Source organism: Erigeron canadensis, chromosome 4 (genome assembly GCF_010389155.1).
Source record: "Erigeron canadensis isolate Cc75 chromosome 4, C_canadensis_v1, whole genome shotgun sequence".
In the NCBI taxonomy this organism is placed as follows: Eukaryota; Viridiplantae; Streptophyta; class Magnoliopsida; order Asterales; family Asteraceae; genus Erigeron; species Erigeron canadensis.
The window spans coordinates 25779811-25851899 of NC_057764.1; the positions used below are offsets into that span (position 1 = coordinate 25779811).

General features: G+C 32.4%; 6 protein-coding genes and 1 pseudogene across 8 annotated transcripts; 6 read left to right on the forward strand and 1 right to left on the reverse strand.

The window, feature by feature from the left end:
* The first annotated feature begins 723 nt into the window (after positions 1 to 723).
* Positions 724 to 2397, forward strand: LOC122597241 (F-box/FBD/LRR-repeat protein At1g13570-like). Its single transcript, XM_043769859.1, has 4 exons — positions 724 to 1311; positions 1389 to 1496; positions 1734 to 1889; positions 1992 to 2397. The coding sequence occupies exons 1-4, from the start codon at positions 724 to 726 to the stop codon at positions 2394 to 2396; spliced, it is 1257 nt and encodes a 418-aa protein (XP_043625794.1). The 3' UTR covers position 2397.
* Positions 2398 to 9265: 6868 nt separating this feature from the next.
* On the forward strand, positions 9266 to 9786 carry LOC122595010. Its single transcript, XM_043767289.1, has 2 exons — positions 9266 to 9396; positions 9497 to 9786. Exons 1-2 carry the CDS (start codon positions 9322 to 9324, stop codon positions 9749 to 9751), a joined length of 330 nt encoding a protein of 109 aa, XP_043623224.1. The 5' UTR covers positions 9266 to 9321; the 3' UTR covers positions 9752 to 9786.
* Positions 9787 to 11683: 1897 nt separating this feature from the next.
* LOC122595439 (protein BPS1, chloroplastic-like) lies at positions 11684 to 14269 on the forward strand. Its single transcript, XM_043767797.1, has 3 exons — positions 11684 to 11793; positions 11977 to 12031; positions 12956 to 14269. The coding sequence occupies exon 3, from the start codon at positions 12967 to 12969 to the stop codon at positions 13996 to 13998; it is 1032 nt and encodes a 343-aa protein (XP_043623732.1). The 5' UTR covers positions 11684 to 11793; positions 11977 to 12031; positions 12956 to 12966; the 3' UTR covers positions 13999 to 14269.
* Positions 14270 to 21641: 7372 nt separating this feature from the next.
* On the forward strand, positions 21642 to 27955 carry LOC122595150. Of its 3 annotated transcripts, none has more exons than XM_043767471.1 (10): positions 21642 to 22185; positions 22268 to 22366; positions 22482 to 22672; positions 23974 to 24170; positions 24307 to 24415; positions 24499 to 24788; positions 24979 to 25251; positions 25341 to 25419; positions 25519 to 26901; positions 27515 to 27955. In XM_043767471.1, the coding sequence occupies exons 1-10, from the start codon at positions 22118 to 22120 to the stop codon at positions 27652 to 27654; spliced, it is 2829 nt and encodes a 942-aa protein (XP_043623406.1). In that variant the 5' UTR covers positions 21642 to 22117; the 3' UTR covers positions 27655 to 27955. The 3 variants fall into 3 exon arrangements, with proteins under 3 accessions (XP_043623406.1, XP_043623408.1, XP_043623407.1); XM_043767473.1 differs by having other exon boundaries at positions 25344 to 25419; XM_043767472.1 differs by having other exon boundaries at positions 24982 to 25251.
* A 4153-nt stretch (positions 27956 to 32108) lies between these two features.
* Positions 32109 to 35368, reverse strand: LOC122596393 (protein REVEILLE 6). The gene is made up of 8 exons (XM_043768962.1): positions 34987 to 35368; positions 34571 to 34628; positions 34244 to 34367; positions 34060 to 34155; positions 33881 to 33979; positions 33618 to 33727; positions 32893 to 32956; positions 32109 to 32577 (listed from the first exon to the last, which is right to left on the reverse strand). Exons 1-8 carry the CDS (start codon positions 35199 to 35201, stop codon positions 32474 to 32476), a joined length of 870 nt encoding a protein of 289 aa, XP_043624897.1. The 5' UTR covers positions 35202 to 35368; the 3' UTR covers positions 32109 to 32473.
* An 8365-nt stretch (positions 35369 to 43733) lies between these two features.
* LOC122597243 lies at positions 43734 to 47222 on the forward strand (annotated as a pseudogene).
* Positions 47223 to 62878: 15656 nt separating this feature from the next.
* Positions 62879 to 66168, forward strand: LOC122595711 (heavy metal-associated isoprenylated plant protein 39-like). Its single transcript, XM_043768137.1, has 3 exons — positions 62879 to 62993; positions 63378 to 63453; positions 65331 to 66168. The coding sequence occupies exons 1-3, from the start codon at positions 62988 to 62990 to the stop codon at positions 65825 to 65827; spliced, it is 579 nt and encodes a 192-aa protein (XP_043624072.1). The 5' UTR covers positions 62879 to 62987; the 3' UTR covers positions 65828 to 66168.
* Positions 66169 to 72089: the final 5921 nt, after the last annotated feature.

Here is a 72089-nt window from a genome sequence, read left to right on the forward strand (position 1 = left end):
ATGTTTTTTTGTTGAGATATCTATATTTGCTTTTGGGTACGTTGCTGGCGAGTTGTTCAAATTTGTCGCTTTGATTTTGATAGCAAGACAACGTCGTCACAAATTCACATTGAAACATATATCTGCTATATGCTATATATATAGTCGTTTGATCCGTGTGTTGACATGATATATAACATGTATAATACTCGTACTATTATAATTTGTTAATTACCTTCTTTTTTTTTATACCTAAGTCATTACTGTAGATTATATTATCCATTAGGATGAATACATCCAAGATTGATGCACAAAACAAAAAACATGAAATTCTCAATTCTGACAGATCAATATGTTGTTAAACACTTAAATAATGATAATTAGTTATACACTATATTAATTTTATAGATTTTTAATGCATCAAAATGAAGTTTTAGTATATTCACCGTGTTCTCATTTGATTGCCCCCTCTCTCTCTATATATATATAACCTTATATATATATGTATATATACATGAATGAAATTAGGCAAATAAAATGTTTTTGTGTCGAAATTTATTTATAAAAGTTATCATACTTGAACCATCAATTATTTTTATAAAAAGGAAAACATGAAACTAACTTGTGGTGACTTTGGAAAAAAGTTAGATGGCATAGAAGACACAAGTTACTTGGTTGAAGTATGTACGTGTTGCATTCTACCTTGCAGCCTTGTGGATCAAACTCGAAGAAAGTTATTAAGATATGGAAGTTGTTAAATCCATGAGAGGCTTGGCCATGGATATAATCAGCACCCTTCCTCAAGACATAACCACACGAATTCTAAGTCGTATGCCCATCCGAGATGCATTGAGGACAAGCATTTTGTCAAGAAAGTGGAGATATTGCTGGAGGAGAGTTTCTACAATCTCATTTGAAGACAAAATGTTTGAAGGGTTAAACTATAGCAAAGAAATTATGAAGCATAAAGTTGCTAATGCCATCTTCCACGTTTTGCTGCTACACACTAGTCCGCTTCTCAAGTTTTCTTTATCAATAGATGTTGACATGGAATCTGAGCTCGACCAGATTATTATCTATCTCTCAAGGAGCGATACATTGCAAGAGTTGTCCTTAGAAAACAATTCAGCCAAGCACTACAAGCTACCTTGTTCCTTTTTTTCATTACGAGAATTATGGTACTTACGGGTCACAAATTTTCATCTTGGGACTTCGTTAACATCCAATGGGTTTAGTAAGTTGACGTGCCTGACGTTGACCAATGTGGAGATTAGTTCCCATGCGCTAAAATATTTGCTTACCAACTGCCCGCTACTCGGGGAATTGTATTTGGTAAGATCCATTTGTGCTTATGATCGAATTAACTCTGTAAAATAAAGACCTGCTATACTAAATGTATTTTAATGCAGCTGGGAGACGAGCCAAAGATGATAGGCGAAAATAGCGTCACGTCTGTTGAGTTGTATGAGTGTTTGCCTTCAATTCAGAAGTTGGGATTTTCAGAATACTATCTGAAGGTAATATTGTCCCAGAAATCATTGTCAATCCATGATCAAGAATCAAAACATAACTATAAGAACTTGAAATGACATAATATTCCTTTCATAGACCATCACCACCGCCACGAGTCGCCATTCACCTCCAACATGTTGCAGCTTCCATAGTCTGCCGTATTGCGCTGTTATCCTACTAGTATATATTTATATATGTATAAGGTCTATGCTAATTCTTGTTTTATGTATATTATGTTTAAGTACTTCGGTGCAGGTGGTATGCCACATAAGCTCCCAAATTCATCATTCCAAGTCAAATATCTCATTTTGAGTTTGTGCCTAAGGGATCGAGATGCTCTTTCAAGTGCCCTTTATTTGATTAAGAACTCCCCAAATTTAACAACACTTTCAATCAAGGTAATTAAATAATGCAATAATGACATATCATATCGTTTACAACTCTTTTCTTTTATGACATGTTATCTGACATGCATGATATAATATGATTAAAATGGGCAGACAATTACTCGACCAACTTCCACGGATCCTCTTGATCTTGAAGACTACTCGGACTTGAAGTTGGATCATCTTCACAACTTGTGGATGCATGGTATCAGAAACTTAGATATGGACTTAAAATTTCTAAAGCTCGTCTTGGCTAAGGCACCTGTGCTAAAGAAAGCCTTTATGGAGCTTGACTATAATCTTCCTCTTTTATCAGACCTACAGGTGTTGGCAGAATTAACAAGGGTGCCATTTCCATGTGCATCATCTTCAGCACAATTGTTTATTGAACGCCCAAACACTTCCCCTTCCTCCTATCTTCCTTTCTTTCTACCAGATATGTTTACTCAACACCCAAACATTTGCACATTTGAACCTTGGTTTTTCTCATGTTTTTACCAAAATAAGAGTAGTGAGTGATGAACCCGCTACCATTTTTTCGCTTGTTTGTTGCGGTGTGTTTATATTGTTGTTTACGGGTCGCGTTTAATGCCCTTGGATGAGTTTATTAGATACCCATCATTTCTTAATTAATTAATAGAATACATAATCCTATAAAATAAGCTTGATAATTATGATTGTTAAATTCACCCTTAATTGGTAAAAATAATTGAATTGATACCGAATAATTAATTGAAAAAGTTCTAAAAACATCATAGAGTTAAATAAAAAACAATCTTGTAGTAAAAGCATAGTTTTTGGGAAAGAATATTAAGTTAAAATAACTTTAAAAAAGATAAATAACCTTATTGGTGCTATTATTATACTAATATAGTTATTTTTTATCTATTAAATTAAACAACAAATCATTTTATTGGTTTCATCAATTAAGTATTTTTAATCAGATATTAAATTTTATTAAACTACACAAAATTCACTTTCTTCGATGTAGGCTAAAGTAAGACTTATAATGACTATGTTATTGTGTTGTTTGAATGCCAAATGTAAATCGATCATTAGATCATGATCGATCTTGGTAAGAGAAATGATTCACTAAGTTTCACATGTATAAAACAAGTATAAGAGCATCAGGTATGGATACAGCACGCAAAATTATCCAGAACACCATCTCAGTGCCACATCAGCTTTTATCATTTTATCAGTTTTTAATAGTTATGGATGCAGAACATCGCATAACGCAAAACAACCAATTAATTATATTATTTATGTTTGCTTTTTCATTTTCTTTGTTAAAATATATTTTTACTACCACATCATGAAATATCTAGTAGTATAATGGTGAAAGACATTCTTCTTCTTATCTTTTCACACTCACCCTTTAACATTATCAATATCACCTACCAAGCTACCTTGCACTACCATCCTGTAAATACTACTAGTATATCTATATTTTTGGCAACCTTAAATGAGGATGAATGAAGAAAATTGAAGTACATGTTCCATTATCACCAAGAGACCAACCATTGCGAACGTGTTGTGTAATTTCAGGTTACGATATTTCCGGCAATCTTCAACAATGACGAAAAGAAAGAAACCACACTTCATGTTATATATATATATATATATATACTCTTTATGTATAGAAAGAAATACAAGAAAGGAAATAAAAAAGAAACTGATGTGATGATGTCTTTAACCAATTCACTAAAAACAAAAGAAATCGAGAACCCCGGACTTCGGCATGTAAACCAAGAATCTTGAAGTCCGGTACCGGATAGGGGTGGGATGGAAGGGAGCTCGGCGCTGATTGCCATGTAGATCTCCGGGATCGGCATTCTCTTTTCATACCGTATGCTCTAAGAACTTGGGAAAACTTATGTACAACAGGCTATACCTATCTTGGTTATATTTATTTAAATTTTCTTTAAAAGAGGTTACAAATTACGAAATTAAAACTTTGAATTTTTTTTTTAATAAAAGTTACATTTTGGGGGGTGGGGGGTTATGTATGTATATCAAATTCGAAAGTTTAATTTGTTATTTTCTCAAAAAAAAAATAAAATCACATGGTTGTATCCAAGGTAGGTACAACCCTGCTGTACATATTATTTTTCCATAAAACTTATTAATCATGGTGACCATCTTTATTCATCCGTACCGAACACAATGCATAACGATTTATAGTTTGTTTTATTTGAATTAATGTGTGTATTGTATAATGTATGTATTTATATAAAATCATTTTCATACCAAATTTACATTCAAAGCCAAACCAAGCTTCTTCACTTTGTACCAAATAATGTACCTGGCCAACACAATACACCACCAACAAACTATGCTGCAAATCAAAGACCTCCACCAAACTCAAAACCAGAAGGAGAAGGATGGTTGTGATACCCAAACAAAATAAACATCTATAAGCAGAAAGAAAAAAGACCAAAACAGTGAAACAGTTGATTCCACAAATCCGCACTAAGATGGAGAATGTAGATATAAAATAGTGCTTGATTTGTATGTTTGGATGTAAATATAGTTATGACAATGTGAGGGGGTCTAGTTGCAATTAGCTAGACTTAGATAATATAAATACCCCTTCACCTTCATTATTTTGTAACCTTTGCCAACTTTAATTCCATACATCTCACTTTCCCATTCTCTCTTTAAAACACACACATACATATTCAAAGGTTCCACTATATACACCTCTACACATATATATCCATATTAATCCTTATATAACTACATATTAATCATGAATTTCATTGTATTACAATATATATTAATAGAGTAATTAATCAAGCCTTTTAAATATATATAATATATATTATAAATTTATAATAATTATAATATTTGTCTATTGAATGGACAACAAATAATTACAGCGTACTCTCTAAGGAGTAACAATTGGCGAAAGGTCATCGATTAGGTGGTTAATTTTGCCGTACGAAAACTTTAGACATCTCAAGTTACTCTAAATTTGGGAAAACCCAATAGCCCACATATTTTCGAGCTTATTCATAAAACCCATTTATTTCAAGGATTGGATCAAAATCTCCGAATAAAATATAATTAGCTAGGCATACCCTTAATTTTATTTTATTTTTGAACGACAAATTTAGATTCAACGACATGCCCCTTCATATATCAATTTCAATTCCAGAAGAAACTCACACTGGAAAACTCATGTCTCCATTCCTAAGAGCATGTTCTGCATATCAGGATTTGAACTCAAAACTTTTTCGTTTCAGACTCCATATAGCAATCCATCTATTGATGATTGGTAGGCATACCCTATATATCTATATCTATACTACTATATAAAGCAAACTGTCCTTCCCCTTTAAGTAATTAAGAACCTGAAATGACCATATTACCCTTCTTATTTATTCACTAATTTAAACATCTTTACCTATATACCTATAATACCCTTAATAAAATAAACTACAACATAGATTCTCCAATCCTTAAATAACCATATTAACCCTTACCGCCGCACATCTTCGCCACAATTGCCGCAACCACACCTTTGTCGTTACCACCATCACCGCTGCATCGTGCGGGCACCCCATCTCATTTACTTGACAAATTGCTTCGAGTTAAAAGTGGAAACATTTCGGGCAATATATAAAACCAAGTAAACTAATTAATTATTCTTATCTATAGTATACTGGGTACCTTTATATACACTTTGTCAAATAGAATTGTGAGTTAAAAGTGGAAGCAATTTCGGCCAATACTTCTCATCGGCCAATACTTCTCATCTCATCTCATTTAGTGCTAATTAAGAATAAACAACTAAAATGACCGAATGCTGCTAATTGAGGAACAACGCCAACGAACAACACTATCACCTATAGTTGGTGACTGCATTCCGACCCCAGTTTCGTTAATTAGAGGTACGTAATATATAATTCTTGGCTAAATATATATACATATATTTTTCTTTTTTTTTTTTCTTGAAAGGCTAATTCTTAGGCTATAGAATTTTTGATAGACATGCGTAACTTGTAACGCATCCTGATACACATATGCATGTATGGACCTTTTTGGTTTTGTAAATTCGTAGATATATATTAGCTACACTACAAGAGAGTAAACATATATAATTAATCACACGCTAAATTCTTATAAAATCATAATTTAACAAACATCAATAAAAGAGTTTGAAAATGATAATGTATCATTTTTTTACAATCTTTTAATTTGTGATTATTTTAAGCATCATATACATATAACATATCAATAATATCTTTACTTTAATTTAAATACATCATAAGATATTAACAATGTAAAACTAAAATTCTTATAACCAATATTTATTACGTTATATGACAAAAGAAAAAACCTATAGAAAATCATAATTTGATAACGGAATTAAACAAAAGGAAAGATATAAGAAAAAAAAAATCAAAAAGTAATTTTTTAAAAAATAATATAAAATCTATGAATTATTTGGTATAACTATTTTGATAAATTAATTACCTTATGTAATGATAAAATTATAAAATGTAATATTTATTTTTCATAATTAATGATTGAATTTACTAAATCAAAATTAAATCTAAAAAATTAAAGAAGTATATATGACACATCATCATTTTGATCTAATAACTCTAAATGAAACTTATACTTCATCTAAGGGTCCAAACTTCCAAGAAAAGTGGCTTTTGGCGACGCCAAAAGTCGTCACCGTATGTAACCTTTGTCGTCGCCAAATCTTCTTGCGACGACATCACACAACATCGTTACTTCATCCCCTATCACTTTTAGCGGCGAATTTTGTGACAACCGAATTTTTTTTGAGTAAAAGCTTAAAAACTAAACATTCGTCGCTAAGTTCATCACAAACAATTTGGAGAGACAAAATTCAATAAAGGAGGGAAACCAAAAGGGGAAAATACATACCTAAAATTCCTAAAAAAGGAACCTATTTTGTTTTCGTTTATTTAAAGGATACAGTTTTCATAAATTTCTTAATAAGGGGAAGATCGTTAGTTTTAGACGCCAGTCAGCCGTTAACATCGTCGGTCTGCTTACGTGGCATTACTAAAACAACTATTCATCTTCTTCTCCCCCTTTCCACTCCATCCGCCGGCAACCACCCCCTGCAGCACCGCCGCCGCCTACCACCTCTCCCTCGCCGGAAAACAGATCCGGCAGTCACCACAAACAACACTCTAGGGTTTTCTTCAACTCTAGACTTCAAATACTCCATAACCACCACTGCTCTGCCGCTGGTGCTTTTGTTCGACTTCCAGCCGCCACCACTAGACTCCATAATCTTTTAAAACAAAACTCATTTCTTTTCTCTTTAAAAACCTAATGTTTTCTCTCTTTTCTTCCCGTCGTAGCCACGTACCGCCGTACCATCACCACCCTACGACAGTCCAGGAAGAAGGAGGAACGTTCAAGCTTCTAAACCGGTCATTACAGATCTGTCCATGCTTAGTTTTCATGTCGCAAACCCTAAAAACGTTTCTCACTTGTTCCTTACCCTCCTGGATGATTATGGAGTCGAGTGGTGGCGGCTGGGAGTCGAACAGAAGCAGCAATGGCGGAGTAGCAGCAGCAACGGCGGAGCAATGGCGGTGATGAAGTATTTGGAGTCTAGAGTTGAAGAATACCCTAGAGGATTGTTTGTGGTGGCTGCCGGATCTGTTTTCCGGCGAAGGAGAGGTGGCAGCGGCGGTGGTGCTGCAGGGGGTGGTTGTCGGCGGATGGAGTGGAAAGGGGGAGAAGAAGATGAATAGTTGTTTTAGTAATGCCACGTAAGCAGACCAACGATGTTAACGGCTGATTGGCGTTTAAAACTAACGATCTTCCCCTTATTAGGAAATTTATAAAAACTGTATCCTTTAAATAAACGAAAACAAAATAGGTTCCTTTTTTAGGAATTTTAGGTAAATAGGTTACCTTTTTAAATTCAGCGATAATGTTGCGACGAGTTTAGCGATGACCTTTGCTAAGCAAAAATAAAAAGAAAATATCTTAGAAATAATGTTGCGACAAGTTTAGCGATGACCTTTGCAACATCTAGTGCGGGATGAAATTTAATTGGAAAAGGAAATCAAGAATAGGTTTGCGATGCATTTGAAGATGAATTTTGCGACGACCAGATTTTCAACGTCAAAAGTCGGGTTTTTTCCGTCATTTAGTGACTTTTGGTCTTCGTTACCAAAAGCCATTTTTCTTGTAATGAAATAAGCAAATTAATTCTTATGTGAAGCACAAATCAAGATGCCAACCAAGAGAAATCATATCTTTTCTTCTCTAGGTTATATATAAAGATTCAGTACTATTGTTTGTTTCTTGTTAAGACATTTGCATTTGCTTTGGGATCGCATAGAAGACAAGCATGAAAAGGATAAGTAACTTGGTTGAAGTATGTGTTGCATTCTACCTTGCAGGCCGGCTTGTGGCTGGATCATCAAACTCGAAGAAAGCCATTAAGATATGGAAGCCGTTAAATCCATGAGAGGCTTGACCATGGATATAATCAGCACCCTTCCCCAAGACATAATTACACGAATTTTTTTATTTTATGCCGATCCAGGATGCATTGAGGACGAGCATCTTGTCAAGAAAATGGAGATATTGCTGGATGAGAGTTTCTTCAATTTCGTTTGATGACAAAATGTTTAAAGGGTTAAACTATAGCAAAGAAATTATGAAGTATAAACTTGCTACTGCTATCTTCCACATTTTGCTGCTGCACACAAGCCCGATTGTGAAGTTTTCTTTATCAATTGACGTAGAAATGGAATCTGAGCTGGACCAGATCATTATCTATCTTTCCAAGAGCGATGCATTGCAAGAGTTGTCCTTAGAAAACAATTCAGCCAAACACTACAAGATACCTTGTTCCTTCTTTTCATTGCAAGGGTTATGGTACTTACGGGTCACAAATTGTCAATTTGGGTCTCTGTTAACATCCAATGGGTTTAGTAAGTTGACATGCCTGACTTTGATCGATGTGGAGATCAGTTCCCAGATGCTTAAGCATTTGCTCACCAACTGCCCACTACTTGGGACATTGTATTTGGTAAGGTCCCTGAACGCTTATGATCGTATCAACTGATCTATCAAATAAAGACCTGCTGCTAAATGTTTTTTGATGCAGCTGGGAGACACGCCAAGAGTTACAGGCGAAAAGGGCCTTACGTTTGTAGAATTATATGAGTGTTTGCCTTCGATTCAGAATTTGGGATTTTCAGAATACTATTTGAAGGTAATATATTCCCGTCAGAAGAAAAAAATTGTTTTATTTGTTATACTTTACTACTTGTTTTATTTGAATCATTGTGTGTGTGTATATATATATATGTATAAGGTCTATGCTAATTCTTGTTTCTGTATCTTGTTCAAGTACTTCGCTGCAGGTGGTATGCCAGAGAAGCTCCCAAATTCATCTGAAGTCAAATATCTAATTTTGAGTGTGTCCCTTATGGATCGAGAAGCTCTTTCGTGTGCCCTCTATTTGATTAAGAACTCCCCAAATTTAACAACACTTTCGATCAGGGTAATTAAATAATGCAATGACATATATGGTTAATTCATAGCTATTTTCTTTTATGACATGTTATCTCACATGATATAATTAATATACTTATAATGGGCAGTCAAGTAGTCGATCATCTTCCACGGATTCTCTTGATCTTGAAGTCTTCCCGGACTTCAAGTTGGATCATCTTCAAAATTTGTGGATCGTTGCTATGAGAATCTTGCCTATTGAGTTTAAATTTTTGAAGCTTCTCATGTCAAGGGCATCTATGCTAAAGCAAGCCTTTGTGGAGGTTGATTCTAGTGTTTATAGTCTGGAAGACCTGAAGGTGTTTAAAGAATCAATATGGGAGCCATATCCGATTGCATCATGAACTAACTTTGGCAACAAGAACTAATTATTGTCGTAATAAGGAGAATCAAACTATCAAAGTACATTTCGTTTAAGGATTTCTTTGAACATATTTAGATGATGTATGTTTTGGTTAATTATCTAAATTACCAATTAACTAATTAAGCGGTCGTCATTTTATCCTTGCTTCATATATGGATTCCCACATAACGAAAAGTCTCACCCTTTATGTCCTCATCAGACTGGCTGGGAACGGAAATATATTTCTGCTGATCCACATTAATTGCAGAAACATGTATATTGGAAAATTGGTGACTCAAAATGCCCAAATATTCGAGTTTTGAATACTGCTGCAACAAAAGTGATCAAAACTACTATATAAACCCTCAACTTCTTTAAAAGAATTCAACAATAAGTATTGTCTCAGAGTATGAGGAGCAAGGCTTCCTCTTAAAGCCCTTCATAGAGGCATCTCATGCCATGTGGCATATTAGTCATTATGGGGTTTTCCCCCTTATTTTCTTGGAGCAAGACTTTAAAAATAGAAGCCCCCCTATTTGTCTTTTTATGATGGTTTATTATATAAAAAGTTGGTTTAAAAATAGAAGCCCCACTTTATTGTGGTCTCCCCCTAGCAGGTCACTCTTTTTCCTCTTCAAAATGGAAGCATCCATTTTTACACCCTCCGCTTTTTTTTGACGTCGAATGCCCCTCGGGCCAATGTTCAGGGTGTTCCGGGACCAAAAAAGTGAAAAAATGACACTTTGTTCCGGATAGTCTTAAGCCCAATTCCGGATAGTCTTAAGCCCAATGTTCAGTTGTTTCATCCCAATTCCTAATGAAGATGAGACTTTTTGTTGTATGATGGTAAATGTCTTTCAAAATACTTTAAGAATGGGTGAATATGAGTCAAATAATAACATGATAGATCAGCTACCCATTACTCGACCCATCTAACTCGCCCATATTGCCACATCTATGGATCGAATTACCCATTGATCATAGACACGATGTTATGTTACAATTCAAAAGAGCCGCCGGCCTCGTATCACAAATAACTTGATGAAACACATCTTTCTTTTCAAGTTTAGTAAATACAGGTTATATATTACCTGCTTGAGGTAAAACAAGTTTGTCAACATCCACCACCAGCCTACTAGCCGGCGTGGAAATGAGAAGCCACTTTATGTGCTTTTCAATACATCACTTAGATCACCAACTCACACAAGAAATATAATAATTATTGTTTATATGGTTTTTATTTTATTGACATACAACAATATGAAAAAATACCTTCATTTATAATAATAATTTATAAATGATTTTTTTTTCAATTTTATTTTTAAATTAAACGATTGCCTATATTTGAACTATTTAAAAAAATTAAGCAAAAACAAAAATATGTTTTTGTTTAAATTAAACTATTTGGTTTCGGTGTTAAACCAGTTTGATTTTTTGTTTTTTCGCTTTTGACTGCAATATCAACACCTTTACGTATCATTCTTGGATTTAACTCTAAATTAAGTCAATTGAATTAAAGTTGAACGAGACACTTTGAGTTTATTGATGAGAAAAATGATATTCTTACAACACATTTTTGCCATCTATAACAATACCTGCAGTTGTATTCTATGTATAAAAATCTATACATTTATTATAGATGTCAAAATTCTGTTGTAGAAATATTACTTTCCTTAATGAGGTGAAAGTTCGATTTTTGTAGGATTTTCATCAAATTGGTGCACCGTGATGGCTTCCATTCGAATCGAATAATAAAATAGTGGTCAGATGTGGATTTTAGCCTACGGTGTTTGGTTGACGGTTTAATTTAAAAAATAAAATAAAATTCAAAATCATAAAAATATTTCGAGAAACGTTTATCAAGTGGCTCAAATTTATGTAAAAAATAATACTACTAGGGTTGGTTTGGTGTGTTTGTGTGGGTCAAATTAAAACAAAAAAGTCTTGTAAAGTTGGCTCCATCTAATCTTCTATGATTAACAACAACAGCAGACCATATCTCTCTCATCTTCATTTTTCTTCATCATCAATTGCAAATTCTAGGTTCATTTTCTTTACACCACTTAATTAAATAATTAATTTCATATCTTTGTTTCAATTCAGCTCAACTTTATATATCACTTGATCAATTATTTCATTTTGTTAAAATAAAAAATAGTTGTTTTTCATAAAGTCAACTAAGTTCATTTCTTCATATTAATTCCAAATTTCTTTTATTTGTTTCAGATTTTTGGTACAGATTTAAATAAATTGAATTTCATCTTATCCCAGATCCTTTTCGGTAAGGTTTATTTATTTATTTATTTATTTTATCATGAATTTTAATTTTAATTATCTGTAATATTATGTTTTGTGACTGTATTGTATTTTAAATTTTTTTTATTAGATGAGACACCAAAATACCAAATGAATTTTAGTTAATTAATTAGTTAAAATAATAGCTTATGATAAAGTTAGGATTTTGGACCTCAGAATTTAAAACAATAATAATTTGTAATATACATCAAAAAATAAAAATATATAAATTAGGATATTGATAGTTTTATTGTTATTTCACATATAAATTGTGTATAAATTTTGGTTTATTTTTATGTGAAAGAGTTTAGGGATTTGTAGTTATGAGCTTTACGTTCGATTTAGCTTATTTGCTCGGCATACCGGCTTATTGAAGTTTCAAAAAGCGGTTTTTGAGCTTATTAACTTTTTGTAATTTTGATAAGCTAGTAAGATTAGAATATAAGCTAATCTAGATTAGATACCCTCTAAATATATGATGATCTGGTTGCTCTCTTTGTAACGTTTCGATACAGAAAAAATATGTTGGTTTTTTGAGTTATGTATTAGAGTTACTACTTACTATGATGATATCGAAGTAAAAAGGAGATTGTTATGAGGGCTATGTTGGATATCTCATTATTACCTTTCTTTTTGTGTACTATGTGAATATCGGTTTTTTCAGGCTGAACCATGGAGCAACCAGTAAGGTGGTTACTCCTTTGTGACCTTTTTAGTCACTGGTTCGAGTCATGGAGACTTCTTTACGAAGATTCTCGCTCCATTCCCCGGAAAAGCTAAAGACGGAATCGCCTTGGTGCACCGGGGTTTCCTTTAGTTTTTTGGGTGGATTATTGTATAATGTTTATATTTTTTTGTTTAGGACTTTTGTTTTATATGTTTTTTTTGTCTTGCGGGTTTTTTTTTGCAGATACATCAACCATGAGTCGATCAGAGGGACCTCACCGACCATTTCTTCCTATTGGGAATCCGTTTAAGATGATGATGCATAAAAGCTCTCATCAACCATCAACTGTACTAACTGCTTACGAAAAAAACTTAGCCGAAAGGTTTCGCCAATTGAAGCCAAATAATGCAAACGATGTCATCACCTTTTCATGGATGAAATCTGCATTAGGTTCCATTTGTGAAACACTTCATGACGTTAGAAAGCTAATTGTAGATTTGGAACTTCCGATATGTAGTTGGGATATCAAATGGGTTGATATGTACTTAGAAAACAGTTTGAACTTGCTCGATTTTTGCAGTGCTTATGGAACCGATATTGTTAGGCAACGATTTGGTTATGTTATGTTAAAATGTGCATTACGTGATTTGGAATCTGATCATCCACAAAAACTCATGCAAGCATCGTCTTCTCTTCATGAATGGAGGCAATATCAGAGTCGTTATGACAACTCCAAGTTACAAGATTGTTGTGACATAATATGCAAGCTTGAGGCGACACTCAACTTACCCAAGATCAAGAACATACCCAAAGCCAAGGACTTGGTCCGAGCCATGTATGGACTGAAGGTTCAAACGATGTTCATCTTCAGCACCTGTGTGGCTGCATTTTCAACTTCCCCTAGGCCTCTTGTAGAGTTGCAGGTACCAAAACTATACTTATGGCAAGAATCCTTTACCGATTTGCAGACTGTTATAAATGGTGAAATCAAGATCATATATGCTACCGCAAAGTTTTCTCCATTGAAAGAGCTTCGAATAATTGACCAAAATGTCAAGAAACTGTACCCGCTGCTTCATGAAGGCTTGGGTGAGGTTACACAGGAAGTTTTTGACGGGTATTGTTCCAATTTAATGGAAAGTAATGAGAAGTTTCTGAGCGGTTTAGATGAGCTAAAATCAGAAATGGATCATTTCTTCAAAGTAGTTGTAGACGGGCGAATGGCGTTGCTGGACAATTTCCAACAGCAGCCACCCAGGTGCGGCATCCAGCAGGTTAGAATGTGATTCCTGGTAAAGTTTTCAATTATTTTTCATAGATATGTATATGTTTATTTAGTCGGTTATGTACTTGTCATTTTTGTGTTGGTTTTTGTTCGAGTCTCTTCAGCGGTTGTTTTCGTTGTTAGCTTATCATATATCTTATGTTTCTGCGTTAAACCTCTTGTATATATCTACTGGGATGTCATAGAACCTTTCATAGTTTATAGTTTATAGTTTAAAGCGTATAAAAAGTATGTCGTCATTTAAAGACTAGTTATTTAACAAATCTTTTCCATTTCGCAAGTCATAGCAAAGAATCCTAGCAATCAAAGTGGATTGGTTCAATCATAAAAAGATGTAAATATACATATGTATTCACATGGTTGTGTATATGTGTGTATATACATATGCATACTTGGTAGTGCCGATGAAACAAAGAGGATATAAAATGATCACATTACAGGTTTGAAATGGGTTATGATCAAAATGAACAGACTCGCATTTGTTTATAAAGTCCTCTGTATCACAGAGTTTGTCATTGTTTGCTGTCCTCTTGCTTTTTCGACTCCCTGTTGCAAGCCGAGGGTTTCCCATCTTTGTTTTTTGGGGTTTAGTTGAACCATGTTTCAGTTTCGTATGGTCTGAAACTGGAATTTTTTTTTTCTTTTGCTGTTTAGTTGAACTGTTACAGTATGTCATTTCAACAAAACATTAGGCTTTACAATCAGTTAGCTAAGCAAAACATTTTGAGGTTGATCTTTGAGTTTTGGGATCAAACTTGTTGAAATCTTCGTAATGATGATCTAACACTCGCCAAGGGATTTATTAACATTATTATTGGCTCATATATAACTTTCCAAAATCAAGTATACTTTCACATTACATTTTGGACAACACGGTTTTTTTTTAAGCAACTAAATTAATGCATGAATTCCATCCATATAATAAAGTGTCAATCATGGGACTTACAACTATAGATCAGCGAGTGATCACACATATACGACATCGAAATTTTGACCAAGAGAAAGTGGTTGGAATTATGGATGGGAAAGTTGGAGAACATAAGTAGAACCTTAGCACCACCAAATGCAGATAAACTAAGGGTTTTTTCTCTAAAATCCCTATGTACTTTCAGTTTGTTCCTTCCAGACTATCTTACCTTTTTATTCCTTTTTGGGTTATTAAAAGTTGTCTATCTTTCCCATCTAAGTCATTCACTTCTTAAACCTTGTTGATCAGATAATATGGCTGATGGCATGGCAAATGATATGAACTTAATATTATTTTTTTTAATCTTTTTGCAATTAGTAGGCCTGTAGGAGTATATTATATATCTATCTATAACTCTTATAAAACAATAGTTAACCAAGCATTTTAAAGCCCTCTTGCAATCTAAAACTAATTTGAAAAATTGCCACATAAGATTTTATCCTATGTGTCAACTCCATATTTTTCTTTAAATAAACTATATATTTAAAAAACAAATGAACGTATATATGTTACAATAAATAAATATATATATTGTAAGAATCTAAGATTCTCTCATTAGATAAAATGATATCTTCTCTTTAGTTTAAAATATCACGTCTATACCTAATGATATCTATCTATCTATAACTCTTATAAAACAATAGTTAACCAAGTATTTTAAAGCCCTCTTGCAATCTAAAACTAATTTGAAAAATTGCCACATAAGATTTTATCCTATGTGTAAACTCCATATTTTTCTTTGAATAAACTATATATTTAGAAAACAAATGAACGTATATATGTTAAAATAAATAAATAAATATATATATATTGTAAGAATCTAAGATCTTCTCATTAGATAAAATGATATCTTCTCTTTAGTTTAAAAAATCACGTCTATACCTAATGATATTTCATTATTTTTTTATTCAACATTTATATGAGGTTTCTTTCGTTTTTTTATGGTGATTATATGAAAGTTTGCTCAGGTCGTTGGTTAGTTAAAACTCTCATCGCATTAATCATTAGTGGCAATATTTAAAGTTTATAAGTTTTTTTATCACCACTAAATTATATTCATCTTATATGAGTTTAGAGCTTTGTATAATATCATAACTTTCTGAAAGAGTTATGTTAATTCTTTCGTTCATATCACTATGAAAATTATGTACAATTTTGGTTTAATTCTTTTATTTTTTTTGAATTTTATGATAATGGTTAATATAATCTCTTTTTTCTTTTGTTTTTTAACAATACATTTTTTTTCATTGTGATGATGAGAAAAATATTATGATGGTAGACGAAGATTTAGTTCAAAACAAGTGTATATAACAATTAGTTTAATGATTGGATAATGAATACGTTATTGCTAATTTAATTAAGTGAAACTAAATAGATTGTTCGTCCATATGTTTTTTTTTACGATCATTATTGATCCATTCCATTAACTCATTTGTTCATATATTAAGCGTTTCATTAAAAAAAATTTAAGCAAGTTTAACTCAAATCTCACTTTATTTAACACCTTTTTAAAGCAGCCGCACATCGTGTGGGTAAAAAAATCCTAGTATATATATATAATGCTATTATGTATACATAAAAAGCAAAGCATAAATTCAACCATTAATACATGTGCATTACGATTAAACCAACAAAGATAAAAGACAAAGTATCTTCCAATGTGTAATAGACCAAATATGCACTGTCATCGAAAAGAAGTTACATATTCTACAATAATTTATAAGAGCCGATCGTCATTAGTTTTTAATTTATTTTGGTTTTGATTTTTTTAAAGAAATCCATGTGTAATATTAAATGCCATATAAGCAATGTCATTTGCCATGTCGTAGGCTATGTCATCTAATCACCAAGGTTTAAGAAGTGAATGACCTAGATGTGACAAATAGATAACTTTTAATGACCTAAAAAGGAATAAAAATTTATGATGGTCTGGAAGGGACAAAGTGAAAAGTACATAAGAGTTTTAGGGAAAAAACCCATAAACTAACGCAAATTAAAATCTCTTGAGAGTTTGGAGAGACTAATGATTAATGAGGCAACAATTACTATTTCTAAAACTTCAGCACGTTTTCACAATTTAATCAAGTAATCACCATAGAGGAGTGTGTGTGTGATCATTTCGTAGCAGTTGCCAAAGAAAATTAATGTGTGTCGTGTTTAAGGTCATTATTAGATATGCTCTTTGATATCATTTTGTGCTCATTTATTATTGTACCCAAGGATCGGAGTGTTCCCATCAATTTATACCCTTTTCCCAATTGTTCAATTGCAAAAGATTAACCCAATAGAATTTGGTGAGTTATTGTTGATATCATGACTACAAACTACCTAATACTCCCTAATATGTGGGTAAGAGACGAAAATCCAGAAAAACAAAAAATAAAGAATGATTGAATTGAGAGCCCTTTTGTCTCATGAGTCCAAATGTCTGCTAAGAAAATTCAGAGGAGAAGGCTATTTGCTTTTGGGTTCCGCGGCCCTTTTGTCTCATGTTAAGAGTGGTTGTAAGAGACTCATGTGCTCAAATGCATTGCTCGTCGAGCTCTTCATTGGACCTTTGTCATTTGCTTGTTACTTTGTTAGAACATTGTAACTATTTACCTTCTTCACCTACACTTTTTTATGCCATGTGAGTTTCATCTTCTTACCTTTTCACTTACACTTTTTTATGTCACATGAGTTTCATCTTCTTACCTTTTCACCTACTTTCTTTACCCTTAACCATTCACCTACTTTCTTTACCCTTAACCATTCACCTACTATTTAGACCCACATTTTGCTATATATGTATATACTGATTAGTCCACCAACCTACTCTTTTGCTATATATGAGGAAAAAAACAAAAATGTGTCCATCATTGAATTCATTTTACTCGGTGGAACAATTTGTCAACGACTTCTCTTTCACCTAAGTATTTCACTGACTATGATTAAAGCTTTCACCTTCATTTATTTTGCCATGTCATCTTACTTCACACCCCCCCCCCTTCTTTTCATCAAGCCTTATAAATGGTCTTATGTGGTGCTGATGGACGCAGTCCTGATGTATTATGACTAAGACGTGTGTTGGAACCCGACCACCACACCAACCTAGAGGAGGCTCTTATATATAATTGTAGCCGTGTCAACATTTGCTTAATTGGATTGGAATATTAGCATGTTGCTAGGCTGTATTGAAGGCTGTTTTATCTCTGGAATGAAATTGTGTGTCTACTTATAATGGTTTTCACTGTTATATGTTATATTGGTATGAGACTTTGATGTTAGCATGCCTTGGTTTGCTGAAAAAGAATGAAATGAAAAAACTTCGATATATATATATATATATATGTGGGTTAGTTATTGTAAAACAAGTATTAAAATAAAATAAATAAGATAAGATCTTGACCCTTAAATCATGATAAAATTGATGCGCGGAGATTCACATATATATATATATATTGATACACGATGATTTTAATGATGCACAATGATTGTTATTGAAGGAAAATCTATTATTTTGTTTGTTTTACTTTAATACTTGTTTTATTTTACCTAGAACCTATATATATATATATATATATATAGTATGCCACTAGAATGTTTGATTTATTAGTGACATATATGAATTGCTATTTTAAACACAATAGTATGCCACTAATCACATGTTGTTTGTCGTGTAAATAAGTAGATTAAACATGGACCCAGCACAACAATCCAATATATTAATGATATTTGATCAGATAATAATTGATATTAAATTATTACAACTCAAGTCGATCGTCTAATTAAATGGATATGATCCACTAAAGGTTTTAAATAGCTTATTTTTGAAGTAATGGTAGTCTATATATATCTCTTTATGGAAAAACCTTAATTATATGTATAGTAGTTCGCTTGTTGCCAACATTTCCTTTTATCAGGTTGTGTTCCCTATCCTTACGGCTAAGCCTCGTCTTACCTCACCTAAAACAATACACCATAGGCACCACTTCATTTTGAGGTGGCGTCGTCATGGGTCGTCCATTAAATGGAAAGACGTGAAGTGTGGGGTCGGAGGGAGTGTATATATATATATATATATTTACACCTCGCACTACTATTTAGATTTTGACATACAAGATCCCATTTGAGTTTTTTAGTAGTTCGCTTGTTGCCAACATTTCCTTTTATCAGGTTGTGTTCTCTATCCTTACGGCTAAGCCTCGTCTTGCCTCACCCAAAACAATACACCATAGGCACCACTTCATCTTGAGGTGGCGTCGTCAAGGGTCGTCCATTGGAAGGACGTGAAGTGTGGGGTCGGAGGGAGTGTATATATATATACACACACATCGCATTACTATTTAGATTTTGACATACAAAATCTCGTTTGATTTTTTTTTTCTTTCAATTTTTCTTGATTTTTTCACAATTTTTTTTTATTTTATGATCTCGATGCTAATGAATAGTGCCATCACCCACGTGACACTGTTCTATTGGTTCATCTTAGACTCAACATCACTATTCGAATTTTGTCATATCGGATCCCATTTGGGTTCTTATTTCTTTCTGTTTTTCTTGGTACTGTGCATAGTATTTTTTTTTCTTTTATGTTTTCGACTACTATATTGGGCAAGGGCACATTCATATTGGTCTATCTTATATCTCGTATCACTATTTGAGTTTTGACATATGGGATCTCGTTTGAGATTTTTATTTTCTTCCGTCTTTTTTTTTTGTTTTGTTTTTTCCACAGTTTTTTTTTGCTTTTCTGTTCTCAACTAATATATTTAAAATTTTTATTTAACATTCTTTTTTTCATTTTTTTTTTATTTTTGGTTTCTTGTACAAAAACTAAATGTATACGTTCGATGTTACAAAAGCGTTTGTGGATTTCATTCAGAATATTTTTTCGCTATTGACTTTTTTTACATATATGTATTAACGTTGTAAAATTTTCAACGCGTGTGTGTTTTGCTTTTAAGTAATTATCTCATTTTTTATATTCGTGGCACGCAGATATCTATATTACATTATAAAACAAACTCATTTTTCTCACCTTACTTAATTAAGAAGTTGATAAGTCTAAAATACCCTTACTTATATTACTATCTTTAAAACACACCCTCGAAAATACCTACCTTACCCTTTAATTAAAATTTATCATACTCACAAAACATATGCTCCTTCACCCTCTCTATCGTTGGTTCGGTGCTTAGTGGGGGAAATGAGTTTGCTTCATTATGAAATATAGATATATACTACCTATGAGTTTATTCATGTATCCACACAACGAGGAGGTATCGCCACCTTTAACCGCCATTTTTTTTTAAGGTTCCGCTGCATCGCGCGGGTATAATATTAGTACTAACATAACAAAACCATATCAACACGACAATTGAGTCCGCAACGCGTGGTCAAACCAACTTGTCCGCGTTAAGATAGATGAAACAGATCATTAATCAAATTGACACTATTTTTTTTTTCATCTCTTACACTAATTTCCAATCACAATTTTAAACAGTAAGTTCAAACTCCACAAAAATTAACTTCTCTCATTAATATATAATAGTACATGAAATTATTCAAGTCAACATGAAGATCGTCACCTCAAATTTATCAACTAAATGATTAATCCTTGTTGTTAAAAAAAATGATTAACCCTTCCTAATCTATGAATGTGTTTGTTTGTTTGATTTTGAGGGCTTTTTAAAGAAGTTTTGGTAAGGAGAATGATATTGGTAGTTTGATTGAGGTGAACTTTTGGATTGAAACACGGTAAGGAGAATGATTAGGGCAAAGTTTGATTAGATCATTTCAATGAGCCAGAAATTGCTCGGTAACCTTTAAAAAAGAAAAGTCTTTCATCATAAAATTATATTCAACTTCATCTAATAGAATAAATATTTTATGTGTCTCAAACCATATAAAAAGAAGTTTTGTTTCTTAGAATTCCAATCTACAAAAATTACTTAGGGTGCAAAAGAAGAATGATAAAACTTAAAGAATAAAAAAACCTTGATTAGCTCCTACATTAAAGTCAAAAATAATTCGACATCCTCATGAAAAAAGAAAAGAAAAAAATAAAACGTTAGATTCAATTATCAATATGTAATCATCACAAACTGCAGTGAAAATGTGGTATGTTTCTTCACAAGATATCTAAGGTTCGAGTTTTAATCCATATATGTATTTAATTTTCATTTATAGTAGTTTTGGGTGACTTTTTCCTTTGACATCTCTAGGTGATAGAGATTTAAATTAGAAATTTATTCGACAAAAAAGACTTTATAGCACAAACCCGATCAAAACAATATATTAAATCGCTGGATATATTTGAGTAACATTTTAAAGTTTTTATCCATATATGAATCAAACCCGATTAAAACAATGTATAATAAACCAACTTCACTTAGGTGGGTGGCCAGGGGTATCTTTTAAATCCAATATGTGGTTCCCGGATGTGAGTTTTTCTCAAGGTTTCGGGTTCGAGTCTTGGGTCTCTTATCTCAAGGTATTTTCCATGAAGATGGGATTGGAGGTCCAGCGATTTGTTAGTTAGAATTGTCTTTAACACGTCTGAATCGAACTAACTTTTAAAATAAAAAACAATGTATAATAAGTCGATGGATATTTGTGAGTAACATTCTAAAAAATTTATGGATGTATAAATTGGCTTTTCTTTCAAACCCATAGTATAACCAAAATCCATTCACAAACCAAATCAAACCAAACACACCCTAACGTAGCAATCCAACGCAAATCAACAACATATCCCCCTTTTGTTTGCTATCGAAAACAAAAGAGAACCCCCCTTCTCTCTCGTTCTCTTTCCAAACATTATTTTATCTACAAAATTCTCAAATAGATCATCATCATCATTACCCATCAATCAATTCAAACCCATATAAAATGTTGTTTATATATCAATTAGGCTTTGGTTAATCTTTCAAAGTATCCATCTTTTCCATCAATTTTCTCCAATTAACAAAACCCTTTTTCTTGATCCTAAATCACAACACACAAAAATACATATACAAAAATCCCTAACTTTTTTTAATCTTGTAATCAAATGGGGTTTTTTAGTTGAATATAAAGTTACAATCTTTGTTGTTAGGTTGTGTTTTTGGGCCAAAAATTTTTAGTTAAGAATTTGTAGCTTTGATAGTTAGATTTTTGATTAGGAGTGAAAATGAGCTTAGAAATTGAAGATGATAGCTTAGTTATGGAAGTTTCGGCATCAGTTAGAGAACCCGAAAAGTAATTACATTTTTTTTTTAGTTTTGTATGATAAAGTTTGAATCTTGATTTGATGTTGAATTTGTGTTTTTGGGTGGTGCAGGAAGGCAAGAATTTCATATAGTAGAGATTTTTTACTTTCTTTTAGTGATTTGGAAATCTGTAAGAAGTTGCCGAATGGATGCGATCAGTCGGTCTTAAGGTAAAGTGAATTTGGTTAGGATTTTTGTGACATGTATGTTAATTATGTGAATTGTTATGTTAGTTTTAGACTTTTAGTATTGATATATATTGGTTTGTTGAATATATGATACTAGTGAACTTGAAGATAGTGTTAAAGAACAACAGCCTAGAACTCATGGGGGTATACCGATACAAGGTTTTCGTCGTAATGATTATAGCTCTTCACCACCTACTCGGGGTAATTCGATAAGTTATGGCAGATGGGATAGTCGGTCTTCTGGATGGAGTGATAAAGATAGCGATACACAATCTGAGGTGGAGCCAGGTTGGTTTTTTAATGCATAGTATAATTTAAATTAGTTAATCAGTTTGCCTATTTTGGTTGTTTTTGGTGGTGTATTACGAATATATGTTACTGTTCATGTTAAGACTTAATACATGTTGGAGTTGAATGATGCTACTATTTTGGAACGTTAATAGTTGGTTGGATACGTTACAAGCGTCACGGATGATTGATTAGCTCATATGCTGTCGTCAAATTTATGTTGGCTAGTGTTTTTGTGCGAGTCTTTTTGTTTGATGTTCATAGACAACTTGACCAATTAGGAGGGAAAGTCAGATGAGAGCTGAACTATGCGTTTGAAGCAGCATGAGATGTATTTGTTTGTTTTATTCTGACATTTAAATCAGACCATTATTACTGGTAGACATTCTGTTCTTTTTATCCATGCTTAGTATATTAGTTTAAACTTCAAATTGGAAATCAGTTCTAAGTCCATCTTCGAAAATTTTATTGCCATTGTTTTATCCTTTTCTAGTAGATGAAATGGATCTCTTACCAAATCATTTGACTTTGTGTGTGGGCCTGGAGTTTGATTGTCGTGGTCGTTTAGGACTTTAGATCTTAATTTGCATATCGAACGACAGGAAAGAAAAATTTTATATTTTTTTTCTGACCCATCTATTAGATTCCTCAACTTATGCCTGTCAAATAAGATTATTAATAGAGAATGGAAGCAGGACTATTCTTTTGATCGCAGCAAGTGAGTTATCGGCCTGTATTTCATCGGGGGTAGTGTCTAATGTTAACTAAGTTTACCTGTATAACCATGCTTTTCTTTATTGACCAAGTAGGGAGTAATTTCATCATTCAAACCCATATTTAGATATTATGCATTTATGTTGGTACGTTTATTGGGGGAGAGTTCATTGCCGGGTTGATTTTTTCCCCATTATCGTTGAAAAGATCTATCAGGACACAATATCTACTTATCTAGCCATTTTACTGAAATTATAATTTTGAAGTCATTTTTAAATCTGAAATCTATCAGTTCCCACGCTGATAGCAGTGACCGAGACCAATGGAAAGTTAGGGTCTCTAAATTTCAAATCAACAGCCTATTAAGTATTGCTCCTGGAGTTGTTCCTTCAGTGAGGGGGTTTGTGCTGTAGCTCTATTATAAACCTTCTACGTGAGTGGTTCTGAATTAGTAGCTTTACAAGTTGCACATATAATTTTGTCCTAATTTTACACTTATATGCTATCACGAACATGAATTCATTCACCTCTTAATCAGGATCTTACCTTCTTTGATATGTAAATAATAATTTTTTAATTTTTTTTAGATTCTGGAAGGCGTGGTTTTGGAAATCAATCTCGACGACCTTGGCAGAACTCTGAGCATGATGGTCTTCTTGGTAGTGGTTCTTTTCCAAGACCCTCTTCATTTACGGGTGGCACCTCTGGTCCAAAGGGCTCCACAAATGAACAACATCATCTTAATAGGAGTAACGAGGCATATCAGCCACCCCGTCCTTTCAAGGTCAAAATTTCTACGTTTGACTTGCCCACGTCTGTGGTTTGGATCATTATAAATTTCCTTCCAATTGAACACCTCTCTCTCTCTGTGTGTGTATATTTATGCACACACTAATGTCTATAGTTACTTTTTTGTTCAGGCCGTGCCACACACCCGTCCGAACACCCATGACTCGTTCAATGATGAAACATTTGGTTCCAGTGAGTCTACAAGTCAGGACAGAGCAGAAGAAGAAAGAAAGAGAAGAGGTACACCCTGAACCCTAATTTTTCATTCTGTTATTGGGGTAGATCTCCAATTTTTGAATTGTGATTTTTGATTTTTCATGTAGCTTCTTTTGAGTTGATGAGGAAGGAACAGCAAAAAGTGCTACAAGAAAAACAGAAATCAAGTGCAAATAAGCTTAAAAGTGACGACTTTAGCGACCTCATCTTAGAGGAGATCAAGGAAGAAGTGCTTGAATTGAATTCTGCAGTTCAATCTGTTCCGAAGGATGATCCTGGGAAATCATCAATTCTGTTGCAGTCTTCCAAACCCCGACCACTTGTACCACCGGGATTTAAAAGCACAATTTTGGAGAAGAGTTCAACCACAAAACCAATCTCTTTTACTGACAAAGAGGTATATATCTTAAGCTAATGTGATCGCTATGAACAGAATAGCTTTCTCTCTGGTTATATAGTTCATTCATTTATCAAATTTATAATTTGAATCCAACATCATTTTACTGACAAAGGTTAACTCGTATCAAATAACTTTGAGCATCTTACCACCTTTTTACGTATGTTTTTTTTTTCATATATTTTTTTAGCAGAATCCTAAACCTGGAATAGAGGAAATCCATTTGCTTGCCAAGGGCAACCACACTCAAAATGGAACTCTAGATAACCAGGTTATGGGAATATCTGGTTTTCCAGATGCCCACGAAGCTGTCGATGGTGAAGTTTTTCAACTTATGGCGAATAAAATTACTGAAAATAAAATTCTCAGCAACTCCGGTCAGGAAAGTACAACATCCATCCTTGGGAAATTTTTTGGCAGCGGTCCGACAATTAAAGATGGTGGTTCTACAGGTCTTCTTGAGGTAAATGCTCATAAAATAAGTTGTTTGTTTGTTTCTGAATTAAAAAATATATGAACTTTGAACTCATGAATCTGCTTTTTCTCTTGCAGCAGAAGAGTAAGTCAGACGATCCTTTGAGTCCCCACAATGTTCAATCTTCTAGATTTGCTCAGTGGTTTAATGAGGATGGTATACTGATTTGTATCGCTGATAATTTGTTACTAATTTATCTGTCTTTGTGCTTCATAAGTACTAAATGTCCCATTTTCTTGATTATTCTTTTTGCAGAAAAGAAACCACTGAATGATATCTCATCTAACAGACCCAATGACTTGCTTTCATTGATTGGTGGTGGCGACAAAGGTATCATATCTACTGACCCAATTGCACCAGAATTATCCTACCAGGGATTTGGAATTGCCAAGACGCCCTCAGACTCCATCCATTTGTACAACAATTTTAGGCAAGAGCCTGCACCTCCAGTTGCTGCAGTGCTTACTTGTGAAGACCTTGAACAGACTATATTGTCAGAATATAGTGAAAAAAGTTTGAGTTCGCAGCCACCAGTTACCAATTGGAATGTATCTGGCCAAGAAAACGTGGATGCTAGAGTAGTCGACAATCGTGCAACCAATCACTTGCTGTCATTGTTACAGAAAGGAACTAGCGTTGATGATACCTCCAATACAAATGTTGAGTCATTGGAGGACCATCATCACAAGTTAAAAGACGCTAATCAGGAAGGTAGTTTGAGTCAGAATCTATCACTTGAAGCACTTTTTGGGACTGCTTTCATGAAAGAGCTGCAGTCAGCTCAAGCACCTGTTTCTGCCCAGAGGGGCTCGGCTGGGTCTGCTAGAATTGATATGTTTGAGTCTCGTGAGCTATCTGTCCCGGTGATGAATGGCCCTTTGTCTTCTAGTGTGGATGGAATAGGACCTAACATGAAACTGCCTACCAGACCAGAAGAAGGTGAAAGCTGGTTAAACTTTGATGGTCAACGTGCCGATGCTGACCCGTTAGAGATCCAAAGGGGATTGCCCAGATTGGGTAAGCAAACCGTTGGGATGGGTGAAATCCAGCTGCCTGAAGAGGAAAGCTTGATTGCGGTTGCTGATCCTGCAAATACCTATAACCAAAATATAGGCAAATTGTTACCTTCGGATGTGGCATTTGATATATCAGAGAAACTGGCGGCCCTTAATTCTGGTTTTAGAGGTGGTCAGGAAGGTAGTCGCTTTGTTCGTGGGCCCTATGATATATTGGACCCTGAAAGACAATTTAATAGTAATCTTCATGGCCAGGCTTCATCTCCTCAAATGCATGCAGCCCAGATGAATCATAATAGGCGGCCAATGTTTCACCCTATAGATCCTATGAATTCCCAGATGAGATATCCCGAGCATCTTAATCAACAATTTCCAACTCGTCCTTTTCAGCACCCAGATGCTAGGGTAACTGGTTTTGATGTTCCTGTTCATCCTCAAATGTTGCCTCCTCAAATGCGGATGCAAGGAAATTTTCCGCCAAATCAATTGCTGCATGATCTTTCTAGACCATTGCATCCTAACAATCAGACATCCAATTTTATGCCAGATAGGGAAGCAATGCATGGATTTCCATTCGCTCATCAACAGACCAACATTGGGGGGCTCGGTATGCCATTACCTGGTATATTCCCCTAAAACTTTATGTATCTAACAAATTAGTTTTTTCAGAAGCTGTTCTACACTTCCTGAATTTGACCTAATACTGCATTCAAATATATATTATAGTCCAACTTGGCAACGCAGTATAATAGGTCTTCTAATTCGTTGAGAGGTCTATCTAAAAGATTTGCAATGTAACTAGGAAGGCGTTTTAAATATCACACATGCATTACGTTAAAATCAAAGACGAAACGATCCCATGGTCTCTAATCTAAGTTCAAATATCATTATTAAAATGCTTCACAGTAGTCAACTCGACCCAGTTGGTTGAACATCATCCATTAACAAGTTTGATATCAGAAAGACCATATCTTTGAAACATATTTAGATCTAAAATACCCCATCTTTTTTTTGGCATTATTTTATATCTGGATAAAGTAAGGAGATGAAACATTAAGTTGGAAAGAGTTGATGATTGATGTGAATGCATCACCCTGTGGATTTGTCTATTTAGTCTTGTTTTTCTCTCTATGAAGTCAGAAACAAACAAGTGATCGATTGGATTAGCCTCTATAAAATGCTTGAATATATATTTGTATATCTGCCTGTACACTAATGCTGCATTTATCTCCCAGTTCCAGATGGTAGCAGCGGAAGCAACCATCCTGAAGCATTTCAGAGGATGATGGAGATGGAACTGAGGGCCCAGTCAAAGCAACATAGCCAAGGGGTGTATGGGGGGCCTGAGCTGGATATGGGTTTCCGATACAGATAGAGGGTAAGCAGATTATATCATAGGCGTCATAGTTGAGTCATGTACATGGGATGTTTTGTGCTACCTGAATCCATTTGTAGCTGCTGAGTGTGTCCAGGTTAGCGTTGTGTTTGTTACCGCTACTTTGGAACCTGAAGAAAACAGTAACGTGGAACTTGTTTTCTGGCAGTCTTTTTTGTGATTTTAGATTGTTGGACTAAAGGTTTCTTCTTGTTAAGGTTCCAGCCTTCGATACCATCAAGAGATTTGGAATGTAGATGCATGAGATTTTATGTTGTAATGCATATTTACTTACAGGTTAGTTTTGTTTGTTGTTTCACCTGTGATTGGTATGGAGTCCCATGACATGTTGGTCTCAACGTCTTAGTTTAATGATTTGTATCGAGCCGTAGACCCATGTATCGAAAGGATTCACATAAATGCATAAAATCAGATCTGATGGCTTGTTGACACGCTCTCAAGGCGATGGAGTCGGGTTTTGTCAGATCAAATGGTTGGTAATTAGAAGGTAATTGATACAAATGAATAATCGAGTATGGCTTTAATAAACGGTTGGTATATAACATTAGAAAGGTTTGGCTAACACGTGTTCCTAAAAAACGGGTAGTTGGATGGAAACCTTCTGTTTCCATGTACCTCTTGGTATCCAAAGTGCCCATCACAAAAAACTGATAGTCTTGATTCATCATTCTCACACATAAATCACAAGGTATAAATGTCCACTAACTTTTGGTAAATTTTGCACTTGTTAAAATGAAATTTCTTGACTCAATTCATAGATCTGGAACTGGTGAGAATCGAGTTTGTTGAGATGATGCTGTGTCCTACATGGCTACATCTATATTAAATTGAATCTAAGAAGTGAACATGTTCAAGCAGAACTTTTGTGAAGTGTATTTTTAGTTCTGTCACGCCTCCTAAAATGTCTTAATTATATTTTTACACATTGTATAACGTATCTTTCATAGTTACATACTTATATGCATTGATCAAGGAAATAGGAAATAAGACTGTTCACAGGTGAACAAACCTGCCTCACCTCTGTTGAGACATTCTAAAAGTTTGAGCATACTTAAAACGCAGTTTACCCATGTATATAAGGAATGGTCTCAATACAGAGGTCAAACGAGCATCCTGCTTCCAAAAGGTGCCCCACACCCGTCTTCCCCATAAGTGAATGTATATATCAAAATGATTAGAAGTGAATAGTTATTTTTTCCTCCTCGAGCAAATTTCAAGCGAGTGTAGTAACTGCTTTGGTTATATACTAACACGTAACTTAATAATATTTACTGAGATACGTCTTTGTGTTATAAGAGTGTTAGCAACGTATGGATTATAGGTGAGTGGTTGGTGTGGTGCCACACTCGAACACCTCCGTCAACAAGAAAAAAGGTAAGGTGTGATGTGAGTTTAAGGGATAGTTCCCCGCGTTTGGCATGGTAAGGTTCGAGGTGAATGTGTCCGTTGGCAAGACCCAACCCTCCAACGGCTAACTTTGTTTTAAGAAAATACTTTCTTTTTTTAATTTATTTTTTTTTATAATTTTTTTTTTTTACCATTTTAGACAACTATCAATCTATCATCCCATCTTCTAACCAAAACACTTACATTTCAACATATTCCTTCCACCAAAAAAAAAAAAAATTCTAAAAATGGCTTCCTCAATAGGATCTTCTTCCTCTTTAATGGATTGAGGTGAAGGATGACGCGAAAACACATGCTAATCGACTAAAGTTTACATTCGTTTTTAGACTAGCGAAAACATTCATAATGAGGATGATGCGAAAACACATGCAAATTAGTGTGCTCGTTTTTAATGTTTTAAGTATGTTTGCGGAATGCCTTTTTTTTATTATTTATTTTATCTTTCAATGTTTTAATTAATATCTTTTTATGTTTTAATGTTTTAAGTGTAATGTTTTAATGAAATAATAACTTTTAAATAAAATGAAAATTGTAGTGATTACATAAGAGACCAGTGACAAAATAGTGGTATTTGGTTTAAGTGATAAGCTAAGGTGACATAAGAGGATTAATTAGGAATGAAGGTGAGAAAAGAATGAGTAGACCGACAATTTAAAGTCTAAGGGGGTACCTGGTTAAGGGTATTGGGGGGTAAGGAATGGTAAAATGAATGAAAAAAGGTGCTTAGTTGTGTTAAGCAAAGATAATCAATGTTTAATACTGGGTAATGGGCATTATCCAACAAATTGGGAACTAAAGTAATCAATCCTCCAAAATATTACTCTTCCTCTCTTCTTCTCCTTTCTCTATCAAGGACCATCGGAATTCAACACCGCCATGCTAACATCACCTCCAACAGGAACCACCACCACTGCTCCACCAACCCAACACCACAACTACCGCGGGTGACTATCTCCGACAATCAAATCAACCGCCACCATAACTACCGCAGGCGACCATCTCCGACAATCACATCAACCGCCACCACAACTACCCCAGGTGGCCATCTCCGACAATCACATCAACCGCCACCATACTTCATCGTAAAAAATATAACAGATGGGTTACGGATTAGTTTCTTTTTCTTTCTATTATATAAAAGCAAGCAACCAATGAAATGGTTTGATGATGACGATGATGGCTTGACAGGAGGTTGTCGTGGCGGTTGGAGGTATTTCCGGTGGGTGGTGTGGATAGAGAAATTTCCGGTGGGTGGGTAGTGGTTATTTATGATTGTGGGTTCAAGAGAGAAAGAAATAGATAATATTGTTAATTAGGTGGTTCAGCTCGCCCGATGGGCGGCGGCGATTTCTAAGACGTCTATGATTGTCGTGGTTATCTTTTTTTTTTCTTAAAGACAATAACGCATACCATCATATTTATGTTTACCCCGAAAAATAATGTAGGAATTTAAAAACATAAATGTTAGAAAAGTTATTAAAAAAACAAAAATTTAAAAATATAGATCTGAAAAAGCAAAAATACAAAAATCAAAAAAACTATAGATTTAAAAAATCAAAAATAGCAAAATACAAAAAAAAGAAAAAGTATTTGGATACTAAAGAAAACAAAGCAAAAAGAAATTTAAAACTTTGGACTAAATCAGAAAGAAACATAAATGGAGGGACAAACTGTAAATTCTGAAATTCTAAAAAATATGGCCATAAAGTTGAAAGAATAAAAAAAAGGGGGGGACTCAAACCCCAAGCCTCTATTATAAGAGGCATGGTGCATATCACTCCTACAAACTATTTTGCTTATATTTTCATATATACAATATATATCTTATCTATTTCTTTGATGCAAAAAGACAAAACAACTCTTGTTCACATTCTATTCTCATATTAAAGTAAGTAATATATATCATATGATTGTAGTGGTATTGTGGTATATATAATATGACTATGGCTAGAGAAACACAGATAATACTATGGCCAGAGAAAAAGTCGATGGGGATGTTTATGTTATATGGAAGAGAGAGATTGTGGGTTGAATATATATGATTTCCTTATAAGTATGTAATCAACTATGACAAAATAATTATATAATGTGTCGCCATACTCGAACGTTCAATCAATGTAAAGAACTATAAATTTTGCTCAATACATGTAAAATTTGTAAGATATTTAAAAACCTTACATTGTTTGAACAATATAAACATATTAATCCTTACTTCGGTTGGCTCAAATAAAAATGCCTTTACATTGATTGCACAAAGTTTATAAGTACTTGTACCGATTTAACGAATAAATCCCTACATTACACAACCAATTTGACACAGCTTATGATGTCATTATCGCACAAACATATGTAGTGGTCATTTGCACTATGATTGGCAGAAAGACCAAATTCACTCTTTTGGTATATTACGCATAGTCCATATTCACATCCTAAAAGATGTTTCGCAGGACAAGGCAATTTTATGTAGTATGGCCCCAAAAACTACATGTACAGAACTCACTTGGCTGTCTTTTGCAGATTCGCAATTAGGCAATTATGATTCTCAAAACGGAAAAGAGAGTAAAGACGGGAAAGGATTTTGTTTGTACAAGAATATTGTGTGGGTAAGACCGAAAGTTGTAAGGATCAGCATAGTCATGACAGGCCATTTGCAATGTATTTTTGAAAAGACAGATTCCTAATTATGATTCTCAAATCAGAAAAGAGAAAGCAAAGGGAGGAAAGGTTTTTGCTTGTACAAAAAGAACATACGGGTAAGACCTAACGTTTTTAAGGATCAGCATAATCATGACAGACAATTTGCAATGTATTTTTGAACTCCGATCATGTTTACTTGGTCTAATATCAAAAAAAGCACCAATCTACGGAAATTTAAAGATGAAGTAACCTTAACTGTTGCATCTAATGAAATTTGTCATATGCTACCATCTTGTTTTAAAGATGCTATATAAGAACATTTAGCAACGGGTCCATCGTTCAATTCAGTCTCTGCTGGGTAATGCTTCCACCAGATAACGACATTCACATGAAAAACATGATCGACATTCATAAACAAAGACTGCACAAAAAGCCGGTCACAAAAAGTCAAACAAACTAACCAATTCGTTCATACCATGATACACAGACTACCTTTATTTCAAAGGCAAAACACACCATTTCAAAATAACTGTCATCAAACCATAAAAAACATATGATGACAAATCTGCACGTATTTTGAACTAAAAGAAGGAAACTTATATACGAAGTTTTTTCCATTCCCGTAGTCATATGTACCAGAAGCAAGTCAACAAAATACCTACGCACACCTGCAAAACATCTTGTAACTGGAAGGTTGAGCTTTTGTACACCCTACCTGCTGTTCAAAAAACGATGGATACGACCTTCGAAAGCTCTATGAAGACAGAATTGCGTCCCCGGGCAGTGCGTCGAGACCACCAAATGAGCTATTTGATGCAACTTTCCCAGTACCCGGATCATATGAAGAAATTATCTCTTCTGTATACCATCAATAAGAAAAATAAGCTGCAACTTCGTTCATTAAAGCAGCAAACTAAAAAAAAATATGCATCGTTTGACTCGGAACAATGCCAAGTAATATGGCTGGCTTATCATTGTTGGCCTAAATCAATGACACAAAATCATTTGTGACATCTTAAACCAAAACATAAATGGTTGGTCACCGTTTTGTTATCTTCAAGTACCAAGAAAATGTGGCAATTTCTATGCATATATTTAGTCAGATAGATCAGAATAAGTTATCAGAAGATATACAATCAAATAAAGAAATGGAGGGGTACACTGGAAGCGTACTTGCATAGTCCTCAAACTGGGGGCTTTTCAAATTAGCACAGAGATTTCTCATCAACAAAACCACCTGAACAAAAACAAATCAACTCTCAAACAACAGTTTTAATATACTTAAAGATAAATTGAACACATACAAATACTTAAAGTCTTCAAGAGGTATCCACCTCTACTACCAGTAGCACTTAGGATACTAGATTGATAGATATATCTAGATATACTTCAAGTGCTATCCACCTCTACTACTGTAGGTGTTTAGGATATTGGATTGATATAGATAAAAACATAAGTATCTATCATACGAATATCCTAAAGAAGACTAGTAGTAGAGGTGGAAATTTTGACCCATATAACCAAACACTAATCAATTTCGATTACATATTATCAATTTATCTTTAACACGTCAAAGAGTTAACGCTAAAGTTAAACCAAGGATAAATGGGCCAAGCTTCACCGAAAAGAAAAGAAGGAACAGGCCAAAATGGGATGCCATTCGAATTGTATTCAAACGTATAAACCTTCTAAATCAGTTTATGTGACACGGTAGTAACCCAGTTTTTGTAATCATTTAATACATACATGAAAGTGTTTGGTGGTCGGCCCAACCCATTCTGACCCAAACCCAGGTTTGACCTTTATCCAACTGCTCATTTTGCCGCTTCTAGTTGTCAACATAATGCCTTGTAGTAGCACCTAGGTAAAAACTGGTTAATAGTAGCAAACAATCATACCGTCTCAACATCCACTGGATCCATCATCTTCAACTTCTGCATGTGATTGCTTTCATTAGGGTCAAAGATCCCACCAATGAATCTGTAGACTTTTGGGAAGTCCGGTATGACTGCACGAAATAAAATAAGATATGACAGTGCAAAGAGTATATAGTTTCAAAAGACAGTAACTTGCATCTCTGACACTAGTAAAACTCGACCTACCATCAACTAAAAATATCTTGAATTACCTAATAATGAATGATGTTTAGCTAATTACTAACCTCTCCCAAACATCCTCTGCTTTACTTCATTTTTGTCATTTGTTTCACCAGACGGCCATATCCCTGTACCACTATCAATGCTGCTACTGATGACATCATCTGCAATGCCGAAACAGGAAAATGTTAAGTGTGGAAAATCGCTTTGAATGAAGAACATAAACTAGAAAAGGGGGTCAGACCTTGTGTTGGCCATAGAGATGCATCTTTCATGATGATGTCTTCATTCTTTATTATATCAGCAGCTGGGTGTTGGGTTCCTCCTACTTTACATACATCTAAGTACCAAAAAGTACATTATGTCATTTAGATTTTATTTAAACTTGTTCAGGGAGATACGAATCTTAAATAATCAGTGACAGTAACCTTGTTTTGGGGCCTTGAGAGGGTACGGATGAGCTGCTTTCTTCTTCGGGCGAGGGGGTGGGACGTGTTCATTTGCCCCATTCTTTTGGACTTTCAGAAAGTACTTCTGGGCATGGCTGCGTATCTACAAGGAATCGACAATTGTCACTCTGTTAAAGCTAAATAACGTTATCATTTAGGTAGAAACTGGGAGCAGCCTCTCTACTTAGGTAGAGGTAAGGTCTGCCTACATCTTAACCTCCCCCATACACCGTCGAGGTATTGGGGCTCAAAACCCGCGGAAGGCGGCAATAAGGTTTTACTCAAAGAACCTACACCACTGATTACCTGTATAGCAGTCTTGGAAGCAACAAAAGCTTCGATTTTCTTCCAATCACGATCAAAGCTGGAAATGCCATAAACAAGAATATCAGTCGGAATGTCATCAGACAAGATATGGTTACCATAAATATTACTCGTATTAATTATTTTCATTTCAACTAACTTCCTTCTACTGTAGCAACATTTTTCGTTAGGTTGTTAACGCTTTTAACAACTTCTTTGTTTGATAATTAAAAACTCTCCCTTATTTTTTTAAAAAAATGGCAATGTTTTAATCTAAAACTAATTAACTAAACGGCTCGAGCTTCAAATATAGATCCTAATAAGTCTCACAAGCAAAAAAAATATTAGTTGGCAAAACCTTAAGCTAAATAATCATATATATATATATATATATATATAGGGGAAGAGAGGGAATATACAGGTGAAGGGCTTCAAGAAATTTGTCGTGTTCAACATCAGTCCAATTCTGTCTGGATTTAGTAATTGTATAAGGCTTCCGTATCTTCCCCTTATTACTACTGTAATAATTGCTTTCTTCTTCTTCTTCTAACACCGAATTATTATTATTACCGCCGGTAATTGGATAATTACTTTCTTTACTTACCGGCGCCGGCAGCACGGAATCAAAACCCATACACAAGATTATCACACCCTGTAACAACAAATTATTTGATTTTTTTTTTTTTTTTTGTGTGGATGGAGATATATTGTATAAAAAGGATTTAATTCGGGGTTTTTTTTGTGTAAGTAAGATAAGATTTCTGGTTAATTTGAGAAAATTCTTAAGATTTGAAAGTAAGTTTGGCTGAAGGGATTTTATTTTTTTATTTTATTTTATATAGGAAATGAGGAATGGGTGGCCGGACACGTGTATCGTAAGTCACCAATTCACTACTGACTCGACATAAAAAAAAAAAAGATTATTCTATAATGGGTAAAATTAATGAATATTTTTTAAAATAAAATATCAGTTTTCTATATACAACTTAACTATATTTTTTGGCGACAAAATAGTGAATACTTCAAGTTCTGGAAATTAACTTTTGACTTTTAATTATTTTAAGACAGATTTAATTATGTACGTTTTTGACTATATAACTTGACAACACTTTATATTATATCATCATATCATATAATATAATAATTGTGATTATTATATATCTTTGATTTACTCTGAGGCAAAGGCACGGGTTATAAAAGTATAAAACCTAATTAAAATCAACAATCTAACAATTTAGTTAGAAACTTTTTTTATAACAAAATTAAACACGTAACATACACTTTTGGCCATCAAAATTATCTCAAATGAAGGGGTGTTTGGTAAAGAGAATATATAAAGATGAGAAATGGAAACGAGTAAATTCGATCTCTTGTTTGGTATGTTTGAGTTATATAACAAGAGGAATATATGCTTCCATTTGATGTTTCTGATTCGTGACTAATATATGTTTGTTGCTATACGTATTCGCGTTGTGTACCTCCTAGAGTCCAAGTTTGATGATATTTTTGTTTGATTAGTTTCCGACTTTCCGGTTAACATTTTATTTGATATATTTTTACAAGTTACAAATATATATGATGAAGGGCCCATTTATTTTTTTTCGTCGTTAAGTGTTGAGTGTATTAAGTGGCCGAATACATTAAGAATGTCTGTGTGTATTAAATTTTTAATTATTAACTTCATTAAGTAAAAAAAAGATAAGGTCGAAGTCACGATTTTCCCAACAAAGGAATTGAGGAATGATTTTGAAAATTGAAGTTATACATAAGCATTTAAATGGACTGATCATTGAAGTTACATGGTGTGCGAATGTGCGATAATGAAAGTTCAAAACCTTCTAAACAAGAACTTCCGGTTTAAACGATACAATCGTGATCATGGAGATAACAAATAAGTATAGGAGAAAAGAAGACCATGGAAGCCCAAATATGTATTGGGCCAGGCCTTTTATGCACATTCAGTCATTCACACATGTCATTATGTCAATATGTCATGTCTAAAATTTTTTATTACGTCAAAATATTTGATTAGTACGTGTGTAACCTGTACTGAGACTAAATTACCTTCGTATGACATTAGATTAAAATTTACAATCATGGTTAAATAAAAAAAATGTATTTAAAAAAGAGAGATGATTATATAAACTATCTAAGCTTATGTGTAAAATACTCACATATTAATTTTTTAATCTAAAAATTTCATGTGGCCAAATATTTATTCTATATAAAAAATTTTAAAAAACTAATATGTGACATGTCAGACAGACTTATATCCACTTTACGTTTAAAGGAAACAACTCTTTCCAAGGATTTTGTGGAAAAAAGAACCCAATATTTTTCTAAACATGTACAGTTGTTAGAAGGTTTTTCAGATTAATATCACGAAGTTTCGTTGACCTTTATATGGTGTTCTTAATTTATTTATAGTAAACGTTAAGTTAAATTAGAGAAGAGAAGAATTTTTTTATAGTTTATATTTTGGAATTTATTTAACAAGAAATTCGTTTAATCACTGATTAGACTAAACTTTAATAATTAACAAAACTAATAAAAGAATCGTGTAGCCCAAAAAAAAAAACTAAACAAATAATGGTTTTGTGACTAGACTGGGGACATGTAAGCCTAGCCTTGGTTTAGTTCATAATGTACAGGGCCGACCCAATAATGTATTTGGGTTAGGCAGTCGTTTAAGGTCCTCAAATTTTACTTATAGTCTGGACTTATATCAATTGGGCTTGTTTTAACATATAGCAAGTTTTGTGTATGGTATACTGAAAATAGAACAATATATCCTACCTTTTAGTACTCTCATTCTCTCTCTCACACAAGCACACACTTTAGTGCATTACACATATACACATTTGGTTAAATTCCACATACTCACATTTATATACTGCAATATGACATCTTTCATAAAGCATTTTACTTACTTATTTATCTAATTATATGTAACATCCCAAACTTTTAAGTTTGACTGTTTGACTAGACCGTTAGTTAACGTTAGGTTTCGTCAAGTTTATGTGCCTTGAATAAATTATGTGATTAATGTGACCATAAATATATATTTAAGAAAGATTAAAATAAAAGTATTAAGGTAACTAATCATATATCGTATATGTATATATACGAATTATATGATTTGATGTCAAGTTGGTCATATTATTGTTTAAGTCGGTGGGCTTGTAAGTAAAGTTACTAAAACCTACCTCCTTATTCTTATTATATATATATAGATTAGTTTTAGGCTTTTTATTGGAATTGTCGTCGAAAGAAAATAAGAAAAACCCCAAAACACAATTGTTATCTTCTATAGCCGAATACATAAAGTTTGATTGTGGTGGGATCTCTGAGCACATCGAATAGAACGAATAAGAGGTAGAAACAAGTTTATTGCAGTAGGTGATTGGTTCGTTTTAGCAGCCGCAGGTAAGATTCGTTTGTCTTTGTTGTTTTGTTTTTTACATCCATAGTAGAGTATTATATTATACTAATAATATGGACTTGTATATTTAAAAGTGATGGATAACAAGTTGAGGAAAGACAAAAGTTATAAATTTCCATCATGATCTAGTCGTGTGATGGTGGCCTATTTATAAACAATTTTATAAAGTTTATATATTTTATATATCCTAGCTACAATATACTATGTATAGTAATAATAATAAAAAGATGTTTGTTGTGTCATGGGGCTAGGTGTCCAACAAAAAGAGATGGTGGCCTATTTATAAACAATTTTATAAAGTTTATATATTTTATATATCCTAGCTACAATATACTATGTATAGTAATAATAATAAAAAGATGTTTGTTGTGTCATGGGGCTAGGTGTCCAACAAAAAGAGAAAAAGATAAGGTGGTATATGCACAACTAAAAGTCCATGATTTGCAACTATCTTGGTCAGGAGCTATATAAATATAAATAAGCATAGAGGTACTTGTGACTAGTAAATTAAAAAAGGAACAAAAGCCCCTTTTCTCTTTTGATGTGGATCGATCAAACCAAGAAACAAACAAATTATTTTGTTTGTTGTTTATTCAAATTTAAAGAAAGGCTTGTTACAGGAAAAGTATATATTTAATTCATATATAGATATGTTTGAATTCTATTTAGTTTCTTACAAGAGTCATGTATATTTTAATATTAATTGATAAGGTGTTTTAACTTAGTTTGATTTCTTAGTCAAACAAACTAAAGAAACTAAATACTGATTCGGTTGTTGTATGAGTAATTTGACAGCAAAGTTAAAAGTTATTGTTTCTTGGTTTATGTTTTTTTTTGGATCGTTCGAATTAAGGAGCATAGCCGTACGTAATTTTAATTTAAATTATATGTGTAAATTAGATATATTAGCCAACTCAAATTATAATAGCGTCTTAATATCATGTAACTATATAGGTATTTGGACATTGACGGAATAACGAGTTTGAGTTACATATTTACCCTACTCGAGGTAAGAGAACATCTTTCGTCACCTGATGGTACAACAAAACATAGTTTTTATAAGTTAAACCCTCAAATAAATATAATTGCATGTTTTTATGATTATGGGATTATATGGGAGGTTCTTACGAGATATGTATGATTACCATTGATGATAAATGGTAAGTTATGTATGCTTTAACGGTATTATGATGATATGCATGTGATATGAAATGATGAGATGCTATGATTATATGAATGTTTGCATGGCTTGTACACCTAGTCACTAGACATATGAATAGGATTGCCATGACACATGCACGATTAAGGGCCCTAAAAGTAAAGATAATTTTATGTGATTAGTTTAGGTGAAAGTTAGCCTAAGCTAATATAATTAAGAAGTCTCGAGCATATGTAAAGTCTTGTGTTAAGCTTAACCCGTGCTAGTTCCTCGGAGCTAGGGTGTACGTGGTCACGTGGTTTGGGAATCATGATACCTCCCGTGGCATAGTTATGTTTGAGTATTCCGGGTGGAGTAACTAACCACCAATGCGTAAAGGTATAAACGGTTTATTCAGTTGGATAGACATTGTCTTTCCTTAACGACGCCGATGGACCACCTTATGGTTTACCCATCATGTCGGGTGTGAGGACTCCATGTATGGTCTATGACCGCCTACACACAACCCCACATCCCCATGTAAGTGGCATAAGTCACTTAGCCTATGTCTAGGGAAAGATATAAAGTAATGAAAGAAAGATATGAAAGAAAAGTAGGCACATTAGGTATATGATGATCCTATTGTGTTATATGCTATGTATGTGATATTAACTCTTATGACACGTTTTTGTTAATATATTATGAAATGGCAAATATTTTCAAATCATGTTATCTTACTTAACTAATTTATTAGCTAACACTTGTTCTTTTGAAAATGTTGTGCCTTCAGGATAAGCAAGTTTGAGCTAGGAAAGGATTAGCTCGGTGAGATGGGTATAAGTAATAAAGAAGATTAGCATTAGACATTGAATGCTTAGACTTCACCTTTTAGCCATTGTTTGGCTACTTTAATTACGATTTATGATGCATGTAATAATGATGGCATTTATGTTGGTGCCATGACTTGGATTTTACTTTTATTATTTTGATGATGCACATTAGTAACACCATTTATGAAAGGTACCATCCGTTACGGATGGGGCAGTTTTTAAAGTGATCTTTTCCGCTACATTTTAAACGTTGTTTGGCAAAGTTTTTGAAAATCCAGGTTTTTAAATGACGGGTGTTACATTATATCTCATTTTGAAGGTTAGTAGATTTGGTTTTATTATGAACGTAATCTGTTTAAATATTTTGCTAAAGACTTCTAAAAAGGCCTCCAAAATTAGCCTCGTTTAAGACCACCTAAAAGGTTGAGCCGGCTCTGATAATGTAGATCATTTTAAGGAAATAACACAACCTCTTGACTCTGGAGAACTTCAGGAATCAAAGTCTTTTTCTTAAATCGTATTATGTATCTATGTTTTGTTTTACCTATTTTGGTTTCCAATTAAAAAAATATACATACAGAGACAACGAGCAATTATCGAAATATGGAGACACCAAATCTGTCGGGGGTATAATGTTGGGCGAGCTTAAAAAGCTAATTGAAGTGAATCCTTTGCTGCGGGATAAACTAAACTTTAAAAAAGTTCAAGATTGCATACTTTTATCAATCAAAGATTAAGATTTTTCTCAGCATCCAGGGTTACTTATATTGTTCAGTTGGTATTGAAGTCTGCAAATTTGTATTCAGGTACGTACTTTGTCAATGGCCATAGACATCATTGCTTTACAAAGAATCATGATAACCTTTACGTTTGATATTCATCTCATTTTGAATATAGTTGCTTTAGCGTAATGCTGCTAAAATAGCAGCGCTTTAATCAATAAGTAGTACAGTCCATGATGACCAGTTAATCAATAAGGTTTGTTAAAGCTTGCATCATCTTTATTTGGTGATGAAGTTGTGGCATTGTGTTCTAGCTATCTGACTTTAATTCAGGATAAGTTTTAGTTGGCATTATTCAAGACCAATAAAAAGGAAAATGTGTTTATTGATCGGGTATGATTACCTGACCCATTTCAAAGTTACCCGGGCCTGTCTTGGCCCTTTACCCGAACCACTCTTTTTCCACATCTAATAAGTTGCATTCATCCGTGGTAGTTGAAGGAGACTTCCAATAGTAATGACATGACCATATCTTTTTATGCTTTGATTTTGTTTTAAAAATAAATGATAACCTCCATATCAAGTGAAAATAACTGGATTGATCCCTTTTTATCTCATTGAAATTAATGAGAACGAACCATTATGCTGTCTTGGATATAAGAAAATTATAGATAAATGAAATTGAAAAATCAGGATTTCTGAAATCTAATATTAAGGAACAGATCAGGACAGCAGAGGTTCGTGATACTTTTTGTTTTGTTAGAGCTGGCTAAATAGATGATCAGATCGTGTGACTTTTTGTTTCTTAGAACTAAATGTTTATATAATGTTGATGCTTGGTAAGTTAGTGGAAGAAATCTTAGCAGGTTTCATCTAATTACAATTCCTTACAAGCCATAAGCCCGGAGGGAAAACCTGCCCAGTAAAACATAGGAGATGAGCAACTCAAAAAGTTTTTCTTGGTCTTCTCCCACATCTTGCTTACTACAACAGACAATCGCTCAAAACTGGTGCCATGAAAGACTCTGAGCTGCTCAACTCGGTATTGCTGCACATCAGATTGATCGCAGGCCAGAATCAAGAAAGTCAACTCATGATCGGAAGAGTCAAGCGGTGAGTGGACATGCACGGCATGTGAGGCGTCTTCCAGGTGGGGTTAAGGTGATGGGTGACAGGCATCAGTTTCATTTCCTGATATAAGCAGCAAACTTGTAAGCTTCAGGCCTGATCTTGTGTTGCAAAGATTTCACAGTGAAGGATTGTTGTTAGCTGTTTGAGATGGAAGAATAACGAAAACTATGATCATTGGTGTTTTTTTCTTTAATAAATTTGGGACTTGGCTTGTGTGTTGTGACATTATAATTTCATTGCTGTTAGAATTACAAGTTTGGTTATGCATTGAACCTCAAGCATTAAAACATTCATTTTGTGTACTTGATTTCTTTTGCCTTTTGCTTCATGGTGTACCATAAAACCCATTGATTACCATCTTAGCTTTGGACTTTGAAGGTTAATCTTTGATTCTTGTCTTTCCATTCCCTAAACCCTTGCCACTTTAGTTTTATACTTTTATGTCACACACCCAAAATAAGCTGATGTCATAGACTGTTTTAGGTTTATGTGAATATCTTTCATATCTTTATGTAAGTCTTCTAATTCCTATTCAAATTATTGACCAAATTAATGTATAAATCATGGGGACACCTGATAGTTTTATTAATATGTTTGACGTGCAATGTAATCGAGTGTTTCAAGTGGAGGGCATTGTCAATAGAGGACAAACTTGACGAGTATGGAAGTGAGCAAAGTGAAAGAACCATTTGTTTCCAACAAACTTGAAGGATTCATACGTGATTGTGTTGATATTAGTATATCACTTCATTCCAACTAGGCAGCCACAAACACATACAAAGACATAAATTTTTAGGCCCGTCTTTATATATAATATTTTATTATTTAAGCCCAATATTATTATGTCTAAATCTTTTATACACTTTGTTTGTTCATTGTTGCACATGGTTTAAAACCCGTTCTCAATGTAAAATAGAATATCAAAAACGTGTATGACATATGTTTTTGTCCGACCGTGCATCGCATGGGCTTGCACTCTAGTGACATAAAAAATAAAAGATATTTTTACATATAGGCTTCATCATCACAATAATTATAGAACGGAAGTTAGTAAACAAGCTGTAACACCTTATTTCTAAACACAAATATGAAGTAAATGTTACGATTGAATCTAAACATTAACAGAAGAGTGTTATACTGAATTTCTTGTATTATTTTTACAATTTCTATAGATTAAACGATCCTTGACTTTGATATTCGACAAATGTATTATGCACAGGAGTTAGCTAAAAGTTCATTACTTTACTCTTTCTTAAATCCTGCCACGGTTAAAATGAGATTTGTTTATAAAAAAAGACGTATAGTAATATGCAAAATAGACGAGATATTCTTCAAATAAATCATTTAACTTGTACAATGATTTAAAAAATATCTATCAATATACTAAAACAGGATTGTGACACTTTATTAAAGCGACCCATGTTTTTTTTGTACAGGTTTTGAAAGAAACATGTATCTAATCCATCAATTGACTTGATTGGCGTAGATTTGAATCGATGCGAAGAATGTTGAAAATTATTTGTTGCCTTGACAATTTGGTTAATGATTACGTGAATAAAAATTACCTTTTTTAAAGAAAAAAAAAAAGAAAGGAAAAAAAAAATATTATTATCATATTATATTTTAAAAAAAAAAGATTTTTTTATTGAAATTGAAATAAAATAAGGTTATCGGAGGGAAAGTAATGTTCCCGCTGCCCAAAACTTGAAGAACTCAAAAATTGAAGAACACCAGCACCAGGCAAATTGCTATAACACCGACCGACCATTGTTGTTCCTAAATATATATTCCTATTCCTATATATAAATTACAAATTAATATTACTCTTTTGTTATATCAATATCCATTCACCAAAATGTCTGCACGTTTCCAGTTCCCTAAACCTCAAACCATGACCGCAATCATGTCACCGCCGGCATCATCAACGGCGAATACTAACCTCATGCTAGCTATTTCCGAAAAGGAAACCACATCAATTGATCTCCGCCATCCTCTGTATGACTACATAGTCTCCAATTATTCCGATCCACGTCACTCCTTTCACTTAGTCGGAACCGTGGAAGACGATCTCGCAAACCTCAATTCCCTCAGATCATCAATCGACGGTTCCTGCGCTGTATATTCACTTCCGGCACGGCGCGACGCATTGGAAAGCTACTTCAAGGCGTTAACCGTAGTCGAATCGAAGTTTCCGATATCGAACCACAGTGATCACGTGAATAAGCTAATTTTCACGTGGCACGATGCCTTTAAGAAGAAGAAAACGCTCGGCGTGCTTAAGTTGATGTAGAAGAAGCGGCAGCCAGCGGCTCAACAGAATATACATTTGGAGAAAGCTGCAGTACTTTTTAATTTAGGCGCTGTGCAGAGTCAGATAGGTTTGAATTTTAATCGGTCAACAGTTGAAGGGAGGCAGCAGGCAGTGCAGGCGTTTGTTTCCGCAGCCGGCGTATTTGCGTTTTTGAGAGATAATGAGGCCGCAAAGGCGAGCGTTGGGGAGTCTATTACTGTTGATGTTTCAGTTGAGTGTGCTGGCATGCTGGAGAGGTTGATGCTTGCTCAAGCTCAGGAATGTTTTTTTGAGCATTCTATTGCGAGAGAAAGTACTCCGGGAGTCTGCTCGAGAATTGCCAGACAGGTTTATGTTGTTGCTTTATGTTATGTCATTATGTTTGTTATATATATTATTGTATGTATGTATATAGTTTGTATGCATAGTATTGCCAAAGGAAGTAGCATTATTTTTGGTAGTGTTTGTTAGTTTAGTGTTTAAGATTCCTTTGTTTATTAGCACACACTTGTGGTTTATGAGCTATCTAAGTAGCGTTAAATGCCGTATCATCATTTGCCAACCATGTCTGGTTAGTTTAGTGTTTAAGAATTCTTAGTTTATTAGTAAATGCCGTATCATCATTTGCCAACCATGTTTACGGATACATACTGTTTTTTTTCTTTCTGAAAATGCAGTTGAGTTTGTTCCAACAAACTGACTCTATAGAATTTACTTCATGTGCATTATGATATTGCAAAGAGATAACTATATGTGCATTCCTAACATCCTTACACAATGCACCTAAATATAGGTCGGCCTCTATTACGAAGAAGCTCTTGCTCCACTGAAAGTTGCACCCCTCTGTAAACATTTTGACAAGACATGGGTGTCTCATGTTCAAATCAAAGCAGCCTTGTTTTACGCAGAGGCTTGTTATAGAAGAAGTTTAGAGCCAAGCATGATTGGAAAAAGAGTTGCATTGTTAATGGATGGTATCCGTGCTATAACGAATGCCAAAAGTCATCTTCGAAGGGGGCTTTACCGCAGATGATTGATGCTATTAGTAAATTGGAGACTGATCTTAATTCTAATCTAGAGAGGGCTATGAACACATATGCCTTTTTGGATCCTACGAGTGATCCTTTAGCAAGTTCATTACCAGATATTCAACCACTTCCAGCGGTCACACCTTTGGACATGAACCAGGTGTTGGATGCAAGCAACAATACATTGTTTGCAAGTCTTGTTCCTGACAGTGAGGCAGTGGCTCCTTCGAGGTACAGTGAAATGGTTGATAATATAATCAGAACTCAAGATGCACAATTGGAAGTAAGTGAGTTTGCTTGAGTGGGCGAAGAGGTAAAGAAAATGGCTGATTTAATTCTACATCTATGGGAAGATGTAGAGAAGATTCAGATTAGTGGTGGCTTAGCTGGCTTGAAAGGTAAGCTTCAACAGCTTCGCGATTTTAAGAGGGTAAACAATGAGATGCTGGCCCAGATCAAAGAGCTTCTCCAAACAGCAGCAAAAGATACTCAATCTGAAAGCAAATATGGGACACGTTGGACTAGTGCTGAGTTTCGTACTCTCGCTGATTGGTTAGATAAGTTTGCCACAAATTTAACTGAAATTGCAGATAATGATGACAAAATTGAAAGCTCAGTGGAAAACTATATGGGCCTCATGTCCATTTTAGATCGTCACCCAGTAAGTTCTTTTGAACTCATTACATGGTTTGTAGCTAACCTTTTCTCTTACAAGTTTCACAAGTTTAGAGTTAGTTTTCATGAGATTGTGATAGAACCCCGAAAACTACAAGTAACAGTAGGATAAATTTGACATATAAGTTGGCCCGATTCGAGAGGGGCAATGTCTCCAAACAAAGAACCAGGATAATATTAAAAGATATCAACTGCTAGAAATGAAAAGTGACCCTGCTATTTAAAAGCTAACAATTGCCATGCTAACAGTCACCCCTGACTTTCTTCTTTCTTGCCATTAAATTGCTCTTCCCATTTAATTTTCTGTCCAGTAACATTGATTGGGTTTGACCCAACCCATATTGAGAAAAACCCGGCTGTGGGATTGTATCAGATTGATTGATGTTAATATTTGGTTCATTGTCAAGTGTTTTGGTTAGAGGTGGAACAATGGGCTGCTCAGAGGGGTCGGGTAATGAGGGGTCGGGTAATCATGTTTTCTTTTCAGTTATTTTGGAGTTATTTCAGTTTGTTGTTGATAGTTAGGCCATTACATTATAACTGAGACAAGTGTAATGTGAATCTCACTGACTGAAAAGTTGGTTTGCTTAAGGTTTTTTGTGTTAAATCAACTTACATGTTCTCTTATATTCAGATTGAACCAGTGCTTCCATCTTGGGTTAAGCCAATCATGCCTTTGGAGACTAATATAGATGCTGTAGTGGGGACCCTGAAGCAAAGCACGGTAATATAAAGGCTGATTGTACATCCAGATTAACATTCATTTCTTTTTTAGAGATGTTAACTTGCCATGCTTTTATATTCCTAGCTTGTTTTGTTTTGCAGAGAGAATATGAGAAACTGTGTGCTCAAAGAGTAGGTCTGGTAGCCACTATTAGGGATTTGAAAGAAAAGGTGTGCTCCAGTCTGGTTGAGATATAATATTCAAAACTGCAACTCTGATTTGGTATCATCAGGGATGTATAAGTTTCTCAGTGAATACTTATGTTTTGGTCTGCTCTAGGATGATATCTGCCCAAAATTGATGACGATTACTGGTTCATACATGGATCTCTTTAGAAAGTAGATAACAAAATATAATCATATACGCGAAGAACTATCTGTAAACCTTGCGACTCTGGATCAACTATTGGAAAATATGCAGGTCTGATTTTTACCGACTGCAATTCGTTTTTTATGGTGGTGTTTAGATCCCCCATATACTTTCGAGTTGCTTTATCTCTTATCAGAGTTTAATATTTTGATCTCATGAACCTAGTTATTTTATTCTCTCCCAAATTATATTTGGTTTTCTTGTTTCTAGGCCCAAAATCGTGAACTTGCTGGCACCTTCAATGTTAAGAATTCCAAAGGTATTACTCTAATAATAAACCTTTTTGTTTATTTAAACATTTACTAATACATCTTATATCGAACACTCGATTGAAGCTGCTATTGACAAGTATCGTGAATTCAATAAGAGCATCGATTAAAGTATCAAGGTCAATGTTCATCATCAGGTCAGATATTTTCTAATTTTTGTTTAGGCTTAATTTTGTTATCTTTGAATTTAAATTAATTTCATTATTTTGTCAAACAGGACGCAATCACCGAATTCAAGCAACGTTACATGATGACCCGAAGCATGAAGCGCCGAGAAATTGAGGAAACGGTTTACATACTCTCATATTGTGTTTACGCCGTGTTGCATTATACAACTTGTTTGTAGACAAGTTGCGTACTATGTAGACGATGTGTGCATAGTTATTATGAGGAGAATCCGGCATATGTGAATTCATCGATCACATTCAATTGTTAATCTGTTCTGTTTTGCCAGGTTTCTTATACAAACTATGGCTGATATGTTATTCTTTGCCCACATGGCCAAACACTTGGACATATTGAGCTTTTTTGGTTATTATTTTGGGTTTTTTAACAACATATCCAAAATGGTTACAAATGTGCTAAAGCTAGAGCAGTAGTTAGGAACTAATGGGTCAGAGTAGGTTGTGTTAACACACTAATGCTGATTTATCATTAGTTTTTGAGCTTTATAAACTATATACACCTATGGGTCAGAGTGGGTTCTGAACAATTACATTGCATATTGCAGTGACCTCATCTGGTTGATTACTTAGCAAATTACTGTAGTACAAAACTAATAATCTTCTTTTCTGCTGTTTTTACCAGTTGTCAGGGCTGGTATCCTATAGATTTAGGCTGGTCTTATAGTCAAGTGTTTTTTTCTGCTTGTCTTTGCTCCTGGTGCTGGGTAAAGGCTAGGAGTATGAGTCCTTTGGGTTTGTTCCTTTGCTGGTCTGTTTTGAGTCTTAGTTTTGGGGTTGGGTCTTATTTTGGGTTGGTTTGGTGGTTGGTTGATTCTCTTGATTTTCTGATGCTGCTGCTTGAAGTTGTTAGGATGGTGATTTATGTAATCTGGGCTCCGGGTATACTGTTTTATTGTTGGTGTGAAATTGGTGAGGTGGTAAAGATTGATTTTTGGTTAAAAATTCTTTGTTTAAGTTGCTTTAGGATTGTATTGGCTGATTGTGTTAGTTGGTTGTCTAGACTGCTCATTAAGTTTATTCAATTGCTAATTTTATTGAAGATATGCTGTGCATTTTGTGTTAGAACTGATGGCATGATCTTTAGAAAGGGTGGGGACTTTGGATTAGGTATACTTGAATGTGGTGAGTTTGAGGTTAGCTGGTTTGGATTTGATATGTTTGGGAATTGTGTTTATTGGAGATGTTTAGTGTTTATTAACAATGAAAGTCATAGGAAGGCTGCTGTAGGTTTGACTTTTGTTGGTCAAAACTGTGAATTGATTTTGGTTGATATTTTTAGAGTTGTAAATGGGTTAAAAATTCTGTTATATAAATATTTTTAAGGGTCTGTTGAATAGATTGGAAGGTATTATTGTTTCAATTTTGATTGAGGATTGGGTTTTGAAAGATTGTTTGGCTGGGTTGACTTTTTTAGTCAACTGGTGTTCTTGTTGGCTTTTTATTGATTTTGGATGGAACATATTTTTTGAATTACTGGTGAAATGCTATTATGACAGGAGATTTATTGGTTTACGGATTGAGACTTATAAAAATGGGGACCAGTTAGTGTTTTTGGGTTTAAGGTTTATAAGAAAGATTTTTGATGGAATGCTTGGTGGACTAGTTCTATGATCTGTTTTTGGGTTTAAGGTTTATAAGAAAGATTTTTGTCTACAGCATGGTTTGAAGATGAAGTTTTTGAGGATTTTTGTTTTATGATCTGTTTTTGGTTCTTAAAATGTAATACGAGCAAGTCTTATGACATACGTTTATTAGTTGTTAGATTTAGTTTTGATGTTAAACTTTGGGATATACATTAATAATTTGTAAAATGTACATTCTCTCTCTGGATGCCTAAAGTACTTTGTCCTTATTCTTTTTATTATGTTATAAAATTTTCACTTATTCTTTTTATTATGTTATAAAATTTTCAAAAGGGCAAATGCCCTTTTACCCCCCAAAAAAATATTAAACTTTGGAATGTACATTAATAATTTGTAAAATGTACATTCTCTCTATGGGGATGCCTATAGTACTTTGTCCTTATTCTTTTTATTATGTTATAAAATTTTCAAAAGGGCAAATGACCTTTTACCCAAAAAAAAGAAAAAAACTAATAATCTAACAATATAGAGTAGGTTGTATTACATTGTAAGTACACACTACTTATAATCTTTTACTTTATAAACTTTGATACATTGGTTACCAAAAATTTTTACAAAAAAATAAAATACAGAGAAAGCAATGGTTGTTTGATCAATTATTAAGTTGGCCTATTTTGATCTCTTAGCCAACCCAACTCTTCTAATTTGACATATCTAGGTTTGGTCTTTTATAGAAGGGAGAAATGCAATTCTAGATAGTTATAGGTGTCACCTGCACCTGGGCTTGATTATGGCTGACAACAAATGAATCAGGAATTAGTGCCAGTGGCGGATTGTTGGGGACTTGGGGTTAGTGGCTTAGTGCTGATCACAGTAACCTTAACACCAAGAGCTTTAAAAACTTAACGGCTACATGGCCTAAACCACCAAGACCGACTACACCAACGTGCATCCCAGGCTTATCAAGCCCATAGTATCGCATTGGGCTGTAAACAGTAACTCCGGCACATAGGAGAGGCGTACCACTATCAAATGGAAGGTCTGCGGGCCAGGATATAATGAAGTGTTCGTTGACAACCATGTGGTCACCATAAGTTACCTCAGAGGTGGCATTGTATGTCGCTACCAATTTTTGGCAGTATTGCTCTTGATCAGCACTTCTCCCCATCTTCACGGTCTTCTTCAAGACAAGACATGACCACAGCCTCCAGAATTGGGTGCTGAAGATAAGATTCTCAAGAACGGCTCCGAGGATGGCTCAACAACGGCTCCTTTTGTTTATTTTTGTTCAAATTCAAAAATTGAGTCCATCGGGCTGCATCTATCAATCAGCAACTACACAATATCAATGTTATATGTAAATATCATAGTTTGTTATATTAACAATGATTAAAACAGATGTTTACGTTTACATCTTCATATTTAGTATTAAGGATTCATAATGTTGAATGTAAAATCAGGCAGCTTGTCAAGAACTTAGAAACAAAACGTTTCTAAAACTACCAAACCCACAACCGGTCTTCAGATTATTTCTAGTCTCGATTCTGACCTTCTAAATGTTATGAAAGCTGCAGCCATGGATTCAGAACTTCTTAGTGGGGATGTGACTAGACTTTCAGATGGGATTGCTAACATTATCAACATTGTCAATCTAATTGAAACCACATCGCTTTCCGATTCAATGAACAAATTCTTGAAGATTGCATAACAAGTGACCATCAACATTCATGTTTTTAGAAAGGGAAAGAGCTACTTTAGTGAAAGAAGTCACCGGATATTTCCCTAGGAACTCGATCGGCTATAGAAGAAACTCAAAAATATTGGTAAAACACCACTTGGTAACTATTTTTATAAACAAACACTACTTTAGTGAATATTTTTTTAAATACACTATTTAGTACAGTAATTAAGTTTTTTAAATACACCATTTTAGAAATTAAATCCGTACTAACTATAAAGACGTGAGAATGTGGAGGATTTGGCCTCCAAGATGGCTTAGGATATTAAAGGATAGGCTGCCAACTAGATTCAATTTGTGGTTTAGAGGGATTAGTAATAATTCCTTGGTTTGCATGTGTTATGATATACATTTATGATCGATCCTAATATAGGAGTCACAAGATAGCGATATATGTGCGGCTCTGCGTTATGATATAGGTTCGACTTTGCCTTATGATATAGGATCAATGTCATCGGTGTGCAGCAAAAAAAGCATATATGTTTTACTACTTTAACCTTTCAACCTGTTCAAATTACGGTAATAACAAAAAACATTATATCGGACCGGCCTGTAATTAAAACAAAAGGATAAAATGGCATCAATATATAGTTAACATTTTGATTATATATATACAATTTGCAGCTAAGAAGGCAGTTCCATGGTTAATGCACTCGTAGCAACTTCATGATAACAGGCGCTTATGCGACTTTGATTCTCATCACACTGCATCTTCATCAATTTACTCATGACAGTATCAGCCTCGGCACAGAGACTAGAAAAACATGCTTGCATCACAGCACGTTTTGTTGCAGGCAGTTTTTTGAGTAAGTTTTCAATATCATCCAACGTGTTAATAATGTGACTGGCCTTGGATTTCCTTTGCTCAAGTTGCATCATCAGATCTTCCCAACAACTCTTGACTGATTCTCTGTTTTCCCCAATGTGAAGTTGCATCTTTGCATTGATGTCGCCCTCGTCAATTGGTGCTTTCCCTGATCTATTTGTATTTGCGCTGTCGTGGGTCTTGATATTAGCTTTCTCTTGCTCTAGAAGTACCCGCAGTTCGGCCAAAAGCTTTTGTGCTGATGCAGCTTGCCTCTCTGCTATAATCTCCTGCAACATGATCTCATATAGTTAAATTTTTACTTTATAGGATACGTAAGTACTCATTAATCTCCTGAAACATTCACTAGTTGTGAAACGCAGCCTTATACTGTTATACAACTACTCGTTAATGATTATAAATGAATGTTAGAAAGTTCAATCTACTGAAAATGTAACTCTACACCGATTAACATGTTGTAGGATGAAACCATAATGGAGTAACTAATTAAGCGTCAACAAAATAATGTGAGTTATGCATTGCAATAGCTAGTCGTGCAGAAAATTAGCGGATCAAATGTAATATTCAGTACGTGATGAATGAAAGAAATCACCAGAATAAAGCTTGCCAGATACCTTTTGGTTGAAACTTCAAATGAGTGTCTAATTTACGTCTAATGCTTGCTATAATTGAATTAACAACCTAGAGCAGCAATAAGTGGGATGGATGCATAATCAATGTATATATATATATATATACCAGTTATACGCCCGCGCGATGCGGCAGTGTAGTGTGACGGCAGCGGTAACGGTGTGGTTGATAATGTAAAATTAATTGATATAAAAGGGATAATATAGTTATTTAAGAGTTAAGGGTATTAGATGTTGTAAATTAAGTTCATCAAGGATTTTATGATATTATAAATATTTTAAGCAAAGATTTTTAAAATAGTGTATAAAAAGGGAGGGATATTTTGGGGTTATCAATAACATAGTTGAAAAAAATGAAGGTAACTAAATGCTTTATAATGTACTCTAACATAGATAGGGTTTAATATTTTGAAGTGTAAGGAACTTTTACACTTTTACTATTGTATGAATGTAACTTATATTTGATGCATTGTAGGAAGAAACTTTATAAAACTGTTCAAATAATGTAAAAGCTTATACATGGCAAACCCCATGAGTTGTCACATACAAGTTTTCAATTGGTGCATGTATAAATGTTACAGATTTTGAACAATTTTACGAATTTCCTTCCTAAAATGTACCGAATGTAAGTTAGATTCATACGATAAAAAAAGTATAAAAGTTCTTTACACTCCGGGATACTAAACCCTTTTAGATATAGATTAGATATAGATACTTAGCATAGTAGTACGTCTATATACCTCACGATAAAACATTGCAAGGGAGGCCCCTGGTGAACTATCAAGCAAATAGTTTGTTACTAATTGAGTAGACAAATTGACGTTTCCTTTTGGGCGGCTCTTCATCTCCACAAGGTTTTCTGGATATATGGTTAAACTCTCCAAGTTAACAAACGGACAAGGTTGATGAGAGATAAGTTCCACCGATTCAGAGAGAAGCTGCATGCACAATATATATGTTGTAAGTTGAAATTATATACGTATACAAAACAAATATATATCTATCTAATATAATTACCTTTATAATAACGTATTTGTTCAGATTTGCAAGGGAGTGATTAATCGGAAATTCAGAGACTATGGACATAGTCAGGAATAATAAGAAAAAAAGGTAATTGAATAATGGAAACCCCCTGATCTCATGTAGCATTTGGTACTCGCTAATCCCCCACTTGATTATCTCAAGTTTGCATTTGTCAAGACTTAAACCAAAAACCTCCACTGGAAAGTGGAGGCTCGATCACTCGATGTATATTATGAAAATTAGTGCTTGGCGCAGTATATAACGTTATAATAAAGTTGAGAAGCCAATTCATTTATTTAAAATTATGCCTTTAGAAAAGTTGTAATTGATCGGTAACAATTTAATTAAGATGTACATGAAATATAAACATGAAGATTTAAATGTATACCTCAATAATCTCCAGGTTAAGTTTAAGAAATTTGACATTGTGGAGCTGTTGAAGCAGACCAACCATTTGAGGAGCATCATTAACATCTAGAGGATCAGCTAAAACCCGGATATCCGCCTCCTTCAAAGAATGGAAACCATCTGTCGAAAGGTGCAAAGGATAGCGACCTCTATACGCCAAGGAGGCAAGATTAGGGGCCGAAATCACATACTCCAGCATACCATCACTACTACAGTCGTCGTCGTCTGTAATAGTGAGATTCTCGAGTTGCGGTGCAACCACATTAACAGACCATGCTCTGATATTATAAAGAGTGAGATTAGATAGTCCAGGATGACAAATGCTCAATGATGATTTGTCTACTGTATTACAGCTTATTAAGGTGAGATGCTTCAAGTTTGTACACTTGGAGAAAAGGCCAGTAATAACACAGCAGTTGGCGTCGTCATCACTAGCGGAAGTGATACCTTCAAGATACAATGTTGTTAAAGCTGGGAGCTCCAATATTGACATGGCTTCAAGTTTTAATCGCTGATCTCTCGACCAATAATTATTCAAACTGAGATGTTCAAGAGACTTGGAACTGAACAGCGAGAGAGGAAATTCAATAAGCTGAAATCTCTTCCCCCAATGACCCTGCGGCATACAAGTAACTTCGACTCTTTGGATATTGTGAGAGAATGCATAACGCATAAGTTTTTTGACAGATGGGTCGGTAACCTGTTTGATCCCAATATCGAGATACAAAGAAGACACGTCTATTTGATTATTGCGACGTTGGAGAAAACAATCCACAAAGTTTTGCAAACTTGAAAAATCATCAGAGTCGAAATTGAGGTAAGGCATGGTAGTCCAGATAAATCTATATCTAGATGACAAAGCCATGGTTTTGACGGTATCATTGATGCTCACAAAAGAAAGGATTTTATGGATCAGATCATCCGACAAATTGCTCAATCTATCGGCTTTTACTCCTACTTCTATATTATCATGCGGCCCAGAATCCATTCTCTCCCACTTTATCAAATACATCACGAGCACACACAAATATAACATAAATAATAATTATACATTAAAAAAAATAATAATAATCTTGATTACCTAACATAAATACAATAATAAATAATCATAATATAAATAAAATTATCTTGATTACCTTTACTTATACGTAACCGATATTTAAACGTATGAATATACGGGTAGTCCACACGAACACGAAGCTTGATAGATCTAAATCACCAAAAGTCAAAAAACCTAGTTTGGTTTTTTAAAGTTTGGTTACTTGCTTCTGTCGAATGAAACAAATAAAAGGTTTCCCTTTTGTATGGTTGTCGAAAACTACAATACAAAGAAAAGTGTTTTCTGTTTATTATTGTTGATGTCACGATCGAATGGAATGAAAACCCAAACTATCCTTATCAGCGGTGGACTCAAATTTAAAAAAACGATGTGAATTGATTTTATCGATTTATTTCCTTATACCAACTGAACCTTTAAACACAAGTGGGCATACGTGGTACAAACTCTTTATTTGTGGACTGGACTAACTAACCAAAAGCCCAAAGCACACAAGGCCCAACACACACAAACACAAGAGATATCTGTCGATTGTCATATCAGGCTATCATACACATAAATTAGTTTTTTTTTTTTTTTAAAAAAAAAAAAACAAAACAAAACTTTAATCCTTTAAAATTGAAGTGATAATCTTTTTTATCATTGTTCAGTTTTATCAAATTGACTTTCGTTTATGTCATCATTTAGATTAACTATAAATTAAAAATCATCATTATCCAAATATATTATTATATTAGTATTTATATTAATTTATAGAAAAGTCTTATTAATTTACATTTTTTTGTTATTCATCAATAATTTACACTTTTTAGCTCTGAATATTTAATTTATATTTATTAAGAAAGCAAAGCGCTCAATTTCATCAAATTGACTCTCGATTATGTATTGTTTTTCATCAATAATTTACACTTTTTAGCCCTAAATACATACTTTATATTTATTTTTAGCTATCAATAAATATCATAGAATAAGTGATTGCCTGTATCATGAACAAATACGTATACTTAAATATTAAGTAAATGATCACAAGTATGTTTATATTTTAATTCTTATTTATTTTTCACAATAATATCACATTATGAGTACTAACTTGTTTCCAAAATTTCTATAATAAAGAAAATTATTATTGCATGTGCCTTATGAAATGACTACGACAAACAATTTCATCAATATGTTTCAGCTATTAATAATAGTGACGAACCTGTGATTATTTTACTACAATTTGCAACACTTGGACACCATATATCTTCAAATTAATGACTTAAATGTATGAAGAACGATCTAATATTAATAATATTATAAACCTCGTATCCAGTGTTGGACACGGGTCAAAAATTCAGTAATATAACTAAAAAAAAAGGTTGGGGGTACATTTGGCACCCCTAATTCTTTTCCTTGAGCCTAATTCTCCCTTCTAATCAATCCTCTATTTTTTAATACTTTTTAAATGATCTAGATAGGCCGACCTTATTATTAATTAAAAATATTTTTATCTTTAAAAGTCTTCCAAAAATTTTATATATATAAAACCTATGAAAAAACCTCACGTATTCTCATAAAAAAAACCTACGACCAAACCGTAAAAAAAGTCGATTATCAAAAGGTTCGACCTGCTCTCATACCAAGTAACACGTTTAAAGATCATCACTTTTATGAAGTTCAATATATTATCAACTTAAATTATTATTATTATTATTATTATTATTATTATTATTATTATTATTATTATTATTATTAAAACGTTCTAGATGGTAATTGTTGATCTTTAGTATGTATTTTCCAATACTGTCATTTTTTGTTTCTTTTTTTGTTGAGCTTAACTTTAAATCGTTTAGCCTTAAATTGTTGTTTGTGTTTATAGTATGCTTAGATATAACAAACAACAAATTTTTTATTTAACTAAAGTTGGGGAAAAAAAAGTAAACTGGAATCAATATTTATAAGGAGTTAATTTTCAAATGTTTCCTTCTTTTAGTTTTCGTATTGATTAAATTGTAATATTGATCATAAGGATTTAATATACTTGAATTCCAACTTTTTAGTTTTAATTACTGTAATATATTTTAAAGTTATCTGTATATAGAATGAAAAAACTGACATTCCATAATTTAACCACCTCTGATCATACTACATTGGTAACTAGATTAAAACTTATCTAAAAAAAACAACTCTTTATTACAAGGATTTTGTGGAAAAAGGAACCCAAACATTTTTCTAAACATGTACAAATAACACAATTAAAAGGTTTTTTAGATTAATACCACGAAGTTTCCTTGACCTTTATATGGTGTTTTTATTTGGAATTTAAAAGAAGTTAAGTTAAATTAGAGAAGAGAAGAGAAAATAAGGGTGGAATGGGAGTTAGTAGGTATTTATAGTTTTAGGAATTTTTATATTTTTGTATATTTTGGAATAATTTTGGAATTTATTTAACATGAATTTTGTTTGACCACTAATTAGACCCAAGTTTAACAAAAACTATTAAACTATATATATACTTTGTCATTTTCCTCTACACAAAAGAAGCGTGTTGCCCAAAAAAAACCCAAAACAAATAATGGGTTTGTGACTAGACTAGGGACATGTAAGCCTAGCCTTGGTTTATTTCATAATACGTACTTCGTACATACGCTAGTTTCAATCACGAGTCCGATAATAAAGGATCATGTACCATGAAACGGAAAAACATTAAATAAATAAATAAATATATATCTATCTAATAAAACAATAGTTATCCTAACTTTTTAAATTCATCCAACTTAACTTTATCTTTAGATTTTGCCACATAAGATATTTTTTATGTGTCATCTTTATAAATTTTTCTCATTTAATATATACTACATTCCTTTTTTGTTACAATATCAATAAAATAAAATTACCACATATTATGAATAAAATAATCAATTTTTAATTTGTTTCCAAATAAATAATTACTAGCACCTTTTTTCCAATATATAAGTTTGTTAATTACTAACATATAAAAGCGTCTATATCAATATATGTTTTATACTAAATCAATATAACAAGTTTATTTCACAAAATTGTTGTTGCTAATTGTTTAAATGTATTCTAATATTTTGTTTGTCCACTCATTTATGCAGTGGATTTGATTATTAAGAAAATTTTGAAAATTTGATTTTTAAATATTTTTAATTATTTTATATAATTTTTTTTATTTAAACGTTGCTTATTAGAGATTTTATTGATTTAATACTAAAAGTTTTGAAAATATAATTCAAGAACCGCGCATTGTGCGGGGTAAAAATCCTTGTATATATATATACACACACTAGTCCTAATACTCATACGATGTACGGTAGCTATATAAATTGTATTATAAAGAAATTCGAATATGCCTTATACATGGTTCGTGAGTATAAAATAACTTGTGGTTAATGTAAATCGATGATTGAAGATAAATTATAATGAATAGTTTTGATAAATATAATATATGTTTAGTTAGAATTTTGGATTTACCTTAAATTTTTAGAACCACATCAAAATCGGAACTTGTAAGCATAATTGATGATGACAAATAACCTTGTAATTTCGGATCGTAAACTCAAATTTTTGATGTCTTCATGTTAATAACTTATTATAATTAATATAAATAATAGTATTTGAAGAATTGGGAAAGGAAAATAGACAATCTATTAATGAGAAAACGATCAATCAAATAATGTTATAATATCTTTTGTATTAATAAGCCAAAAGTTTAAGTTTAAGTCTAAGTCTAATAAGGAAATTGAATTTTTATACAACTAAAAAAGCTAATTTAACAAAAATAAATAAATTAAAAAGACACATGTCGATCAAGTATTACGGCATGTGTCATTTCAAGAATATGTCAATCCTGTTTTAGTTTATTGGTAGATACACCTAAACAGTACAAGATCTTGTATAAACAGACTCGTATATATGTTACAAAACTTATACGTTGTGATATTGTAATAACTTATGGTATGTTTATCGTTTCTTTATGTAAAGTTTGTTACTTGACCATAACTATTATGTATTTTAGCGTTTCTCCCTTACATACTTATGTTTTTCGAACATTCAGTCGGTATACGACATTAGGGAAACCTCACCGTATAATGGTAAAGCCTTGCACGTACCCTAGACAACGAGATGTTGACCATGGGTCGTTACAAGTATTCGGAGGAAAAAACCCTAAGACTTGTCATTTTTACATACTTATACTCTTTTTTTTTTTCCTAGATCATTATATATTTCAAATGTCTTATAGGTTATTTAAACCTTTAAAATGCATTCCTATTAAAAGTTTTTGTTTTGTCAAAATATTGATACAGCAAAATACTTACATCAAAATTGTAAGTTAAAATTAATATATAAAATACATCAGGTTATTAAAGTTCAATAAATTCACGATTTGGGTTAATTAGCTCATTCACATTTTGTGGATTTATATAAGGTTAAGCCATAATATGCTGAAGTAATTAGGCATTAATCCTTATTAAACAAGATACTTAGCTGTTCAAAATTAAAGAGAAAAAAAAAAAAAAAAGAAAAAGAAGCAGCATAAAGTAGTACTTCATGATATATTCCACCATGAATACTTAATCCAACAAACGGCAAGAAGTTATTTTGTTTCGGCTTCTTTGATATATATCATATCATATGGAAATAAAAAATGAGTAGATCATGATGGCTTATCCTCTAATTGGTATTTAACTATTTATTAACAATTCAAACTTCAAAGTGTGCTAATTTGATTGTTTATGTTCACCGATTTTGTTGTTTATAACATGCAACATTTAAAAATTCTGTTGGATATAAACACTTATATTATATACTGTCAAAAGACTAAGCATATCTTTATAATCATTATATGATTTAAAGTGAAACTTGTTGATTTTACATGGTTTGATGAGTTGATGAGTGCTAATCAGGCAATTAATGTGGAAAGAGTACATCATATAATAAGTCTATCATTTTTCCATTCCTTAACGACATCGATCATTTTATTCATTCTCTAATGACATTTTTTTGTTAATTAAAATGCTATATATATATATATATATATATAATCGATTTCATTTGTTCTTTTTCCTTTATCTTAATTAGCATATATTATATCAATATGACGTATGAAAACAATTGAGTGGCATATCATAAGGATGAATGGTTTATATATGTTTTATCACTTAATATCAAAATCAGGTAACAAACAAAAAATAAATATTAATTATAATTTTAGGACATAGGACAAAGATAGAGACCAATTTATAAAATCTACGGCGGGGGCGGCGGAACGGGAAAACTCGAGCACAGTCAATGTTGTACTTGTCGACGTGTTTTGATAGTTGTCTATTTTTTTTTAAACCTTTTATCAGTATCACTTTTTTACATATCTTAATTTTATAAAGCATGCAATTACATGCTTAATTAAGATTTTAAAAAGAAGTGGTTGTAGTGTTGTACTCTTTTGTTAGACAAAATACATCTTAATACTCTTAACTTGATTTACTAGGTGTTTTTATTACCCTGAATTATTAGAGGTGTAATATGATATCTTACTTAAAATCTAATTTACTTTAAGGTTGTATAAACAAACATTTAACAACTTTAGATTACTAAATGTACGAATTTCAATATTTTTACATACGTGACAAGAAAAATGATAAGTTTTGAAACTTGGTCTATTTTTTGGGTGAAAAAACTTGGTCATTTTTATCGTAAATATAAAAGTTTGTACATACATGATATTTTATGATTTAGGAGGGGTATGTATGAAATTAACTCTTTAAGTTTTACATCATAAATCATTTATGTGTTTTAGATTTCACATTTTAAGGAACGTGTGATATTAACTTGCAACTTTGCAAGTTATACGAAACAAGCTAGAACACAAAGACTTTAAAAATTATTTATGGGCCTTGATATTTTTCAACACTAGATTAGATTTTGCGATACATTTTGTTTCTATTAATTTGTTTAAGGTACAATAATTGCAAGGTACAACCAACCATAAATAGACACTGAGGCTGATGCATTAGAAATAGACCTGAGAAATAAATTCATCCATGATGTTATTTCAACTAAAAAACCATATAGTTTCTTTTTATTAAAATGTATACATAAATAATATAGATGATGGTTAAGTTAATAATATAATTTGATTATCTGTATATTATAAAATGATTTCTAGCTTTTTGATAGCATCATCTTTTGTTGTGATTATACCAACTTTTTCATTTAATTAAATTAAGTGTTGTTTTTCTTGCGTTGATGAATTATAACTTTTGATACACGTTGAAAATTTCATGATGCTTAAACCAGATATATAAATAAAGACATTTTTATTTATTAGATAATCGATAATATAAAACCATTTCGGGATAAATTTTAGTAAATAAATTAATATAAGAAAATCTCAAGTTAAATTAAAATTGAAGTCGATCAACATGAATAAAATGAGAATGGTGGTACGATGGTCATAAAAAAAAAGAGTCAATTTTGACAAGTTTTATCTGGTTTGTTGTGATATATAATTTGACGGGGTTGTTATTACTTATTAGACTAGGCCAGTACACCAACCCAATGCATCTCGCTAGTCAAGCTTAGACTTTAATTCTTTATTGATTGTGGTTTACACGGACAAGGATTATATTGTGATGATTTTGCTTTTACTGAATGTTCCAATTTTATTTTTTTTTGCTTTTACTGATTCTTATCTTAAATATGGTTGTGGTTATCAATACCACCAAATGGTATCTACACGAGATTATTAAGATAGAAATCACAAAACTTGACGGATGCCAATAGAATAGAACCGAAAAATTATTTTTTGGTTCGACAGTTAATATTTAGTGGGAAGTAATAACATTTTATCATAACATAACGTTTACAACAGAATGTAAAAGTCAATCATATCTATGATACCTCATAAGAAGAGAAACACACCTCTAAAAATCTCAAATAAATAATCGAACTAACTAAAATACCATTTTGATTATTCATTAAATTAAATATTTCCCTCTAATATATACCTATATACCTTTAATGAAATAATTGATATCATAAATCCTTAAATTTTTAAAATAACTACACTATCTTATTCGCGAGTATTGTAGTTGCATGTTGTAGATGGTTGCGGGATGAGCATTTATCGGTTACAGATGGATAGTTGGATAAAGAAACTTATCGGTCATCTAACTCATTCGTGGGTGTGGTTGTTAGGTTTGTCGCGAGCGATGTGAATAACCTATTCGCGGGTGTCGTGAATGTCAAATGTTGATATTTTATTGTTTTGAGAGTTAGATTCATAAATTAGCGAATATCATCCATAAAAAAATGTACGATGCGAGAGTTAAAGTTGCTGGTCAAAAATTTATTTTGATGTATTCGAGTTTGAGTGCTAGATCAAAATGATAAACACGCCTAGTGAAAAAAATGGTTTTAGTGTACAAAGACTTAAAATTCATAAGCTTAAACATGTTCAATCGAAAAATTATGTGCATATCATACGTGCAACATGCATAGAAAATCAGCAGACATTTATGATATATATATATATATATATATATATAAATTTAAGAGTCAAAATGTAAATATTTTAGTTTTTTTGTGTATGTAATATATAAGCTTGTATACAACATGCTTTGCTTATCAATTTTTTTTATATGTATATTTAGTCTTATGTATAATAATCATAATCATATATATTTTTTCTAATTTATATTACTCATATAAATTAGTAATTTTTTTTTAGAACAATGAAGGGCTGTACTGGATACCGAGGGTCTACTTAATCCCCTTCCCCTCCCACCCCACCTGGTAAATTCAACTCGCACGTTAATAATATTGGCTAATAACAATGTTCGGGATGAGATTCGAACATATAACCCTTGTTGAAACATCCGGAGTGTCTAACCACTGCGCTAGCAAGTGAATGACATAAATTAGTCAACTTTTGTGTGGTATATTTTCTACATACATGAAATATGATACATGTATGCACTAAAATTCATATAGTTCATAGTCAAATAATCTAAAATCGTAGGATTAAAACTAAAAGTAAACAAAAGTAGTTTGATAAAGAAACATTACTTTATAATTGTAATTGTTTATTCTTTATATATAATTAAAAAATGCACTAATATTTTTAAAAGCCATTGAGTATTTGACAATGTGGTTTTTTTATTTCTCTCTCCTAGTATGCAAATTCTTGTTTTGATTCGAATTTTCATTCTCCTGTCCATATATCTTCTTCCCTTTTCAACAAATCATTATTCATATTCAAGATTCATATTCATTTTGAGTTCCTCCCTCTCTTTCTCAACTTTTTTTTTTCTTTTCTTTTCTGATCTCCAATTCTCTCATCTATATTCACATGAAGGTACAATTCTTTTTACTCATTAATATTGTTTAATATGTTTATAGTATATAATTCTTGACATGTTTTTATATCCTAGTCTTAGAATAGAATCCTCTATGCTGTTAGTCTTTTACACAACTTACTTTATGTTTTAAATTTAGAATATTTATTAGAAAATTATATATATAATGTGCTTTTTATTCTTTCAAGTTCAGATTCCTGATGGGATTCTGATATCTTGTTTTTAAAAACTTTGTAAACAGCTTTGCAAAGATATATATATATATATATTTCTTGTAAACAACCGTCTGTTAATTCTTGTTCTTTCTTATTTTTCTAATAACATATTGACAATCTTAATTATAATTTAATACTTTTGACTCACTTTCTGTATTTAAATTTCAGAAGTGCATATTAAAGCTGGATTTAAATGATGATAGAGATAAGAGAAAAGCTTTGAAGATTGTATCTACACTCTCAGGTAACCACAACTCCACAAGACATACATAGATAGATAAATATACATATGTATCTTGATATATTTTTACTAAATTTAGCTAAGTTTTAATGAATTATATATCTATAATATTAATAATCAACATGAATATAATTAAATTTGGTAGCTAGAAAATAATCAGTTTAGCTCTTGAAAGTCAAAGGAAATAGGAAGCAGTATGTTATACATAAGACAGTGAAATAGTGGATTTGCTTTTTGTTGAATTATAGAGAAATGAAATTTTCCAAGATTTAGTTGAATTTCTTTTTCTTTACTCCACATGCACTTGTCATATCTTGATCTTGTGTCTCAATCCTAACAACAAATAGTTGTACTTTATGTAATAACAATAATACATCTACTATTATAACATGAATTTCCCAAAAAGCAAAAAAAATGATAACCATTTTTGTGACTTAAAATGAATACTACTCGTACTATTTTTTCATCTGTATGACATTATTATTTTCCACCTAGCTCTATTTTGATTGTTTTCCTCCCTACAAATACATATAAACAATAATTTTAAGTTGGCGCGCGTGATTCGTTATGGCTATCAAGTTCACAAGTTTCATTTTCTTGAGCATGTATTAGATGGGTGAAGATCCTTTTAAGTTGGAAATAACTTAAAGAGTCAAATTAAAGTAATTTTGACATTTGATTTTAAATTAAAGGTTATGATTAAAAAAATCATCTTTTAATTTTAACACCTGGTCAGGTAACTTAAGGGAATATATCTTTAGTGTTTTTTTTTTTTTTTCAAACTTAACTACTCATTTCTTAAGTTGAATATTGTACTACGAATTATTATGATATGAATGAACGGTGTTAAGTCATTAACAATAGTCTAGATATAACCTATATTCCGTAGCACTATCATGAATTTGTATTATGAGTTACGACATCACTTAAAATAAACTAGTAAAATAAAAATATTACATTTGTTTTATGGCAATTAATTAAAAACAAAAATTACATTTCTTTTAGGTAATTTATTTTCAGTAAGAATGATGTGGCTAGAGTGGTCCTATTTGGCATTCTCTTTTGGTAATGGGTGGTTGTGGTCATATTCTTGAGAGTTGGCTGGAAACCAAAGATTAAAACGTCATTTTGCTTTATTAGCTTTTCCAGTTTCATTATCTTAATTGATTGTTTATGTTTTGAATATCAAATTATAAATTGTTATTCCTAAACTAACATAAATACCAAAGGTGAATCTAGTACTAATTATACCTCAAATACCTCCTCCACTCCATTTTTAAGTTACCTTACCAATAAGTTATCAATTTTATTGTTGCTTTATTATCTTTTGGTATTGCAATACCTTAATTATTATCTTCATCATGTGAAAATCTAATCATGTATTGTAGATTAAATTACGATTTTATTATCATTGTTGTTGGTGTTATATTATTCTTATTATTTAGAACGACAGAGATTATTATTATTAATATTATTATTAGTATTATTATTGTTATTCGTGAATGGAAGAGAAGCTTTACCAGGTGTATATATATATGTGCAAGACAAAAGAGTGGTCGTGGTTGATTCATGTCGATTTCATAATTAAATTGTTTTGTAAGAAAATACAGGTAAAAAGCATCAAAGATGAAAACGATAGAAGTAAGTAGGTCCCGATAGTAGTTTTATGATATATATTGAAATACGTACAAAATGAAAACATTGCGGGCATCCTGAATGCGATTGACAAAGATTGTGACGTTTTTTTTAACAATTGTACATTTTAAGTAAATAAACCATAGTTGATAAAGAATCAATATATGGATGTGTAGCAAAATTTTATAAACATGATTTTAAAAGTTAACAAACAGTTGCATTGATTGATCATGTAATTATTGTAGGGATAGATGCAGTTGCGATGAACATGAAGGACAAAATGTTGACGGTTGTTGGGAGCGCTGATCCTGTCAATGTAGTTAGCAAACTACGAAAGTTCTGGCCAACGACTAATATAATATTCGTTGGCCCGGCTAAAGAGCCAGAGAAAAAAGAGGAGGGGAAGAAGGAAGAAGGGAAGAAAGACGAAGGGAAGAAAGATGAGGGTAAGAAGGACGAGGAAAAGAAGGATGATGGTAAAAAAGAAGACGGTAAAAAGAAAGAAGACGGTAAAGAGGAAGACAAAAAAAAGGTACCAGCCGGGATGCCAATAATGCAAATGCCAATGCAGATGCCAATGGCGATGCCAATGCCATATAGACCGGCTTATTACCCTCCGATAAACACCTATCAACAAAATTATCATCCATATCAACAACAAAACTATCAACCACTTCACCATACCTATCAACCGCGTCACCATAGCATAGAAGAGAATCCAAATGCGTGCATTATTTCGTGAAATTCTCAATCGTTAACGAATATATATATATATAGTCACAAATAGCAATTACCGAATCTAAAAAACGGATTTGCTATGTTACTTTGTTCCAGTAAGGAATCCGATTAAATTTTTGGGTATTAGTCGATATGCATTGTCTTGATGCAAAAGCTAAAGGCAAGTGACACCCAAAAAGCGAAAGGAACTTATATATCATTTTGTATAAAAAGAAGGGTATTTTGCTTACTTTTTTGAATCTAGGGGAACATAATAAAGAAATTTTGATTTGTATTATAAAGAATGTACGATGTATAAATGTAAATAAGTTATGTTTCAAACTGCGATTATTGACTTTTCACACATATCGTTGTAACGTTGTTTTTGTTTTAAAATGAAATTAAGTATTTATAGTTATCGGTCAATTTTGTCCCTTGAATACCTTGGAAAAAAATGCGGGCTCTTTTGACATTATTTATAATCTTACCCCTCGAGACAATGCTTGAGACTTTTGAGTGACACTCTATTTCCAAGTATTCATCAACAAAAGGTGCTGTTAAGAAAAATACAGTAAAAGAAATTCAACAAAAGGTTTATAGTGATGGGAATTCATGCTTCGTGTATCTTTTGATTTAACTGACTATTCGTTCAGCATCATTCTAAACAGTATTTTTGCTAATGTTTATCTTGTAAACCAAAGAGTAATTGGACTTAATTAGATTAAACCTGTAACCTATTATTATAAATTAAAGCCTTACTTTATTAATTAGCTAGGCCAATTAAACATTTGAACGAAACAATTTAATACGATTTTAAGGGTTCAAATTATGATAAAGTAATTTAATAAATTAAAATCTGAAATTTTTTATGTTAAAAGTCATTACAAAAAATATTTCATTTATTCACACTTACTTTTAACAAGTGTGAAGAAATTGCTTAATTTGTTCATACTTAAAAAGTTTAAAAAGTATTCGCCTTTAAAAGTGTAAAGAAATTTTGAAAATTATAACTTTTTCACACTTAGAAATGTGAGAATTAATATGTAACATTAAATTTCTTTACATAAGAGAAGTGGAGTTTTTTTCCAAACTAGTGTAGTGGGAAAACTTATTTACCAAACTAGTATAGTTTCAATAATATTTACCATTTTAGTATAAAGCATAATTAAACATTATATTTATATTTATTAAATATAATAAATAAAGATACGTTAGTTTACAACTTAATTAAACATTAAATTAGGTGGGTTGGTCAGGGGTATTTTTTAAATCTATTATGTGGGTCTCGAAGGTGAGTTTTCCCCAATGTCTCGGGTTCGAATTTTGGGTTTCTCATCTCAAGGTATTTTCCATAAGGAGGGGGTTGGAGTTCCAACAATTTGTTGGTTAAAATTTTCTTCAGCACGTCTGAATCGAAACTAACTTTATAAAAAAAAATGTCGATAAATATACAAAAAATCACTAACAAAGAAATAGTAAAATATAATGGTATTTCTATTGAAACAATAAAATAAATGATAAATCAAATGCGGATCGTCGAATCAATAGAAATAACATTTCTAGAGAGGATGTCATCCCATTGAGAATAACATCTTTGATTAACTACCAAGTAATTGCTTTTAGCTTTAGCTATTATCCTATTTATCTCAGATTATTAAACTAATTGGCGTATAATAATATCAAATTAGATCGATATTATAGAGCATAAATTTTTAGTGTTTGAGACATACTTGATCGATTTGTATTCACGTGTCATCGTAAATGCCGATATTTTTGTCTTTATACTAACATATCTTTATTTATTATATTTAATAGATATAAATATAATGTTTAATTATGATTTATACTAAAATGGTAAATATTATTGAAACTATACTAGTTTGGTAAATAAATTTTACCACTACACTATTTTGGAAAAAAACTCAAGAGAAGTGTGAAAATTTAGGTGTAACAATTTGACTTTCACACTTTTAAATGTGAATATGTTTGACATTTGTTTACACTTTTGGGTGTGAACTTTTTCTTTCCACATATATATATAAGTGTGAAAAAGTTATAATATTTTATATTTTTTCTCACTTTTAAATGTGTATAATTTTTAAATATTTTTAAATGTGAACAAATTAAGAAATTTTTTCACATATTTTAAAAACAAGTGTGAATAAATGACATTTTTGTTGTAGTGAGTGTCATTAGTCATTACATGTTGTTAATTTGTTCTGTGATGGGGTAGTATTAGTCTGTATTATACTATTATCGTTAACCCAAGAAAATACAGTAAAAGTGTATTCAGATAGTTTTCAGATATCTTCTAATTTGACTCACTTTTTTAAGTGATATAAAATCATGGATTTGTTATAAGCATAAAAATAGTGGCACATCGAAAAAGAATTAGCCTCTCATATAAGGGAATGAAATCATTTTCTTTTTTATGACTACAGAAGGGAATGAAATCATTAAAATGGATTTCATAAAACTATTAACATGAGACAAGTTATAAGTTAAATACAAAATTTTGTGTCTGTCACTATAACGGACAAGAATGAATGGTTGTTGTCATGCATAAGTCCATGTGAAAAATAACAAGAATGAGTTGTGTTAACTGTAGTTTAATACGATAAGGCATGTGTCTTGCCTACAACTAACACAAATATTTTTATAAGGGAATGATAAATGTATAACAAGTTTTTGTCATCTACAACAATGTATGCTTTATACAATTGTATACTGTGCAATATAATATATACGTTTGTTGTAGATGACAAAAAATTAATGTAGTTATCATTTCCCATTTCTATATGTACTTATCTTAATTAATATAATTATAAGAATAAAATTTGCTAATATTTTTTAAAAAAATTTACTAACAGGAGTGTTTTTTATAAAAATTATGAAGTCCTTATTTTTAATCACTTAAACATTTAACCCCTTACCGTTCCTATAAAAAAAATACATAGTTATTTCACTAACTAAAAATATTCCGACATTAAGTACCCTAATTTTTTCACATAATAATTTAAAAAAATATGTTTTATTATTTAACTAAACTAGCTAAAACTCGGGTTCAACCCAGGATTTTTATTAAAAGTTCTATAAATAATGTTTATTGAAAATATCTAAAGTTTTTTTTATATGTTTTATGGAATTTTAATATGAATAATAATGAATCAATGCAATTATAGTTAAACACTATAAATTAAATACTAAATTTAGGATAATCTTATGTGACTTATTGATATATATTGGTTGTATATAGTTATATTTTTTTTCTTTAAACTTAAGAAACAATATTATATATTCAGTTATCTATTTAATGAGATATATCTTTCTTAAATTAATTATAATATATAATGTTTAATGTTAAATAAAATTATAGAAAGTAAAAAAAGAAATAACAAATATGATGTCATAATTTTTTAAAAGCACTTGTAAGAAGGGACATGTACTTGTCACATAGGAAAAAAGTTTCTTGAAATAATTCTCTTTTATTAATACGAGAATAGTACTCGTGCGTTGCGGCGGAATTTTATAACTACTTTTGTGGATGAACACATTGGTTATATAATGTGTCAAAAATATAGATTATGAGATTATGTCGATTGTTTTAAAACCATATAGAAAGATCAATGTTAATTAAATTAGAATCAAAAATCGGTTTATTTTTGTGGGTTTAATTTTTTTGTAAGGGTAATTTCGATAGTTAAGAATAGGATGTGTAAAATATAAAGTAAATGTGGAGGGTAGTATGAGAATGAAAAAGATGATTAAAATTAATTTCAATACCCTTTATAGATAAGAGAAATCCTCCCAAAATTAATTTTAACCTTTAACTTTTGAAAAGATAATAACAAACATTTTTTATATTCTGTAAAAATTCTTTCTTTTATATATCTCAAGATTTTTTTGTACCTTTGGTCTTTAGTCACTTGCTAGTCGATTATTATAGTGGTTATTATATATTTGGTGTATGGATACTAGATTGTTTTATTTGTTTTTTTTTAAACGAATGACGCAAATATATTTGCTAATTTTATGAGCAATTACATATTCAAAATTAGCAAGCTTTTTATGATAGTGTGTTTTGATGTGAATTAGCGTTTGAATGTCTATGCAACAACTACTTATATAATGTTGTTTACTAAATTTAACAACACTAGCCTTGTGTCCGCACGATACGGCGGGGCATAGGAAAAAAAAAGTTGGAAGTAGCGGTACTGTGTTATTACTGGAATGTATGATCCAACTCAAGTGTTTCTTAGTCCGGCTGAAAGTGCAAACCACCGTTGTTATTTTAGAGTGAACGTTTTTTATGTTGATTGATTATTAAATTTAACGCATGTGTGTTTTTTTGGTTAACTATGTGAGCAACTTCTGGGAAGGGAATGTTGTTTTTTTTAAGGATATTTTTGGAATTTTAGGGAAAAAATGTTAAATGGTAGTATAGATTAAAGGGTAAATTAGAGATTTTAAAGGTAGAGTGTTAAAATTTTTTTGGGTAGTTATTATAGATAGTATAGATGATAGAATGACACGTTTGTGTGATTGTGTTTGCAAGCTTGATCACGCAAAGAAGATTAGTAATTAGGTTTGGGTAGTTACTTGGATAAAGCTACCAACAACGATCTATCTATTGTTTTAATGATGAATTTCTGTTTTCTTTCTTTAACGGCAATTATAAGAGTAATGATTTTTGGTGAAGAGTTAAAAGACACCAATATTACTTCATATAGTTAAGGCAAATCTGCCAAAGTCTAAACTATTTTTTTACTATGAAAATTAATCCAAAAGTTATACTCTGTAATATGAAAAAAATATCTACAAAAAGGCCAACGGGTCGGCAGAAAAGGCGGGAAGGCTCGACCAGGCCGAATCATGAGTGAAATATTATGATCGGGTCGACTACGGCGAAAGTCAATCGTTCGAATGAAGAGGATAAAAAAAATGGAGGTTGTACACTATCTGTATTAATGATGACTTATTTGGGTTATAATCTGAAAAGGTAAAAATCAAGGGATCAATCCATGATACGTGTATATTAGACCGCATTTTAATTTAAATGGTTAATCGACTACTTTCGTATGAGTGAGCCTTACAATGAAAACGATTTAGATTAAAAGAACTGAGATTTCATCAAAGTTTGAGCAACAACAAGAATTAATCATAAAACTCATATTTGTGTACATCAGTGGCGGCTTAAGGTTTTTGGAGGCCTCAAACGAAATCAATTTTGGGGTTACTGCAAAAATCAAAAAGGCGTTACTGCAATACAAATTATATAATGTTACTTAATCCAAAATTTAAACACTAAGTCTAATATACAAAATTCTGAGGCCTTAAAAATTTGAGGGCCTAAAACGATCACTTAGTCCCATTGTACTGTTGAGTCACCTCTGGTACATATTAGTTCGTATAATATAATTTTAGTGCGAGTTTGTGACCATCCTATTGGGCCCAAAAGGTAACTTTTTGGGTACACATCAACTATGGTGGGTGGTGGATAAAAGCCTAAAAAAGTAAAATGCACGGCCGAAACGTATCTTATTTTCATATTGACCACCACAATTAAAAGTCCATATTTCAAAGATTGGAAAACTGAATATATATATATATATATATATATATAGGGATGGTAATATAAGATTGTCGGGTATCTAAGCTTAGGTGTGGAACACTCACATATTATTTTTTAATCCATAAAAATCATGGGGGCCCATGCATTTATTCATTAAACAATAAATAGTAAAATATTAGTATGTGAGGAGTTCCACACCTAAGCTTAGATGCCGGACAGCCTTATATTCCCTTTTCCCATATATATATATATATATATAAATATTAAAACAATAGTTATTCTAGCATTTTAAAGTTTTTTACAATTTAAAGTTATTTTTAAAAATTGCCACATAGGTCTTTATCCTATGTGGCATCTCTATATTTTTTCACAATATATAAATATACAAAATTATATTATCTAAAACTATTAAATTAAATAAAAATAAAATCTATATATAAACAAAATCTTATAAAAATAAAAGTAAAAAATATATATATAAAAATATAAATAAATGTGACAACTATATTGAGCTTTAATAATAAACATTAAACTAAATTAATCTAGAACTACCGTTAGATACTTCTTTGGTAAATATTTACTTTTGAAAATTAGATATATTATCAAATCTCTACTTTTAATTTAATATTCGTATTATATAATTATTATACATGTTATGCTCCGTATATCTTTTCGTTTATTGCCACCTAGCCAATTTAGTCCCAAAAATTAGAAG

Coding starts and splice junctions, on each gene's coding strand:
- LOC122597241 (XM_043769859.1), top strand. CDS start 724: ATGGAAGTTGTTAAATCCATGAGAGGCTTGGCCATGGATATAATCAGC. Junction 1,312..1,388: donor TACTCGGGGAATTGTATTTG/GTAAGATCCATT, acceptor ATTTTAATGCAG/CTGGGAGACGAGCCAAAGAT. Junction 1,497..1,733: donor TTTCAGAATACTATCTGAAG/GTAATATTGTCC, acceptor ATTATGTTTAAG/TACTTCGGTGCAGGTGGTAT.
- LOC122595010 (XM_043767289.1), top strand. CDS start 9,322: ATGGATCGAGAAGCTCTTTCGTGTGCCCTCTATTTGATTAAGAACTCC. Junction 9,397..9,496: donor TAACAACACTTTCGATCAGG/GTAATTAAATAA, acceptor TATAATGGGCAG/TCAAGTAGTCGATCATCTTC.
- LOC122595439 (XM_043767797.1), top strand. CDS start 12,967: ATGAGTCGATCAGAGGGACCTCACCGACCATTTCTTCCTATTGGGAAT.
- LOC122595150 (XM_043767471.1), top strand. CDS start 22,118: ATGAGCTTAGAAATTGAAGATGATAGCTTAGTTATGGAAGTTTCGGCA. Junction 24,171..24,306: donor AGCCACCCCGTCCTTTCAAG/GTCAAAATTTCT, acceptor TTTTTTGTTCAG/GCCGTGCCACACACCCGTCC. Junction 26,902..27,514: donor GCTCGGTATGCCATTACCTG/GTATATTCCCCT, acceptor TTTATCTCCCAG/TTCCAGATGGTAGCAGCGGA.
- LOC122596393 (XM_043768962.1), bottom strand. CDS start 35,201: ATGGGTTTTGATTCCGTGCTGCCGGCGCCGGTAAGTAAAGAAAGTAAT. Junction 34,368..34,570: donor CTTCCAAGACTGCTATACAG/GTAATCAGTGGT, acceptor GATTCCTTGTAG/ATACGCAGCCATGCCCAGAA. Junction 32,578..32,892: donor CCAGTTTGAGGACTATGCAA/GTACGCTTCCAG, acceptor GATGGTATACAG/AAGAGATAATTTCTTCATAT.
- LOC122595711 (XM_043768137.1), top strand. Junction 63,454..65,330: donor GATTGTATCTACACTCTCAG/GTAACCACAACT, acceptor TAATTATTGTAG/GGATAGATGCAGTTGCGATG.